General features: G+C 47.0%; 2 protein-coding genes across 2 annotated transcripts; one reads left to right on the top strand and one right to left on the bottom strand.

The window, feature by feature from the left end:
• Positions 1 to 19,345: 19,345 nt before the first annotated feature.
• LOC144119472 (YEATS domain-containing protein 4-like) lies at positions 19,346 to 49,852 on the bottom strand. Its single transcript, XM_077652074.1, has 7 exons — positions 49,729 to 49,852; positions 45,132 to 45,248; positions 44,402 to 44,471; positions 42,898 to 42,992; positions 34,849 to 34,941; positions 30,826 to 30,913; positions 19,346 to 19,545 (listed from the first exon to the last, which is right to left on the bottom strand). The coding sequence occupies exons 1-7, from the start codon at positions 49,789 to 49,791 to the stop codon at positions 19,346 to 19,348; spliced, it is 726 nt and encodes a 241-aa protein (XP_077508200.1). The 5' UTR covers positions 49,792 to 49,852.
• Positions 49,853 to 59,196: 9,344 nt separating this feature from the next.
• On the top strand, positions 59,197 to 60,641 carry LOC144119463 (uncharacterized). The gene is made up of 2 exons (XM_077652069.1): positions 59,197 to 59,203; positions 59,824 to 60,641. Exons 1-2 carry the CDS (start codon positions 59,197 to 59,199, stop codon positions 60,639 to 60,641), a joined length of 825 nt encoding a protein of 274 aa, XP_077508195.1.
• The last annotated feature ends 11,448 nt before the right edge of the window (positions 60,642 to 72,089 follow it).

Genomic DNA, 72,089 nt, shown 5'->3' with positions numbered 1-72,089 from the left:
GAGATTTACCCGTTATCGCTATCTGAACAAGTGCCATCCGTGAACATTGCATCTGATCACCGGAACTGAAATGAAAGCCGAACTGCTAGCGCACTTAATTTGTCACCACCGAGACAACAAACTGAGTACTCTCTCGTCTTTGTCATTATGTCGAGCGGAAACAGTAATGAAATGCACAGCATGTGTTCATGTGTGAACACTGACGAGAGATAAACACCACACCACAGTGCCGGCCTCCATCTGTGCCGAGAAAGCCTAGTCAGTACGTTTATGTGATGATGATTGTAGAAAGCGAATTATTAAGTCCTAGCATGTGAAGTTTGTCATAAGTGTAGTTCTGGCAGCAGTGACCTGAAATCAATGGCTTTTTACTGTGTAGAACACATAGAGTGAATGAGATGTGACAAAAATGCTAGATGAGGTGACCCTCTCTGTCTAGCAATGGATTGGTTTGGGAAACGCAGACTTGTGGAGAACGGCTTAGTTACATCTGATTTCGTGATGTTATTGGTGTAGTATCAGTGACGAGGAATTGTAGTTCATGCTTGTGGATATAAATACTCAGTGCGCAGATGAAGAGGGCTAAAATACTAAACAATCTGGAAAGAGAACATTTTACGATAGGTAGTGAGGTAGTGAAAGTGTTAACAGAGTACATCTAGGCCAGGTCATCCGCACATCTAAGCCAGGTCGTGCGCAAATGCAGAGCATTTGAGAGAAATTGTTGCGAGTAGATTGGGGTTTAAGGCCTTTGGCATGCACGAAGTAGTTACGAACAGCGCCTTGAAGTATGCTCAAAAAGAATTTTAAACTGCATTGCTGCTACAAATCTCGGGCAAAAAGTGCCCCACTAAGAAGTTTAAAATTGCGAAGAGTGCAGTCAGCAACTGAAAGAAAAATCACAGGGTTAATGCTAAGATATGCAGGAGAGAGCTGCGTGAGTTGGCAATAAATGCAAATCAAAATCTGAGCTGAAATCTTCAATAGACATAGGGCTCGAACCCGACCGCGGCGGCTGCGTATTTATGGAGGAAAAACGCTAAGGCGCCCGTGTGCTGTGCGATGGCAGTGCACGTTAAAGATCCCGAGGTGGTCGAAATTATTCCGGAGCCCTCCACTACGGCACCTCCATCTTCCCTTCTTCTTTCGCTCCATCTCTTGTCCCTTCTCTTACGGCGCGGTTCAGGTGTCCAACGATATATGAGTCAGATACTGCGCCATTTCCTTTCCCCAAAAACCAATTATTATTATTATTATTATTATTATTATTATTATTATTATTATTATTATAGGCAGGACATGCATTTTTAAAAGCTGACTCTCCTTTTGGGTAGTGGAGTGGTTGCTGGCCGCAAGAAACTCTCCTCTTGCCTTCATTTTATGGACATATTCCTTTGTGCTTTAGGTCCCAGAGCCTGTCATAGCCCGCATGTACTTGTAATGAATTATCTGCGCAAATATATGGCATTCGTAGACTAGACAAACTAAAACCTCATCAATGCTCACTCTCTCTGTAGTGAACTTTGTAAAGCCTGTTAGTCACCACTTTGTTGCATGTCACCCCTTCACTACATCCCTCATAGCGTGAGTCACTTTGGGATGTTAAACCCAAATAAACCAAACTAGGCATGTCACCCCAAATGGGAGCCGAGGTTATGGTACTCAGCTGCTGACCCCAAAGATGCAGGTTCAATTCTAGCTACAGTGGTCGCATTTTAATGGAGATGAAATTTTAGAGGTGCAGCAATTCTGAGATGTTAGAACGCTTAAAGATTTATCCATTTTTCTAATGTCTAACATAGCCTACGCCGCTTTGTGGTTTTAAACCTCATAAAACCAAGCAAAATTAGTGGCTACATCATTTCATAAAATTTCTTTAAATTTATTATTTTCTAAACATTAACAATTTTCTGCATCTCTTTTCCTTCATCTTTGCCTCTCTAATTCTCTCCTCGTTGAGTAGCAGGTCAGCGGTTTTGAATGCCAGCTAAATATTCTGTTTTTCATCTCATTCGAAAAATTCCCTTACTCTATTGCTTTGTTAGTTGTATTATGCAGAAATATGTGAAGCTTAAATCCAAGAGCTATGGCCTGGATAGTAAGTTCTATATTCAAGGATAGTCAATTTTATATTCAACCATACTTAGATTACATATTACGCTATCTATGCGACTTCTTTTGTAATGGGCTACCTGGCATAGAAGTGCTGTGACCTACAATAATAATAATAATAATTGGTTTTGGGGGGAAAGGAAATGGCGCAGTATCTGTCTCATATATCGTTGGACACCTGAACCGCACCGTAAGGGAAGGGATAAGGGAGGGAGTGAAAGAAGAAAGGAAGAAGAGGTGCCGTAGTGGAGGGCTCCGGAATAATTTCGACCACCTGGGGATCTTTAACGTGCACTGACATCGCACAGCACACGGGCGCCTTAGCGTTTTTCCTCCATAAAAACGCAGCCGCCGCGGTCGGATTCGAACCCGGGAACTCCGGATCAGTAGTCGCTACAGCAGTAAACATCTTTTCAAGGCAAATTTCTCAGTTACATGCATAAATAGATTATGCAAGCTCATGCGCTTGTGAAGCTCATAAACTTGCATTTGTTTTCATAACCTTTGCTGTGATGCACTGACTCACTGGAATACACTGCAAATCTTCACTGCAATTAGATATGCCTAATATAGTGTGACATTCATGTACTCGTTTTCGGCTTAGTACACTGTGGTCAAATGAGTTTGTTAGGTGGCAAAGATAAAGCAAGGATGGCAGTGTTTTGTAATGTCCACCGGGCATTCTTGCAAACTCCAGTGTGCGTGTCATTCCTTTCTTTTCATGCAACATAAACAGTCTTCCCTTCGCACTCATTTTATAAAAAAAATGCTGCACACCTCACCACGGCAAAATTGAGGGTCATTGTGCTGCCCCAAAAAATGATATCTAGCTGCAGCTGTAATTGTGGTATGGAAAATTAGCTAGGCTATATTTACGCATATTCGTCATGATACAAGCCACTTGCACGCCACACAAACGTGTTGATAATACAATATCCAGCAGTTTTGCAGTGGAGAGTGCCGTGCTAAAACGAGAATAATGATGGAGAAAGCAGACAGTATATTTTGGCAGAGGCATCAAGATTGCTAAATTTTTTGGAAAGGAATATTTGGGACGCTCCTCAGAAGGTTAAGGAACTTTTATACTTCATTGCCATCTGACCAATTATGGAGAATAGCTTTGCAGTGTGGGGCCCTCTATTGATATGCCGGAACGCATTCAGAATTGTGCGGCGTGGTTTGTCACCAACAGATATACTTTTAATTATCGAAGTAACAGTATCAAGCAGGACCTGAACTGGGACTCTCCGGAGGAGTGCCGTTTATGAATAAGGTTAAAATTCCTTTACCACATTTATTTCAAGGAAACTACTATTAGCCCCGAAACTTATTTTCTGCCACCTCATTTTGCATCCAGAAGGCACAACTATGACTGGAAAATACATGAGATAAAATGCGGTACTAATGTGTTCAAACTGTTTTTCTTTCCGCAAGAATGTTGTAAGCTGCCTCAATGTATTGTTGAACGCCAGTCCGAAGCAAAGTTCCGAGCACTGTTGTCGGAATTGGGATGTGCACATATGCTCAGCTGATGTTTTTCTGCTTTTCCTCTTGTCCTTCCCGGAAGAATTGACTGATGTGAATGCGCTGTTGGTACTCTTTTTTATCACCTGCCATAGATTCTTTCCCATCCTGTACAAAAGGTTGGCAAATGCTGTAGGATTGATTGTGTATGTATGTATTCCCCCTGCAGTTATGGCTTCGTGGCACTCCAGAAATGTAACTAAATAAATAAACAGCTGATGATCTGCTAGGGCTACAGGATTCCAAGATTGAGAAAAGCAGTAGGAGGCCCTGAGCCAGGTAGAATAGGGAAATTTGGCTAGTAGCAGACAGGGATCATGCAGCTTGTTGAGGGCTGGAAAATTGGAGACTTGCGGAAGAGTCTGTAGACTGGAGTGCACCATCTGGGCTGGTGATGGAATGTGTAGGGCCCTTCGTTTCTGGGTAAAACCTGGTTTCTCGCTTCTGTTGTACCCCAAAAAGATTCTTAAAGACCAGGTTCAACCCAATTTCTGTGCAAATGTGCCTGTAAGGAAGTGTTGTTTGATGGTGCACAAAGCTCAAGAACTGCTGGAGTATAGTGGATGTCACGTAGATTTCTTCTGACAATTTTTTTAACAATGCTGGTTATTTTATTTTCCTTTTAATGTTTACTGTTTGTCGAGTTGCTTATAAGTTTAGGATAAATAGAAAACTACATCTACTGACTGGTATTTCATTGCAATAATTATACCCATAATTATGAAGCTGTGTTCGAAGGAGGTAGGTGTGCATTTAGTATGCATGCTTTGAATTTCAGTGATGGTTTCTGCCCTGCAAAATGGAGGACAGATCTCTGCTGTGCGAGTTTTTCGAAATGGAGTGAAAGTAACTGTAGCAGCGTTTGTTACTGTGTCACCCAGCCTAACGTTCTCCCATACGACCACCGAGCTTCTGAATACCTATAGCTCAAAGCACGAAGCTCTGATTGCCCTTTCCAAGGTTTTCTGCATTAACCAGTGCAAGGCCAAGCGCTCAGAGCTAACAAGCATTTGAAGCCATAGAACTATACACAGTAGTGCTGGGACCGTGCAACAAGTCAGCGTTAACGAGGTCGCAATAAACGTGAATTACTTTAGAAAGCTAGTGTAAAAAAATAGTGGCGCTCATGGAAAACGCTGTTTTTTTCTTAGTCGGTCATTGAAACAAAGCAATGCATATAAAATTTGATATCTTGCTGACCCCTCAATTTTTTTCCAGCTAAAGACCAAGAGTTGCATGGAATTTGTGCAAGCCACCGAGTTTCGTGCGATTTGTGCCAGTTACCTGGAGCAGGCTGGGAAATTAGTGAATGGCCAGTGGTATTCACTCCGTAAATCAAGCTTTTTCTGTAAGCACTATTTTGGCATGGCATTGCTTAGGGATGCATGCATTAAACTGACTACTCTGCACCTACCGTACCCATGCTTCAAGAACAGTGAAGTACATGAAAAAAATTGATTGGTGAAAAAAATTTGCCGCTTCTGGTACGTTTTTTCCGGAAAGTATTTGCCATTTAGAGGGCTCAGTGTGCTGTGAAAAACGTTAATAATTATGTGCTTGTTGTGGCCTTAAGTCAAATTTCTCCTTCCCCGTCTTTGTTGGCCTGACCTGTTAGCTTGTCTGCATGAGATTGCATGAGATTGGCTGCTACCTCCAGTTTGCTTTTTGTTGCTTTTTTATTGGTTGTCACATTATTTGTGTGGCAGTGTCATGCGGTTTGGGAAGTAATTTGATCTGATTTCTGCGTTGGCCTGAAGTTCAAGCTTTTAGATGTGGGGGTAGGTTTACGGTGCCGCCTTGTTCGCTGTAACTGCAGTTTGGCCATGAGGGTTAGTCCTTTTTTATTGCGATGCAGTGTCATTTACTTCATGCATAAATTAATGAAGTAAAAACTTTTTCTAATAAATGAACATTCAATTTAACTGCAGCCATTATAAGTGCGATTGACTCTAAAATGGCTGTCTTCAGGCATTCAGTATTACATCTTAAAACCAGCCGGAAGGCACAACACAGGAGAAGAGATGACCAGAAGACGAGGCTGGTCTAACAACTGAACTTTTATTGAAGAAAAGCGCAAAAGAACACCTTCAAAGAAATGCACGCACGCCAATCCCCAAAGCAGTGAGACGGCGATAAACAATCGAAAGGCACTGCCATACTAGTAAACCATCTAAAAAAACTTATTCCTGAAGGTTCACCGACGGCTTAGCCGCGCACATGTCCTTAGCCTTACCGATATAGTAAGCCTCAGCTATGTCTGGACAGATCTATCACTTACATAATCCACTGATGTGCCGCGAAAATCGGAAGTGCAAAGAGACAGGTCGTCCTCCGATTGCATTCACGTGATTGAACGTGCAGTACCAGGTAAAAATCCGCCTTCCCCCTATACAGTGAAAGTGTTCTCAGTCAGGCGCACATTCAGACATCTGCCTGTCTGCCCGTATTAGTTTCAACTACAAGGCAGTGGAATGCAAGAAACCCTTTTACTTTTGCAAGTGGTGAACCTTTTCATCTCCCACTGTGCATAGCGGATAATTACCGGTTGTTTTATCAAGCCTAGTTTGAACGGTGGTGCAATGGGCTCCTACCTCGCTTTTAGCTGTCAAGAGAACAGCAACATCATACTTTGGTGCGACTTTCTTGAGACGGTGCGAAATGCCGTGGAGGTAAGGTATAGAGGCCGCATTGTTGTGCTGCTCCACTTAAATTTCAGTTGTTAGTCCAGCCTCTTCTTTAGCTCATGTCTTCTCCAGTGTTGTCTTCTGGCTGGTTTTAAGTTGAGTCAGTACCAGTATCAGTATATCTCTATTGGCTACTACCTGATGCTGTCACTTGTATTTTGCAATTTTATGTTATAGGCTTTTCAAGAGCGCATCAAATAAAGGCTTTTCTTTTCTTGCAAAGCTGCAAGTTGTGACTGCTTATTTCACATTTCTTTAAATGCCCTTCGTTGAGATCTGGCCGTGTACATGTGCTTCAAGTGCACATAGGATGTGTGGTGTGTCTGCCTTATGGTGTCCACAAAAATGTTAAAAAAATATAACAAAAATGTACACTCCGATGCAATTAACTGTTTAGAGAGTATTTATGGAGTCCACAAAAGTCTAATACTACTCAAATCCAAATGAGTTTGGTCTATAAAAAGCCAATATGTTCTTGACTGACATGACCCAATATAAAGTTAATTGACCACAAATGAATTAATTCAAGCAACAAAATCAATTTACAGACAAATTCACTATATTATTAAAAAGTCAATATAGATACGAGTCCCTGCAGTAAAAGTAGAAGCGCCTGCATTAGTAGAGGAAGGAGCTGGTTCTCTTTCGCTCGCGCGCTGGGACACTCAGGTACCACCGCAGTTTTATGACTTTGCTCCAGAGTAATAATAATAGTAATAATAATAATTGGTTTTTGGGGAAAGGAAATGGCGCAGTATCTGCCTCATATCGGTGGGCACCTGAACCATGCAGTAAGGAAAGGGATAATGGAGGGAGTGAAAGAAGAAAGAGGTGCCGTAGTGGAAGGCTCCGGAATAATTTCGACCAACTGGGGATCTTTATTGTGCACTGCCATCGCACAGCAAACGGGCGCCTTAGCGTTTTGCCTTCATATGAACGCAGTCGCCGCGGTCGGGTTAAACCTGGGAACTCCGTATTAGAAACCTCTCCTTCGCGTTGCAGGTTACAGTTTGGTGAAGGTGCTGGGTACGGAACAAATGGGAACACCTTAAACTCATAGAGGCCGTCGGGCGTCACGAAGGCCGTCTTCTCCCGGTCTATCTCGTCCACTTCGATTTGCCGGTAGCCGCTTTTAAGATCTATTGACGAGAAGTATATCGGGCATCCCGTGATCGGTTAAGCGTGTCATCTATCCTAGGCCGCGGGTAAAAGTCCTTTTTTGTCACGGTATGAAGTTTCCTGTAGTCAACACAGAAACGCAGAGTATTGTCCTTTTTTTACAAGAACCACAGGCGATGCCCATGGGCTGGTGGACGGCTGAATGAGATCGTCTGCTAGCATATCGGCGACCTGATTCTGAATGGATTCTCGCTCCATCGGGGCAACACGGTATGGTCGCTGGCAGAGAGGTCGCGTAGTCTCTACAGTGATGATACGGTGCTTGGCGAGTGGAAGTCGGCCAACCTTCGAGCACGTAGCGAAACAGTCCGCAAAATCTGCTAAGAGGTCCGGCAGAAGATCATTCTGAACCGATGGCAGGACCGCATTTATTTTGACTGACTGAAGAACGTGGTGTGGGCCAGCATTGTCTGGAGTGGGTCCTCCCACAGTGCACAAACCTGGGACCTCAAAAATGTGCAGCAACGCAATAGCCGTGCCTTTGACGAGGGGCTGATATTCGTTGCCAAAGTTGGTCGGGAGGTCATGGGTACGGCCGTCATGTAGCTGGACGAGACGGCTTGCAACGGCAAGTCCCCTCTCAAGAAGTAGTGGAATATGGCCGTCCGCCAGGCCCTTCTAGTCGTGAAACAGGTTGTTCCGCACGAGCACCAGGACACTCCACCGCGGCTGCACGTGACGTAATTCTCGACAATGCGCAGAGCGTTGCTGCAGGGATTTGGGGAGTCAAATCGGGCCACGGCCTGCTTGGTCGAGAACGTGACACGTGCGTCCTAAAAGTCTATCACAAAGTCGTTTGGCTGCAGGAAGTCTATCTCCAGAATCAAGTCTCTGGAACACTCGGGGAGCACGACAAATTGACAAACGTACGTGAAACCTTGAATGCCAACCCTAGCCGTGCACTTGCCAACGGGCAAAATTAGGTGGCCACCAGCGGTGCGAATCTGGGTCACCGTCCACGGTGTCAGAACCTTTTTAAGTTCTCCAGCAAAGGCACGGCTCATAACAGGATAATCAGCAACGACATCGATCAGCGCGGTAATCTCAGTGCCATCAATTGTCACACGCAAATCGGATGCAGCGTACCGGATGCTGTCGCTGCTTCTCTCTGCCCATGTATCGTCGGCTCTAGGGTTTCGTGATGGAGGATCTTGACACGTCCCACGTCAGCGGCCTTGCACCCAGAGGTCGCTGGTGTTAGTTTTCCCGACGCGGGCTCGGCGAGCGGCGGCCAGCAAAGCTACTCTGGCGGCTGGGGCTGGAAGTGCGATAGCGAGGCGAAGGCGAACAATACTCGCGCCTTCCAGTCCAGAATAGAAAGGTTTCTGGCGCGCCCAAAGATGCGCCGCAATCTCATGCGGTCGTTCGCCGTTCTGAGGACAAGGTGCGTCGGGACGGAAACCGCGAAGACACACTTGGAGATACGGACACGCTCGGTAGATATGACGGGGCTCCCCACAGTGGGAGCAGACAGGTCTACGGTCCGGTGTACGCCACAAATCCGAGTTCCGAGGGCGTGGCCCAGCTGTAGCAGATGCGGTTGCGTAATATGGGGCGATGCTACTCACGGGAGATGTCGGGGTAATACCGTAGCCAGGTGCGGTTGCGTGACTTGTGTCGATGTTGCTCATGGCAGGCGTCGGAGATGTGGGACAGTAGCCAGCCATGCGACGCATAGCGGATGCGTACGTGGGTCAGTCATCGAACGGGGCCGGCACTTCGGGGACCGGAGGTGCCTGCGCAACCTGCCGCACTTCGTCCCTGACGACTTCTGTCAGCGCTGCCAGCGGTGCAGGCGCAACCTGGGGCAGACGGATCCGTTGGATCGAATCAGCTCGCGCAAGGTGTCTGCTCTGCCACCGAGGCACGACGAAAAGGATTCGGGCACCATGCTGTTGATGTCCCGATTATACTTGCGGGCCCGTTGTTGGGCCCATGGAGCCCACGTGCCACGCACAAGTTCGCCGCGAGCCGAGTGCGTTGAGGCCGCTGCTGATGTCGATCAGCCTCAACGCTCGGCCATGTGATGCCATCCTGACCAGGCTGCTGGTGGCAATGCAGCGTGCCACACAGGAAGTGTAGCTTGCCAGCCTGTCCCCGGCCGAGACGGTTGCATTGGTGCAGGCCATGCAACTCCCAGAATCGAGCCGAGAGCAACCACGTGGGTGCGCTGCTGCACCACCACCAGCGGCCCGGGCCGGACCGCATTCCAGGGTGACCCGAGCAGCACAATGGCGGGCATTCCAGCATCTCCCTGAACAGGCCGCCTTTGCGAAGGACCCTCCCCCTCTCCGCTCAGCCTCGCCCTACCTGGCGCGAGAGGAGAGGGTCCCACCGAGGAGGAAGGCACCTCCTCTCCCACGCAGGCTGCCCGGAGGCCGGATACGGGGACAACGGAGTCGGCGCCGCCGGGCCACAGGGAGGAAGCAGCGGAAGCGGCCGAGCTGGCGGCGGGTAAACCACTCTGCGGTCGACAGCCGCGGATGCTGATTTGTTTGACGAGCGGCAGACGGGTTTCCGTGGGATGCGGTGCACGGCAGATTCGATTTCGGACGTTGTCACGGCGCTGGAGCACGCCAGGGCGGCAAGACAGGTCGCGCTGCTGCTGCTGCTGGACGTCTCGAGCGCTTTTGACAACGTCCACCGCGCACCAATTCTCGCGGTGCTCGAGGGAGCCGGTGTGAGCGGGCGCCTATTGCAATATGTTCGCGGCTTCCTGAGCGGGCGCACCATGCGCGTACGAGTAGGGGGCAAGTTCTCCGAGCCTCGTCCGGTGGGACTGGGCGTGCCGCAGGGCTCTGTCTCATCCCCGTTTTGTGGCCATGTCGGTGGTGCCGGCCTGCCTCCCTAAGAGTGGCCGACACCATGTGTACATGTCTATATATGCGGTCGACATTGCTCTGTGGTGCCGGGGGCCACCGGGCGAGGCGCTACGCGTGCGGGAGTGCCTTCAGGGAGCGCTGACAGCAATTGACGCTTGCTTGCACGGCCTAGGTCTGTCGCTGAGCGCGGACAAATCGGTAGCCATGGCTTGCGTTTCGCGCTCGCGCGCGCGCCTTGCGCCACTGTCACTGGACGTGACTCCGATTGTTTGGCGTAAATCGGTGCGGTACCTTGGCCTGGACATCGACTGGTGCCTTTCCTTCCGCCCCGCGGCGACCAACGCCTGTTTGCAGATGAAGAGGATCACCGCCGCCGTGCACAAGCTCACCGCTCGAGACCAGGGCATCTCCCAGCAAGCCGCGCTGCGACTGTACAACGCGGCAGCATTGGGGGCGGCACTCTACGCGTTGCCGCTCGTCTCGGTGCGCAAGCCGTGCTGGAGGAAACTGGAGCTCCAGCACCGCGAGTCCCTGCGCGTGTGCCTCGGCCTGCCAAAGAACTCCCAGTGCGCCGCAACACTGGCCGAGGCAGGAGCATGGCCCCTCCAGCTCCAAGCAGCGTGCAGGGCACTGCATCACATCGACCGTCTCCATCGCTTACCGGACGGCGGCTCGCTTCTGCAACGAATGCGCACGCACCCACGCTCACGAATGGGTACGGCGCTGCAGGAATACGAGCGCCTCCCAGAAGCCGCCCCCCCTCTCCCTACGGCCCCTGCCCGCACTGGCCTGCTGCCTCGGAGATACAGCGAGAAATCGTCGCCATCGCGGGAAAGCGGAGCACACCCCTGTAGGCTGTGCAGCAGCTGACCAGAGCAGTCATACACGAGCAGCTTCAGGAGCATCTCCTCGTGTACACCGACGGCTCAGCGGTCCGCGACAGCCGCTCCCTCGCAGCGGCGGCTACCATACCCGCCCTGCGGCTGCACAGCCAGACACACACCCCCTTCCTGGGCTCCTCCACTACGGCGGAGCTGATGGGGATCCAGCTGGGATTGGACCTGCTGCTCTCCATCGTCCCTCCGCCATCCAGAAGTGCTCTGCCCGCGCCGCCCTCACCCGCCTGCAGTGCAACGGCCGTGGTACCCCACTAGTGCGCGACATTCGCGCAAGCGCCTTGTGCTTAGCGCAGCAAGGATGCGTTGTGCGCTTACAGTGGGTGCCCGGCCACTGCGGCATCACCGGCAACGAGGAGGCCGACGAACTCGCGACCGCCGCACACCCGCTACCGCCACGAGATCTCCCCTTCGCGCTGGAGGACGTGCGAGCGGTCATTCACGAGCATCTCCGACGGCAGCACCCCGACCCACGCATCGCCGGAGGTGAGCGCATCGCCAGCATCAACGGCTGCCGCGCTCTATCGCGGTCGCAACGCTCAATGATCCTCCGCGCTCGCATCGGCTGCGTGTGGCCCGGGGACCGACGGGTGCGTCACGGACTCGCGACGAGTGAAGTGTGTGATGGATGCGGTGCAGTGGACACACTGGAGCACCTGCTCTTTCGCTGTACCGCGTTCGCTGATGCTCGCGGCCTACAGAGTTGCGCTTACTCCCGGACTCGCTCAAGACACTACTGTGGCCGCAGGGCAGTGCGCGCACCCGTGAGCGAACAATGGTGAGTCTAGATTTGTGCATTTCTCGAACAGACGGGCTTGACGTCCCGTCTGTTCTGCGCCAGGTAGTGATGCGCTGTGACGGAACGCTCCCCGTGCACTACCTCGGACGCTTAACAGCTGGGCGCCCCACTCCAGCTGTTGTGTGCAAAGTCTTGTGCGCGTGTTTTTATTTTATTTTTCTCATTGACTGTACACGCGCACGACCGGGAAAACTTCATTTTGACTCTGTAATTAGTGTAAATATGACCACTCCCTATGTCCTTTCTTGCTATCCCCTCACCTTTCATTTCTCTTCTTCATACTGCCTTCTATCCTTTATTTCCGCTGCCCCAGCTCAGGTGCCGCCGAAACATTGATGGCAGATGCCGGGGTGAGCAAAAATCTTTTAACTTCCTTTTTATTATATTTTTGATTAAACACTTACTACTACCGTTGGTGGAGCATCGTCTCCATGGTGGTTGCCTCCGTAAGGAATTCCGCCACAGTACGAGGTTAGCTGCGCACGAGGCCTGCGAACAGCTCCTGCTTAACCCCACGCATGAGATGGCAAAGCTTCTTTTCCTCCGTAATGTTGTAGTCAGCGCGCTCGAAAAGACAGGCCATGTCCTCGGTATATATGCGCACACTTCCGTTCGTGCGAGATTTCGGGAGTGCAGCGCAACTTCAGCTTCTCCCGGCGGTCGACGTTGGGGAATGTGGCCTTGAGATTCCAGCAAAGCGTCTTCCAGGTGGGAAGGGTAGTCTCGTGGTTTTCAAACCACGTCGTTGCGCGTTACAAGATGTTCTTGATTGATATGACCCAATAGGAAGTTAATTTACCACAACTTAATTAGAACTCAAGCAACAAACAAAATTTACAGCTGATTTCTCATGATTATGGAACCAACCGCAACCACCGCTCAAACGATTCCCATTTTAGCTGAACAGATTTTATTCATATTATATTAGCTATGGAAGAGGTCACGATGCTGAAGTTGGGCGTAGCTGGTGACTTGAGAAATATAGCTCATGAAGTCGCTTAGCAATGTAAAATTTAATGTATAACTGAACACTATTTTCTTTTTTTTTTGGTAACATGCGAGAACTGAGGTATTAAACTTTCTCCTCAGGTTGGAATTAAATTGCACAACGGTTTGGTTTGGTTTATGGGGGTTTAACGTCCCAAAGCGACTCACGCTATGAGAGACGCCGTAGTGAAGGGCTCCGGGAATTTCGACCACCTGGGGTTCGTTAACGTGCACTGAAATCGCACAGTACACGGGCCTCTAGAATTTCGCCTCCATCGAAATTCGACCGCCGCGGCCGGGATCGAACCCACATCTTTCGGGCAGAACAATGGTGTGAAGGTAGCAGCAGCCTTGCATACCGGATGTTTCAGCGAACAGTTTCAAAATTTTGTAAAAATAGGCTTTTTGTGGTAAAAATATGGCTTTTGCGGCATAGTATTACCAACGTTGGCGGACACCAGAAAACCGGTGAATCGTCTTTAGTAAGCCGGTTAACTAATTTTAAATAATGAACTTTTTAGCTTGCGGAGTTGGGCGTCTAGCTGTAATTAGATGTCTGTAACCGGTCGTTAGTAATAGGCATATCAGTTTCTAGAATATCGAAAACGCGGTTACTTATTTCGCTGCGGCTGAAAATTGGGATTTTTCGACTAGTTACGTGCACTGGAGAAGTTGCTTTGCCTGCATGCTTTCGAAAGCGCATGTACTTTCGCACGATGCAGCCAAATTTTGTCTTTGCACAGCGGCAAGAGTGTCTGCGGTTTCGAAATTCTTAAAACTGATAGGGCATTACTAACGGCCAGCTACAAATCTCTAATTGCAACCAGTTGCCTAGCTGTGAAAGTTAGAAAGTTAATTATTAACATTAGTTAACCAGCCTACTACTTGAGACGATACACCGGTTTTCTGGTGGCCGCTGACGCTGGTAATGGTATTCCGCAAAATGCATATTTTTATCCTGAAAAGCCTATTTTTGAAAGTTAGTCTTCTTGGAAACACCTGGTATGACGGCATCATATTGATTGGTGGATGGTGTATAAATATATATGACGTTAAAATGCCTTGAGAGACCAATACATTCAGCTCACCTATTGAGAGAGCAATATGCAGCATTACACATGGGCGCCTGGGTGGGGGGTGGCAAGAGGGGGTGATGGAACCCCCCTGCAGATTTGGACAATTTTTTTCACTCGAGCTAAAAAGTTCATTAGCACACTCAGGTTCCTCATATCAGTAGAAGCACCATTCAAGATTGCAAGAAAACTTTGCACTCTGCACACTATGACGTAATCTTTGCTGGTGATGGCACGGCAGTGAAACAATGACAGGCTGAAGATAACGAACAATTCTGAGAGGAACTCTTGAGGTTTTTATCTTGAACTTCGAGATCTGCGCAGTATTATTGCGAGAACTTCAGCTTTCTCATAAATTGCCGGTTACATTTAGGAAAAAGTCTAGACCGCCACACTTAGTAAGGAAAGTGTGGCACCTTTACAGTCCCACAATAATTTCTGTCTAATGACACACCTATTCATTAGCATACAGTCGTAAGGAAATGCATATACTAGATTCAACTTCGTTCGCCAAAAAAAAAGTGCGTGCTGTCCTCGCAATTTGGAAGTTCTGGGTTCAATTCCACGCACCTTCGGCGACTATCTGCAATTTTGGGACTTTTCTGGTCACCGACCACAGGTTCCATTGCTAACGGGCCATGTAATTCTTTCGAATAGTACGCTAGCTATTGGATTTTAACGACCAGTCTTAACAGGCCATATGCAAGCAATATGAACACTGCTCTCACAAACAGAATGCATCGCGGCGCTGAACCTTCCCACCCACTACTCACTGGAAAATGTTTCGTTCACTTTTCCCGCTGCCCACGTAGACCGGTTGCGACAGCATGCAAGTATGGCGTCGGAAGGCAGTTTTGGAACAGTTGAGGAAAAAGCTACGTTTCTTTTCCTCTCATTTGAAAACATATTCGATTCATTTCGAATAATTTAGAACGTGCGCTACCTGATACGTTGAGCGAATCGAATATTCAATTTGTTACTCTAAAGGTTCATACCGCTAGCATGAACAGCAGCCTCCTACGTGCTTCACCCTCATCCGAGACGAGTAGATACAGTACCATCTCCGTAGCTCTCCCCTGCTTTCCTTCACACACAGCCGAGAGTTGGCCTCAGCCGCTATGAGCAGCGCAGCTTTGACCCTGCTCTCAGCCTCCCCCGTAGTGCTGCCTGTGCTCCTCCTCACCCACCTGCCAAGTGCCGTCGTAGTTGTAAAATGAGCGAGGGGAGCACGCGGCACAAATTGCCGCCGTTGCGTAATCCGCGCGCTGGTGGCGACCAACTCAGCCGCGGGCGCAGCAGCACCATCCATCGGCGCGAAAACAAAACTGTCGAAGGCGTCACGCATGTTACGGCGTCAGAAGGCTAGCAGAAACAGTTCCTGCTGTATATGTACTAAATGGAACATTCGGCAGCACTGTAGGGCAAAACTTCCGTGCTTCTGCTGGGCTTACGTTGCCAGTGTGGCTCAAAAGTGCAAATTATCGCAACTTTCGCGGTAGATGGCTGACATAAGGAGTCTTCCATGCAGCTTGATCCGGCTGCTGCCAAAGTGGCGCACTGAGCCCGAGTGAATACTACTGGCAGTCGATCACGATAAATGCATTCTTACTCATGATTTTATTTGGAGGAAAGAAAAAGTGCTTACTAGCTGCTGGAGGCACTGAAAATGCTTGAATTAAGCATTCGGTCACAGGGAAGCTTGCAATGGCATAGTTTTCATTCTGGAGGCTCTACTATTTCCGTTTTAAACTAAGTATGTGAACCAGTTGTCACCAGTGACTGTTGCGAAAAGTGCTTAGCAAACCTCGAGAGGTGGCTCCGTAACCTACATTTACAGTCACTATCAGTGCATCCCGACAGCAGGGGCTCCATTCTCTATAAGCCCTCATTCACGATGTAGACCCACCACCGACGAGAGTAGGAGGAGGAAGAGGAAGAAGTGGAAAGGCAGGGAGGTTAACCGGAAGAATAATCGGTTAGCTACCCTGCACGGGGGGAAAGGGGTGTGGTGATAAAAAATGAAAGAGAAAGAAGAGTCACTATGAAAAGTCAGCGTTCGTAAAAGTCACAGCCTATCGTGCAGGCCAGAAGTACAAAAGCGGAGCAATGCCTTGGAGGTCTTTACCGCCGACGATCGCCGCGGCCAGTGGCCGAGAATCTTCAGTTCTGTCAGTGGGCGTACGTGGATCTAGACGCTCCAGCGCACGGCAGAGCGACTGCCTTTCGGCGCTATAGGCAGGGCAGTCACAAAGAATGTGGGATATAGTCTCGTCATACCTGCAGATGGCACATGCGGGGCTATCAGCCATTCCGATTGAGAACGAGTAATGGTTGGTGAAAGCAACACCAAGCCACAGGCGAGACAGCAAATTTTCTTCACGAAGTGGTAGGCCGGATGGAAGCCGAAGCTTCAGATCTGGATCCAAAGCTTTTAAACGTGAATTGGAAAACTAAGCCGGAATTGCACGCGGCAAGCATTATGTCCCGCGCAAGAGCGCGAAACCTGCCCGCTGCGTGTGATCTCGAAAAGGGGATCGACACAAAATCACCGTCGTGGTGACCAGTTCACTTGACCTCATCCACGTGGTGATTACCTGTTATGCCGCTGTGTCCCAGTAGCCATTGGTAGATAATGTCGTGTACTTTATGTATGGCACAGTGATGTAGTTGTCGGGTTTCCACGACCAGTTGTTCATGGACTCCACGGCAAAGAGAAGCTTGTAAGCTTTGGAGGGCAGCTTTTGAATCGGAAAAGACCACTGCTGAGGGCGCTGCTGATTGGTGTGTTCAATGGTGACACGAAGAGCAGCGAGTTTTGCACCCGTCGAAGAAGCCTGGTGAGCTATGCTAACTCTAATTTCTGTAGTCCTTGCGGGGATTACCACGGAGCCCGAAGAACTCGTAGGGTTCACTGAGCCGTTAGTGTAGATGTGCATCCGGTTTGCATGGTGCTCAAAGAAATATTCAAGAGTGACTCGTTTTAATTCTGTCGGCGATAGTATCGGCGATAAAACGATCTTCTTCTTGATGCTAGGTATTGAAAGAAGCAACGGGGGATTGTGCAGGACCGATGAGAGAAAATTATAACGGGGGGGGGGGGGGTGACACAATAGCAGGATCTAGGATTTTTTAATTAGTCTTTAGATACCCGTACCAGTACAGTTGCTACCAGTATATCAGGAATTAATGCACGTTTCGTGCTCTGAAAAGACACACACACACACAAAGTAGGTTGGGGCAACCTAAAATATTGAAAAATGATAAGCCTCTGCCTGCACAGCATGATGTATAACAGGCTTATTCTGAAAAGATACAAATGGAAACACAAAAATTTCACCACAGTGGGCCTGCTATTGTGCACTTGGAAAGTTGAGTGAAAAGGAAAGAACGATACAGCTGGGCATTATGTGATATAGATGATGTTTATAGCTCTGTAGGCCCACTGACGTCCCTGAGCCTACAAGTCAGCTGTTTCAGCCATATCTTGGAAGCATGGCATTAAGCAGTTACTATTAAAAACCTAGAAATCTGTAAACTTTGCAACAAGAAACAAAAACCCCATTCATGCATATGCAACCAACCAGCCTAACATGCTAGTCCAACAAGTCAGGCATGTGATCATAAGATGCAGAATAGGTTGGCATAGAACCAACAATTGCAATGAACATACATATACAAACATCATCCCTTTGTGGGTGTGCTTGCTTTCCCGCGATGTACCATGCAGCCTCGCCTCGAGGAGGCGCACATTCCTTGGTTAGTTACCTTATCTACCAAGAGAGGGCGCCAGTGTGACAGCGCGAGAGAGAGACGGTGTGCAGCTCGCGCGCAGGAGAGAGCAGGGGGCTGTTCAGCTGCGATCGTTGTCGTGAGCGGTTGTGTCGCTCGCGGCTCCGCTCTTCACCAGCGGGGCGAGGAAGCAGCGGGAAGACTGGCTCCCATATTTCGTCGCGTCCAGGCCTCGGAGTATCCCTTGCCCTAGCGTGGCCGAACGTTCACTCGTAACTTTGCTGGTGAGTCGGACGACCTCGATTCCTTAGCGTGTTTTGTTGCTAGCTGGCATAATTGTTGCTGTAGCAATAAATGCCTGTCTGTGTCAGCCAATGTGTCGTTCCTTTGTTCCATCAGAGCAAGGCCCGCCGTGGTCGGCGTGTGCTCGGTAGCGGGCGCAGTCATGGGGTGGGGTCTGGCGGTTTTGAACTGTGTCAGCCGCGATTAAGTGGCGAGAACCTATTTATCTCCCCAATTCACCCCACACCTTTCAGAAGTGAAGTCCCTGCTTTCAGTAAGGAACTGCCTGCTCCATTATAATAAAAGTGGTAGCATTGATGCTCAAAAAATATTTTAGGATTTCTAGCAAGGTAAACACTGCAAAGGAAAGGCAGAGCTTGTGTGCGTAAAAAAAACTAGAATTTTGGACGGTAAGAGGATGAGGTCCCTCATCCGTGAAGCCTTCCAGAGCCATTCCTTACTTTCTGACGAAAAAGTCAGAAAATTCATACAGCGAACTTTTGAAGCTGTAAGCTGTAAAATTTAGCAGACCTCACAAAAAATAAACAGAGAGGTGGCAGCATATGTCATAGGCAAACAGAATGAAGTGCAAAGGCTATTGTGAAAGTACATATGCGTGGGTAAGCTTTATTTACGAACATTCCCAATAGCAGCAAACCAATAATCTTCTTACAAGGTTGACTAAGGCTTTTCTTTTCCTGCTTAGCAGGATTCACGCAATGATAAAAAAGAGCAGATTGCTTTTTGGAATTTTTCCCGCAAGATGTCTCGTGAAGCTATAAAGTAAGGAAGTAAATACCAAAAAGTAAAAAAATAAAGCGTTGCTTCGGACATGTCATGAAAATGTAGTGCCCCAAAATCTAGCACAGAAACACAAATAAAGCAACTCTAAACTAGTAGAACAACATTGGTTTTTACAGCTGTACCTCTGACTGATACCTCCATCCGACTGACTCTGATACCGCTCAGTTGAAAACTGCTGAAGTAACCGCAACACGTAATACATTCAATTCGTATCGCAGTAATCCCCTGTGCATCAGGATGAATGTCTCTGTGACACTAGGTAAGCTGGAAATGCTCACATTGTGAAGCATAAAATAGAGATGAGTCAGAACATGCGCACACATGAGTTCACTGTCATCGCCAACATCTTCAAACTCCACTCAAAGCACCAGTCAGCACTGTCCACACCTTACACTTGACACAAAGCAGTACTCGAGGAAGGCTGTTGCACACATGGAAACACATTAAAGACCTGTCAGGATGCAGCACTGGGAGCCACCGCACCACCTCCAGTATCGGCATCGTCCTGCGACTCCAATTTCGCAACCTCTGCCTTGTACTTGCCGATAGTTTCCCTGGCCACCTTGAGACGTTCCTTGAGGTCAGCCACTTCTAATCGAATCTTGTTCTTAGCTGAGAGGATGGAGTCCAGAGTCTTCTCTTTCCACTCCTTAACTGGAACACCAAAAGTGAATGAGTGCCAAAATAATTTCGTACTCGTTGCAGTTTCGAATTTGCTTTGTTACTGCAGCTTAAAGAGCAACTCAGGAGGTATTTAGAACATTTCAAGTTGATACTCACACCACATTCTTAAAAGCCCCCTCTCTCCACCCCCAACAAAATGTTTTCATAATACTGAGTGGAACCATTTTAAAACAGCGAAAATAGCAAACGAAAGACGGCAGCTAGGGGATGATGTTTTGCATGAAGTGATGACAGCACCATAATTAGTGGAAAAACACTGTGGAAAAACATTAGTGGAAAAGAATCACTGAACTAGTGACTGAAATCGATGAATCCTTTCACAAAATGCCCGAGACAACCCAACACAAGCCTTGGAACTTTATTATTGAAGTGAGAAGCGGGTATCAACTTACGGGGAATAGTTGTGACATTAAAAAATTACAGACATTAAAAATTTACAGACAATATTCACTACATTCGAATCAGTGCGAAAGCACGAATTTGCACTACATAGAAGATGACGATGAGCAGGTAGTGCCGTGGTACAGAGCGCACAGCGCTGCAAATGGAGGAGTATAATACAAATCATTATGATTCCCTTTCCCAATCAGGAACTAAACGAGCTTTGTTTAATTTCATGAGGCGCAACAAGGTGATTCCTCCGACTGCCAACATTGAATCCCTCGTTCAGTCCCCTGCTGACATCGCAAAGGCCTTAGAAGATATTGCGTGTGGCCTAGAGCTTCGCTTTACATCTGCTTTACCTTCTCCTACTATATTCACATGCACCTCAAGTGATTTTACTGAGGTCTCTATGCCTGAGCTGTCGCAAATTGTTCTGCGCTTATCCCCAGCGGCTCCTGGCCCCGATAAGGTCACTTCATCTATGATCAAAATTTTGTTCAATGAATCTCCTGCAGACCTGTTGGCTCTAATTAACCATTCTATTAAAGGTCCTTGGATACCGCATGAGTGGCGTCTTGCTGAAATAGTTCTATTGCTTAAAAACCAAGGGGAGGGCTTAACTTTAGACAATATACGCCCTATTTCGTTAACACCGAACCTAGTGAAATTGGTGGAAAGGGTCCTTCTCAGCCGTGTCATGTCATTCATTTCAGAAAATGCTGTATTGAATCCATGTCAAATTGGTTTCAGGCCGGGTTGTTCAATTTGGTGTGCTCATACTGACCTTGAGAGTCGTATTAAATTAGCTCGCAATAGAAAACAGTTTGCTCCGCTTGTCACCTTGGATGTCAGTAAAGCATACGACAGCGTGGAGCACTCGACTCTATTACTAAGATTACAGGAACTCAACTTCAAAGCTATTTTGTAGCCTGGATTTCTGTTTTTTTAGAAAACAGAGAATTTTACTGCTGCCAAAATGGTGTTTCCTCAAGGAGATTTCCACAGACAAGAGGTGTTCCACAAGGATCAGTTCTCTCACCTGTTCTTTTTAACATTTTTCTAAGCTCAATTCCATGCATTCAAAATGTGAAAACTTATGTGTACGCCGACGATATTGCATTTTTGCATCAGCAGGTGACATTCACACTCTTTATCGAACCCTGCAAAACTACCTCAATGTTCTTGACAACTGGCTAGGAAGAATTCATCTGTCCCTTAATGTGAAGAAATGCGCATTGTTAGTATTTCCAGTTTCTGTTCCTGTAAACATCTGCCTGGTCTATAGAATTAACATAATACCTCAAGTTCAGACGGTGAAGTATCTCGGTGTCATATACGACTCTACTCTCTCCTGGCGGCCACACATTGAGCAAGTTTCTGCAAAAGGAGTTCGGGCCATTGGCATCCTGCGCAGGCTTTGTAGTGCTAGGTCAGGCATGAGAAGGCATACGCTTCTGATGATTTATAAAATGTACGTCCGCCCAATTTTGGAGTTCGGGTGTGTTTTATTCTCAGGAGCTCCTGCCTATAAACTTCGCCCTCTTGTGCTTTTGGAGCGTGAGGCGTTGCGCCTTTGTCTGGGGCTTCCAAAATATGTCGCCAATGCTGTTCTGCACCTTGAGGCGCGAATGCCTTCGTTATCAGCTAGGTTTCGCCTTTTAACAGTTCAAACATTTTTAGAATTGTGCGACTCACCTCTTCACGCTTCCAGTATAATATTTCTTAGTCAACCTTCCGCCTTTTTTAGTGCTGCCTGGTCTCGATTTCATACCCCGCAGATATGTTACGTGCAGTCCCTCCTTGATCGCATAAATATTCATTTCACTGATGTCCGCCAAATATATAACAACTCCTCATCTGTCCAGATTGAATTCGATGACATTTTCCCATCGAATGCAAAGCTGTAGCCCTTCCCGCTTCTTCAGGGTCTATTGCAGGACCACCTAAGGTCCTTTCCCTCTCATGTTCTTATTGCTACCGATGCCTCGCAGGATCGCGAAAAGGCAGGTGTGGGAATTTTTTCACCTTCACTGGATTGGTCTTTTTCTGTCCGTATTCCTGACTTCACTCCGATTTTTCTGGCTGAATTATTAGCAGTAATCTTAGCCTTACGAAAATTAGAATCTACCGTTTCCCAGGTCGTGGTTATGACAGACTCTCTGTCCATTTGCTCTTCCTTATCCTCACCCACTGACTCTCGGCCATTACGCCTCTTTAAGTTCCTGATTCCGCTGCATCTAAATTCGGTAAGGTTGCTTTGGGTACCAGGTCACATGGGCTTTCACTTAACTGAGGTTGCAGATTCCTTAGCAAGAGCCTCTCTCAGCGGCCCAATTGTTGCTGTCCTACCATCGTGTGCATATACAGCTGCGGTGAGGTTTCGCAGCTACACAATATTTCAGGAATTTGCTGCCTCGGCTCTTACATCATCTCCCGAATATCAGCATCTTCTGCATCCTTGGAGTAGCAAAGACTGGCGCTCACGCAGACTAGAGGTCTCTTTCACGCGCTTGCGTTGCCGGGTTCCCCTTCTAAATTTCTACCTTCACAGATCTGGCCTGGCAGCTTCCCCACTGTGCCCTTTTTGTGCCGAACCTGAGACAATAGATCACTTCCTGCTGTTCTGCCGCCGCTTTTCTCATTTGAGGAAGCGTCTTTTGCAAATTCCATTTCATCAACTGGGCTTGCCTGTGTCTTCCGCGGTTGTTCTTTCCATTGGCGCTTCTTTGCTTGGACGAAGCGACAGGAGTGTGCGCTCTGCTGTGCAAAATTTTCTTCAAGAAACGCAGCGACTCCCATTCTAATTTCTTTTTCCCGATCTCAGTCAGTAAGACATTGCAACATTACAGGCATTGTGTACTATTATGCACATTAAGCAATTTTCCCGTCTTCGATCTCCAAGTTAACTGGACCGCTTTCCTTCCCTCTTCCAATCTATCAGACTACATACTATTTCCACTGCTTTTCCCGTCAAAAATTTCCTGTATCCAGTAATTAACCGCCTGTGTCTTGGCCACTCCCCCGTAGTGGGTATGTGCCAGCAACGTCTGAGGCCTTCCTTCCTTCCTTCCTTCCAAATGGAAGTTGATGAAGGCGACGCTACACAATGCACAGTGCAAGAATGTGCTACAGTTAAGCACGACACGTGTTCGTCTGCGGTGATAGCGTAGTGCTCACACGCATCAGCTTTTGAAGCTGACCTGCTTGTGCCACTGCAGGTTCGACTCCCAATCATTGATATTGATATTTTCTTTGATTCTTCTGCTAAACAAACACCAGCAAGAGAAAATTTTGCTAGGCTCTGAACATCCGGATTGGTGCTTTCACACTAAAATGCAGTGTTGCCCATAGAAGGAACAGTCTGAACTGAGGCAACGGAAACAGCGAACTTTAAAACCAACTTACGCCAGAATGAAATATCGCATGGCTGCCAAACCAGGTGGCAGTAGGAAAAACCTACAGTATAGGTTTCGTTACAATACAGTAACTTCAAAAAACCCTCAGAGCTGCCCTTACAGTAACAATAACAGTATTCGCCAATTCTGTGACCCTGGATGTTTTTCTTTGTACAACAGTAGGGGACAACGTACTATATGAACTCATGTAAGGGCCGGCCTTTTTTTTTTCAAGATTTTAACAAGGTGCGGGCCTTACATAACACCAACATTTTTCTGTCAAGTTTTCCAATATACAGGACAGCCCTAATTATGTATCCTCAAATTTTGTTGCGAAATGCATTTTACAACAAATTAGCCCAGGCCCAGCAAAATCTTCATAGATGTAAGACATTAAAAGTCTGGGTGACACCCCACATCGTCACGTGATGACCGGCAGGAACTATCCAGAATAAATGATGATGTTGAATGTTTATGGCGCAAGGGCATCTGTGGCCCTAAAAGTGCCATTGCACAAGGTTTTTTCCTCTACTTAAGGTGGGGTCAAAGAGCCATTTCCTAAGCATTTCAACCCAATGAGGCCGAGCATCAGGCAGGGGAAAGCTTGTACCCGTTGTATCACCGGTGGGTACCCGGCGGCATTGGGGATAGAACCCAGCACCTCCCGCGTGCAAAGCGGATGCTCAAACGACTAGGGCACCGCTGCGGTCCAACCAGAATAAAACAAGACGGTAAATCACTTTACAGGCAGATGTCACCCCAAGCTATTTTGTTACCTGACTAACGGCAATGAATGTCTGGCCAGCGGTTTGCAATGAAACTCCTTGCGCACCACCCGCGGCAGTGGGTGTGAGGCAACTCACGCTGGCTTACTTTTCCAACAGCTTCTCTGCCGAGGAAATTGCAGATATAACTCATACCTTCCATTTTATTATGAGGTTGCTGCGTGATGGCAAACTAGAAACAAGGTTCAACCTTTTATGACAATTGGTGACTGCTTTCAAAGCAACTGCCTCTGTGGTTTTGGTGCTGTGCAAACCGCGCCACTAACTTGAGCACAACCCATCCTGGCTTTTGCGTGGCAGGGGATTGTTCTGATAAGGGTTTGTCCCTTCTGGTGCGAACGCCTAGCATGCAAGATCAGTGCGCAGCACTAAGGCAGCGTTTTGGGGCGACGAGGCCTCCATGTGAAAGTAACTTCTAGGTGTAGTATGACAGAATGATGCACCGTCGGCATGGTTATACTGAATTTACCAAGTGCTGCAGGCAGCTATCACAGTCTGGTAGCTCCCAGCAGAATATGTTGCACGGGAAAAATGATAAGGACGAGAAACACAATCCTTTTTGCTAACTTCATTTTTCTTTTCTCTTTGAAATTCCTAGGTGCCAATGTGGGTGCTATGACCTTTATACAGTAAAACCTCGATAATTAGAACTCGGTTAATTCGAAATCCCGGACAATTTTGAAGGTTTTCTGCGGTCCCATATTTTCCAATGTAAATTAGGCCGGATAATTCGAATAGGCGGCCTGCAACAGCCCGGTTAAGGGGGGACACGGCTCTTTGGCTCCGAAAATTAGCCCGAAAATCAAATTTTCAATCTTTTAATTTTCGTGTTCCTCGCACCATTCCGCATCTGTATGCAAAATTTCATCATTATACCCCACGTAATTAAGAAGTTATAGCAATTAAAAAATGCAGTACCACACCCACTGCCCTTTAAATTGTGGACAAACGACACCCAATTTCGATCGCCCGGCGCATCGAAACTACGTGCTCTACCGCGGCCATTTTGGTCTCATTCGAAAGCGCTGGCTTTCGGCTTATTTTTTCTTTCAAGCAGCAACCCTGTACATGCCGCCTTCACCAAAAAAACGAAAGAAAAAATAAAAAGCGGCGCGTGCTGCTATTGGCCGGTTTAGGCACGTGATCAAAATGGCGTCGTCTGGTTTGTTCCGGCAAGCTAGCCATGAAAAGCGGACGCCCGGCGACACCATTTTGTCTTTCTGCCGACCACGCTAGTGCAACGCGAGAACCATGCCAGGAGGTGCGAAGAAGTACCGCTCTGTGCACAAGTTCGGGCGAAAGCATGCAAAAGGAAAAAAAAACAGTTAATGACGCGACATTGTTGTATACTGTGCAACAAGCAAGCGCCAGTGGTACGGGATTGCGTGACGGTCACGTTGCGGGCGGCGACACTTCTCCGTCTCCCCTGGATAACGGCGGTGTTCTTCGTGCCGATTGTAGTCGCGTACAAATTGACACCGCGCCTGTCTTTAACAGTGACATAACTCAAGCGAGTGCCCGTGAGCAGTCTACACTTGATCGACTGGAATCGACGCCGGCACGAAAGATCGCGCTGTTCGCCAATGCAAGTGGTGCGTCCGCAGGATCAGACGCACACGGAACAGCCTCCTATGCAATAATTGACCTCAGCGTTGCGAACGTCCTCTTGGATGCCGTGCGGTGCAAAACGTGTTGCAGATGCGTGAGGTTGATTACCAGCGACCAGATCTATGGCCTCGCCGTGAAACTTATCGTGCTATGTGAGAACTGTGGTGAGATTACGGCCGAGTGGAACTCGCGGAGGGTTGACGGTGAGAAAAAGCGCAATCCTTTCGAGCTCAATATTCTTGCTAGTCGAGCAATGCTGTTGACCAGTAACGCCCAGACAGCAATGAACGATATCTTTTCGGCGATGGGATTGTCGCGGCGTGGCAATGCACAACAAGACGTTTCAACGGCACTTGAAAAACAAACTGCAACCTGCTGCTACTCGAGCAGCCGCGGCAGCTATAGCACAGGCCGCGCAGGCAGTGGCGAAGGTATATGACTTGTGTTTTGGACACAGGGGGAACATTGCCGTGTGTTACGACGGCACATGGATGACGTGCGGGCACTCGCCGCATATAGGCGTCGGTGCCGTAGTGGAACTCTTCGCTGGTTATGTGCTCGATTATGTGGTGCTGTCAAACTTTTCTCTGGGCTGCGAAACTGGCCCAAAGCCGAACACTGACGGCTATGAACTGTGGAGATCGCGCCACGAGTGCCAAAAGAACACCAACTGCAAGGCTGGCCAAATGGAGGTAGAGGCAGGCAAAATTCTATTTGAGAGTTCTCTTCAGCGCCACAACATGCGCTACACAACGATGTTATGCGATGGGGACAGTCGCACGTTTAATGCCCTTCAAGATGCTAAAATCTATGGCTACATTGAAGTAGTCAAGAAGGATTGCATAAACCATGTGCACAAAGCGTATGGGAGCAGCTTTGCGCAATCTCTTGCAGAGGCGCAAGGGTGCAGGAAAACAAAGTCTTGGTGGCAGAGGAAGGCTCACAGCTGATCTAGTTGACAAGCAAGCTATATATTATGGCCGAGCGCTAAGGTCAAATGTAGGTATTATGGATGCCATGCAGCGAGCAGTGATGGCGACATATTACCACATCACGTCTACTGATGACTGCCCCAATCACACTTTGTGTCCCACTGGTGAGCAGTCTTGGTTGCCGCCACAACGCTGCAAAAGCAAAAGAGGAGCCCGAACCGAAGCATAAGTACAGTCTGCCAAGCGATGCGGCTGAAGCTCTTTTGCCGTGTACAGTCGCTTATCAGAGAAGAGCCTGCTGCAGAGGTGCATTCGGGGAAGACCCAGAATTCAAGCGAGAGCTTCCACTCGATCATCTGGACCTTGATCCACAAAGAGCGGCATTCGTCACTGTTTGCTGTGGAAGCAGCCACAGCAGAAGCTGTGCTGCGCTTCAATGCCGGCTGCAAGCATACCGCAACAGCAATTCTGCAAGAATGCAACGCGAACGTGCCAGCAACTGTCCCCAGGAGAGCTGAAGAAAAGGACTTGCGCCGTAACACGCGTTCTGCGACGAAGCGGGCGGCTTCGCTTGGCTTTGATAAAGCGGAAAAAAAGAAGCACCGCGACAGCATGCACTCTGACTATGCTCCTGGTGCATTTTTAGAGCATGCGAAGGTCGTTGGGGTTTTCTTTCCTGATTAAATATGCTGTGAGGCTTGAGTGCTTCTCACAATCCCCCAATTTTGGCGGTGTTGCATTTTTTAAAGATTAATATCTCCGGTCCTGTTCTTGCTATTGCTATCATTTTTTTTGCTAGAAAGGGAACCTTGTGAGTCACATGACACCAAGGTAAACGCAATGACCAGAAGAAAAAATTTACTGAGAAGGTTATCCGTCTTGGGTACCCAAATGAACCTTTCCTTTCAAAAGTTTCCTATTGCATAACTTAGGCTGAAATTGGCATAAGCCATTAATTTTGCTTTAGTTCACTTTTCACTAGTTTCTGATCATGTTGACATATCAATCATTGACATAATTTACATGTAGATACTGCGAGATGTTTTTTTCTCGTTTTCTCAAAACTGCAATTTTCAGGGTTCTGCAATTTTGGAGGAGCGATATCTCTTAAACTATTTGTGCTATAGCTCTCATTCTTGTTCTGTTAGAAAGAAAAGCTCTTGGAACGTGCATTAAGACTAAAATATGTTCAGTTATTACATGGCAACATTTACAAAATTAATTATCAATCTTGGGTGCCAACTTGAGCTTTTTGTCACAAAAGTTTGACTAGGTGTAAGTTTGGTTGAAATTCTTCTAGCACATTAATTCTTGTCTTGTTGCACTCTATGGTCCTTCTAGATCACTCTGGCAGGTCTAGTCTCATCATGTCATAGAGTATTTAGTAATTAGCCCACCTCCAAATGAGCAACATGAATTAGGTAAAATTTTGAAAACTATTTCATCTACAAGAAAACTAATCAGATATTTGAAATCAACATGCGAAAATATACAAATGGTGAAAGTTTCAACCAGATCCACCAATAATAAGGAAACAGTTCTAAGAGGGGTGTCCCCCCCTTAATTAAAAAAATTGGGATGCTATGCGGCAATGCCTGATCCATGTTTCGCCGCAAACCCGGCGAAACGACGGCCCTACGGAGCAGCGAGGCAAAGCCACATAGCAGTGGCGATGATTTATAGGCGAAGCGCCCCAGCCGGAGCACTCTCGGCACAAAAATCGGTCCACAGTGGGCCCCACGGACCGCCGAAGCGCGCGCCTGCAGAGAAGACGTGTGCTTCACTGCAACGCGGCGGGCGTACCGGTTTTTATCACATGATCTCGCCCCCACTCCATCCCACGGCGTGCTTCACACTCTCCTCGCACCGCATCAGCAGGAGCACGTGTTCCGCACCGCGACCGCTCTTCCCCCATGCCTCCGACGCTGCAAGTACGCCGCCACCACCGCCACGCAGGTCTCGCCTGCACCATTTCTTTGAGTTGTGCGCGGCGGTTAGGAGTCGGCTACTGTGCCGTTGTTTTTTTGGGGGGGGCTGTGCAGAAGTGCTAGCTTTGTGCCCGTACCTGCGAACGAAATGCCAGGACTGTTACTGTTAAAGTACTGTTAAAGGACTGTACTGTTAAAGTACAGGACTTTAACAGTGCAGCAGAAATTCTGCTTGATCCAAGAAGCAGGCAAGAACGCTTGTTCCAAGACAGAGTTGGCTAAAAGGCACGGCGTGACCCTCTCGACGTTGTCCACAATACTGAGCAGCAAGTCTAAGTCTAAAATACTAGAGGCTTACGGCAAGACATTCTTCGAAGGGGTCACGAGTGCGGGCTCCCACATATCAAGATGCGGAATCTGCTCTGCTTCGCTGGCTGCAGAAAGCAAACGCAGCCCACCTTCCCATCAATGAAACGCTACTGCGGGAGAAGGCCAACGACCTAGCTCTACAACTTGGGCGCGAAGAATTCAAGTGCAGTAACGGATGGTTTTACAGTTTTAAAGAACGCAATAATTTGACATTTCTCACCGTATGTGGTGAGAGCGGCAGCACTAACGTAAGCATTGACGAGGATTGGAAAAAGCACACTTTGGCACCACTGCTTAGCGTGTACGGTGCAGACGACGTTTACAACCTTGACGAGGCTGCACTCTTTTATAAGATGCTGCCAACAAAAACATTCCCAGTGAAGAACACCGCAATCAAGGGTATAAAACAGGCCAAGGACAGGATTACTGAGCTGTTCGGCACGAACATGTGCGGTAAACACAAGCTGCCGCTACTGGTTGTCGGGAAGACGGGGAAGCCTCGCTGCTTCAAAAATGCGCGGCTGCCGCCAAAGGATGAACTCGTCTACAAGCACAGAAAGAAAGCCTGGGTGACAGGTACAATATTTGAGGGCTACGTGCGGCAGCTTGACAGCAAGTTCGTGGCCACAGGCAGGAATGTCCTATATGTCGTCGACAACTGCCCGGCACATGGCAACATCCCACATCTCCAGGCCATCAGGATGGTATTTTTACCTCCGAACACTACTTCGATCTCATCGCTGAAGGACCAAGGCGTCATTCACAACACAAGGAAGATTTACCGGCACCACTTGCTCAAGCGCATGCTCCTTTGCTATGATAATGGCAAGGCGTACTCCATCGACCTCCTCGGAGCCATATGCCTCATGGTGTACGCTTGGAAACAAGTGGAGCCCACATTAATCAGGCAATGTTTTAAACACGCTGGTTTTTCCAGTGAAAGCTCTGTTAATGCCGATGCAGACTACTCATGTACGCTTGACGAAGAAGGAGCAGAGTATTGCGACCGCATCAATGCACTCTGTGCAGAGGAGGGTGAGCCCAACGCAGTCGGCTTCGCTGAGTATCTGAACTTTGAGAGTGATGAGCAGACAGGCTACTCGGACTTGGAGAGCGAGATTACTGCTGTTGCGAACATGCGCGATGACAGCAACGATAGCGATGGCGACACCGACGAGCCTCCCAGAGCACCTGCTCTCGGTGAAGTTATCGGATCGCTGAACGTTGTCCGCAGTTTTGTTGAGTGCCACTGTAGACGTTCTGAAATGTTTCACCTAGCTGACCAACTCGAGAACATGACCTCCGGCGACCCAAACTACCGGACGCGGCAAAGCAGCATCTCTGATTACTTTCAGTAATTCAAAATATGCCGAATAAAGGTAGCGCGTTTCTGCAACAAAATTTTTTGCCTGAGTCGTATATCTTGGTGTGTTCGGTTAATTCGAAAACCCACTTAATTCGAAGATTTCTCGCAGTACCAATGACTTTGAATTAGCGAGATTGTACTGTATGCTATTTCTTCCCCTAGAATTTCAAAGAATGGTGTCTCCAAGTCGTCTTGAAAAGTGCAAACAATGTACCAGACCACGAGAATGAATGTTACTGGCATGCGAGTGTATTGTTTCTGAAAACCTATACTGATACAATAATGGCAAGATCTGCCTAAGTCATGCCTGAAATGTTTCAGTGTGGCAAGTTTCCATTTTGCCATGCCACATACACACTGACAATCTGCTTGCTATGCAGAGCAGCTTTGCTGTCTACTCTCTGCAATACATATGCACCTACCTATTTTACTGCAGGGTCTACACTAGAGCCATCCAGACCACACTAAAAAATGAGTACTCACAGTCAAACTCATGCTTGTATGGGCCCACAGAAAGCGGTCTCGTATTTGTTAGGTGCTGATGCATTATGACCGTTGGTTCAGAAAATATCTGTGGACCAAAGCAAAATGTTAGCCATGCAGAAAACCTTCATCACAGGTTATGGGCATAAAGCAGACATCCCTGTCAAAAGCTCCCATACCATGTTGACATCTCGTGTCACTCCGTTGACACACGTACCATGCAACAATCTCTGCCCCTCCTGCACTGGAGCTGCGAAGTGGGGGAGAGCAGGGAACACCGCAGCACGGGCAGAGCAGAGACTGTCGCATGGTACGTGCGTCATGGAGTAACGTGATTTGATTGACATCGCTTTGCGCCCTCCTGTAAGCTTACAGTCTTCGAATGGTGTGAGAAATGGCCCAAATTAGTAAAGCCACAGTGGCGAGGATAACTGAGTTTTCAAAATTCTAAAAACTGATATGGCTGTAACTAATTGCCAGCTACAAATATCTAATTGCAATCGGGAGCCTACCGATAACAGTTAAAAATTAAACTTACTACTTTAGTAAGTCACTTTTCTAGTTAACATGATTCGACAGTTTTGAACATCCACGAACACAGATCTATGCTGCAAAAAGCTTCTCTTTACGTCAAAAACTCTATTTTTAATATTAGTGGCGGGCTTCCCTGAAACACCTGGTATAGTGTAGTAATGGAAGTGAGAGCCCATCGCTGGAGGCCTGGAAATCAAGGCAGGTTTGGACTACAAGAAAGAAGATAGAAGGGAAAAAATGGAGCAGGTTGGAGTGCAACTTCCAGGCACTGCCACTTATGAGTGAAAAATTACCAGTATCGATACTCAAAATGGAAGTGTATAGTAATTGATGCACTGCACCAGTGCTTATCTATGGGTTCGTAACATGGAGGCTAACATAATTTAAATGAAGCTCAGGACAGCACAGCAAAAGTGGAAGACAGAACAATAAGTGTTTCATTCATTCAAAGATAGCACCATGAACAGAAAACAAATGAGAGGCAATTATACACTAGCAAAAATTAAAGCGGGGAAATGGACTCGAGCGGGAGATATAAAGAACCAAGCAGACTACTAGTGGCCTGTCAGAGTGACAAAGTAGACAACAAAGAAAATGAACTAGCTGAAAGCGGGCGAGAATTTCGATCAAGTGATGAGATTGTAAAAACTACTGGGATAGAATGATTGTGGCTGGTGCAACACAGGAGCAACTAGAGTTGAAGAGGAGAAGCCGGTGCTATGCAGTGACTTCACTCTGTACACGATGGTGTCAATATATGGCTGCCATCACAAAATGAGCCCCAGACCAACTTAAAGGGACACTGAGTGCAAGACAGGAGCAACTAGAGTTGAAGAGAAGCCGGTGCTATGCAGTGACTTCACTCTGTAGATGATGGTGTCAATACATGGTTGCCATCCCAAACTCAGCCCCAGACCAACTTAAAGAGACACTAAGGAGAAATTGAAGTTAGCTTGCATCTTTAGAATACAAGCTCCTTATCACAAAAATGCCACTCTTATTGAAAACGTACCTCTTGTAAGGTAGAAAATAGCAAGAACCAAAATACAGGTATGACCGCCACAGGCCAATCTCGCAAGTACAAGCGTGATGACGTCACAGGACAAGAGATGCCACCTTGGAGGAATTTTCCTTACTCCATGGATTCCACGAATATCTGAGGCTGACAATTAAAGGAAGGTTGCGTGGTTTAATACTGAACTAAGTTTAGTTTTGAAACCGACAGTGCACTTTTATCACACAAGAAAGACAGACAATGCACACCTTGAGTGTTGGAAGCAAAGAAAACCGATGCTTGGTGGCGCCACAGGCAGCCAGGAGAGTTTTGGTTTTTTATGGCGCTTCGCGTCTAGAGCTTTGCGTGCCCCATGGTTTTGTTTTTGAGGCGCCTCGCTTTACGAGCGCCAAACGGCAGAGGAACTACAAGTGCCGCTTCAAGTGCTAGTTAACCTTTGAAGGGCCTGTTAAGGCTAGTCAGATGATCGCCAAGGTCGATGAAAAACTATGATGGCACGATGGTCGGTGCTTGTACAAGGCAGTTAGCAGCATAAAGAGCACTTGTGTCTTCGTACACTCGACCAGCGAAACGTTCCCGGCTGTGCCAGTCAACTTCGAACTACTTAACGAAAATCGTATATTAGGGATGGGAAACAAGATACAAGGCAGATAAGAAAAAAAGATTTGGAACCTGCAGAGACCATGACTTCACTCTCCTCCAACTCGTTTGTTTGTGGCTCCATTATATAGCTTCGGCAGTTGGGCAGAGCTTTTCTCTTCAAGCGCTCGGCTAATTTAATCGGTTCACAGCACACAACTGAAGGTACATGCAAGTGGGTGAAAGAAACCGATCCAGTGGACCCTGTACCTCCGGAAACGCGCGGAACCCGTTGAAGCGCCGTGCATTGGTTTTAATTGCAAGCCTATAACTAAACGCAAGCGCCCTTGAGCACCCGTCCGTTTTTTGTGGCAAAAAAAAACCTGGCCCTTGCAACCGCGAGAAACCTCCTCGATGCTACCTGCTGCATCGTACAGCAGCGCTTTTCAAGGAATCACAATCGATTGGCCCCAAAGCCTTGCCAAGCCTCCAATGGGCGCGACGCGCCGACCTTATCCTCGCCCCTCGCGACTCCCCGCACTGGGGTTGAGGTATTTATTTAGCAACGGCTGCTGACTGAGGAAGGTGGAAACGACCCGCCGCCGCCTAACCTAACCGTGCTCCCTCAAAAGCATCGCATGCTCTGTGGGGCTGAGGTCGCTGAAATGCAGGCCGGAGTTTTTGCGAGAACTCCTCTGCTGGGTTCAGGGGAACGGGATCCAACATAACGCTGGCAAACATAACGCCCGTGCAAACGTAAACGAAGCGACGGTAGCAACCCCCGATAGATGCCTTCAACGTGCAGCTGCTGCTAGGCCACACCGTTAGCCGCCAGAAATCAGAGAGTCTGCGTTTACGTCATGTTTCATGTCACTCCGTTCTGTGACGTCATAAGAGGACGCCGTGACGTCATAAGAGGGCGCCGAGTTTGAATCGGAGGGCGGGAAAAACTTTTTCAACTTCGAACACAAATTTCTTAGAACAAAATGCATCTTTCGCTCCCAGACAAGTAGCAACAAAGCCATGAAATGCCGACCTATCAGATTTTGCTAAAAAAATTGATAAGTTCTTCTCACTGTCTCTTTAACTAATTGGCGACTCATGGCAATTGACGCAAACATAAAGCTGTCAACTATAAGGGACAGCAACATTGCAATTAGTCATTCTGTGTTGGTAAGAAAATGAGTACATTTCCCGTTGAGGAGAATTTGCCACTGCATTCTTGTCTTAATGGTGTTAGGGTTGCAGGCAAATGCTATTAGGGTTGCGGGCATACACAACGCTAAAACTTATAAGTTTTCATGTTATTTGTCCAGTTCGTTATTGACTGTGTAGTCAACCCGCCGTAATCTGTTGTTTCACTACTGCGCCCTGTAAGCAGTTCCTTAGGACTCGTTAAGCTGCTTATTAGCAGCTTTTAGCCCCCGAGACTGTCCTGGACATTTCTGGTAAATAAAACAAACAAAGCCAGTGAAGATGGGAGTGGCAAGTCCACACAAGGGCAAAATGGAAAGGACAGAAAAATGAACTCCAGCCCCCGACAATATAAGCTGGCATTTCCCAAAGGGCGACTAAAGCTTTGGGCAGCAGAGCAAGCATCACGATTACAGCAGCAAGAAAAAATTCTGTAGCCTAGCGCGGCTTCACCTTATTTAAAAAAAATGTATTAGAAGATTTCCTGCTCAGCAACTTAGGTTTCACAATTAATAGCATGAATAATACTGAAAAACATAGGAACCAAATGAGCGGCCATCAGTTCTGCTCCATATTCTCCAGATGCCAGCTGCATTGGCAAGCAGAGCAGCTACTTTCAGTTAGGCATGCAGTTTGTAGTATGCAAAGCTGTGCACAGGACGTTCAGTCTATTAAGCAACCACAGAATTAAAAGCACTCACCAACTCATCATACGATTCTGACACAAGCTGCTTTTTCACAAGCATGATGTTCGTCTCACTTTGGAAAAGCTTCAAGATATGATAGACAGTCACCTAAGGAAGTGCGATAAGAATCATCAGTGCAAGAAAAGAATGGTCCAGCAAAATAACCGGGTGTTTAAAGGTTCAGACCACTGCCCACAGCAAAAAAACAGCATTTTCTAGACATTGTGGCATGTTCAGTTTTTTGTTCTTAATACCTCATCGCAACAAAAAGATTATATCATACGACATTCATTTACAGAATAACCTTCCCAGTGCTCCCTGACCAGTTGATGATCAATGCTGACATCCCATCACGCAGCAGCTGAGCCCACCTATACGCACAGACACCCACACATCTACCCAGAGCACTCGAATGGCACATTTGGTGCTGCAATTGTGGTAATCGCCACTGTCTGGAGGGCCCGATATAGCTTTTAGAGACAAGAGGAGCTAAATACAATCCATGGGAATGTGCATGCACAATAATATGCTGTTTCAAGCCCTAGGCTATTCGCAAATGATCCCAGCGTTTTCCCTGGTGTCCTGTTCGGGCACCCTAGGCACTCTAGACAGAAGAATACAACACTCTTCCTCAGGTTTCTTGGGAGCAGTCAATAGGGGATATTCAAAAGTCTGCAAGTGTGCTTTCCCACATGAATACGTTGCCAAAGACAAGATCGCCGAATTCTCTATAAAAAAAATTGCCAGGAGTACAGAACAGAAGCTAAGGGTGTGGATAGAACGAACGAAACGTATTTTCGAAGAATCAAACAAAAAACTAGTCCTTCTTGCTTTGTTTCAGCTGGAAACGCATGGTCAGCCATCTTGTGTTGGGCAACATTGTTGTGAAGGAAAGTTTTTTTAATTTTTAATTTTTTTAATTGGTTTTTTGGGGGAAAGAAAATGGCGCAGTATCTGTCTCATATATCGTTGGACACCTGAACCGCGCCGTAAGGGAAGGGATGAAGGAGGGAGTGAAAGAAGAAAGAGAAATAGGTGCCGTAGTGGAGGGCTCCGGCATAATTTCGACCACCTGGGGATCTTTAACGTGCACTGACATCGCACAGCACACGGGCGCCTTAGCGTTTTTCCTCCATAAAAACGCAGCCGCCGCAGTCGGGTTCGAACCCGGGAACTCCGGATCAGTAGTCGAGCGCCCTAACCACTGAGCCACCGCGCCGGGGCTGAAGGAAAGTGCACTTGCGGAATTTTGAATATGCCCCCACTGGCCCCTCAGCTAGAGTGGTGCTCTCACTCTCATTACAGACCATACGCATGTGCACAGGAAGTACATAGAAACCATCCGATGTCGTTCTTGACACGAAATGAGGTTTAAGTACATCCAATCAAACCTGACTGGTCAAATTTTCTAATAAAGCCAAGCCAAGCTAAATCAAGAAAGGAAACTATTGTAAAATGAATGGCGGATCCAAGGGAATGGACTTAGGGAGGAATGAAATGAGAGTGAGACTACTAAAAAACAAGCATCAATATGAATACAAGTAATTAGTGGAGACACGCAATTAATAGAGAAATAATGAAAGTTTGTTATCACTAGTGACTGACCGGTTTTTACTCGCAAACGAGCAGTGTGAAATACAAGGCTCATAGTGGTGAAAAGCTCCGAATTAATTTCGAATATCTGGGGTTCCTTAAAGTGCACTGAAAACTCAGTACACAGCCGACTTTACATTTTGTCTCGATTAAAAAGTGGCTGCCATATCCAGGATCAACATGTGACCTCATGCTCAACACATCTTTATTAATAAGCAGGTACCACTGCACTGAGAAAATGAAGCACACTATTATTCAACCACGATCAGCGAGAACTTTTTATCTCGTTATTTACACTTGAAGGTGTCATATTGTCACATATATTAGGGAATCTAAAATAAACTTATGAAGGAAAGAGGTGTGAAGAAGACGACGTGGATTAAATGAGGAATAAAGAAGATGAAGAAGCATTCGGTGAGGTGGAGAGAGATGATTGGTGAGAAGAGAAGGAGAAGACGACGACAAGGCTTACGTGGACTAACGCCAAGGCTATAAAAGGGCGAGGGAGAGGGAGGCACGCAGGGGATGAACAGAGAAGCGGAGCCTCCAGCAGGTCAGGGACGCTTCGGCTCGAAGAGAGCGACGCCGGCTACTGCTCCGGTGAGCTCGCGTTCTACGGCATCGCATCGTGGACTTCCTGCCGTTCCTGAGTCCATTCCGGGGAGTTAACTGAGAACACTACTACCTGCTCCGGCCAGGGGTGTCTCCAACGCTGTTGCCACCCATCCGGGTGGTGCCCCCCAATGCCAAAAACACCGGCATCATCTCCACGGGCGCTTGAACCGGGAGCTTATACGACGCAGCCAACGATGAATCCAGCGACGCCAGCCCAAGCACGTCGAACGCCGCCTCGACACCGGACCCATACAACGCTGCAGCTGCACCGAACCAACCATGAGCACGAACGCCGACCACTAACAGTAGAACACTAGTAGTAGACGCGGGTAGCAGTGTTCCCAGGTCGTGTATTTATAGTCTGTGTGTTTTGTGTTAGTTTTGTGTTCTAGTGTGTGTGTCAGTAGGGTGTATTAAATGTGCGTCTGTGTGGGCACACCTGTTGCCTAGTCAATCGTTTCGGTCCGAGTGTTCTCCAGGGAGATCCGTGACACAGATAAGTGGCGAGCCTGCCAGTATTCATTTACTTTTTCTTTTTGTTTTGTCTCAGATTTTTCCGATCTGTCGATGGCAGAAAGTATGGATTGGGCAAAACCGTTAGAACTCAAGCTGGGGTTAAGCAAGGAAGAGGCGATGCGTCTCTATGACGAGGAGGGAAAGAGGCAGAAAGAGGAGGCACATAGGCAGAGAGAGGAAAGGGCGCAAGCACACGCAGATGCTCGCGAAGCAAATAAAAGAGCTCGCGAGGCAGAAGAGCGAGAAGCTAGAAGAGCTCGCGAGGCAGAAGACCAGGAGAAAAGAAGGATAGAACGGGAGGAGTTTCTTTTGTGGAAACAGGCGCATTTCGCGGGAGGATATGAGGAGACCACGGACAGTGATCAGCGTTCCTTAGCGGGTGGAGAATCTAGACCTGCGAGTTTGTCCAAGCAAGCTGATGGCTCCTTTCGATGACAAAAGAGATGATCTGGATGCATATCTGCAACGATTAGAGCGGATAGCTTTGGGGCAAGGCTGGGAGCGCAGTGAATGGGCCACGGCATTGAGCATGTGTTTAGTCGGAGAGGCTCTGAATGTGTTTGGTAGGATGTCTGCTGCTGATTCCAAGGACTACGAGAAAGTCAAAAAGGCGCTCCTCCAAAGATTCAGGCTTACCACAGAGTGTTTTCGTGAGAGATTTCGCACCGCAATGCCTGAGGATTCGGAAACCGCTAAGCAGTTTTCCTGCAGGCTGACCAACTATTTTGTTAGGTGGCTTGATATGTCAAACACAGAAAAGGGTTTTGAAGGGGTGTGTGACAAGCTGGTCACAGAGCAATTTTTAGCGTGCTACAGCTCAAAGCTAGTGCTACTCCTGAAAGAAAGAAAGTTGTGGTAATTGGAAGAGTTCGCCGACACTGCAGACCAATTCATGGAGGCTCAGGGGCTAAGAAATTTGAGTAAGGCAAAGGCGGGAACCCAAAAGATCCTGTAGATAGCTGCGGCAAAACCAAGAGCATAGGGCGGTGCATCTAAGGCGCCAGTAAGGTGTTTTCTCTGCGGCAAGGTGGAACACCGTGCAGTTGACTGTAGGACTAGTAGTGCTGCCCAAAAAACACAGGTTGTGTGTCAAGATTGTAAGAGGAGGGGTCATACTCTGGATGAGTGCCGATACAGAACGCAGGACCGAGCCGAATGCGTTGTCGACTCTCGGGCAGAACTTGTCACACTTCCTGAAGTTCCACAGCTAAAAGAAGCGCAAACGCTGCTGGGAAATGGAACGGTGAATGGAACACCCAAGTCGAAAGCAGCAATGCCGGTGGTGGTTGGGCAAATAGGGGAGCGTCCTATATTGGTTCTTAGAGACAGCGAAGCCAACGCAGTTTTGGTTCGGAGAAGCCTGTTGAAGGACGAGGATCTTACAGGAGAAGCGTCGGCCGTCACTCTTGTAGACAGCACAGTAAAGTACCTCCCCGAAGCCAGGATTCTAGTGTCCACGCCATATTATACTGGACAGGTAGTAGCAAAATGCGTAGAGCAACCCATCTACGATCTCATCTTGGGAAACATTATGGATGCAAGAAGTGTCGAGGACCCCGATCCCAAGTGGAGGATGATCGACGTTGAAGAACACTCAAAAGAGGAAAGCCCCTCGACAGCTCAGGCAGGTGATGGGACAGTCAGTTTCTTGTCGGCAGCGGAGACAAGAGCTCAAGCGACAGCCCGAGCAACGCAGCGTCCGCTCTCTACTCCCGTTACGATGTGCCTGAGCGTAACACCGGGCGAAATTTCAATTAGGCAAAGAGAAGATACGAGCTTGAAAGCCTGCTTTGAAAGTCAGGGAAAAAGTGAAAAGAAAGAAGAATCGTACGTCATTCAAACATGAATTGGTAAATGGTCTGCCCAGGGAATGCATATTTAGCTCAGGAAGGCGGGTCCAAGAGCTGGTGTTACCAAGAGATATGCGAGAGACCGTGCTACGCTTAGGGCATGACGCCGTTATGGCCGAACACCAGGGTGTTCAAAAAACGGTGTCTAAGATCACCGAGGAGTTCTTTTGGTCGGGTGTTCAGAGTGACGTTAAGCGCTTTGTTCGCTCATGTGACATGTGCCAGAGGACAGTTCCGAAGGGAAGAGTTGGTCCCGTACCTCTGGGCAAGATGCCAGCCATCTACCTACCGTTTCAACGAGTGGCTATGGACATTGTGGGGCCAATCTCTCTAGTATCCGCCAAAGGCAATAGATATGTGCTTATTCTGCTTGACGTGGCCACTCGTTATCATGACGCTATTCCACTGAGAACTATTGACAGTATCCAAGTGGCGGAGGGTCTTGTGGAAATGTTTTCGCGTTATGGGTTCCCAAGGGAAGTTTTGAGTGGCCGGGGCTCGAACTTCACATCGGAACTAATGAAGGAAGTTAACCGCCTTTTGTCAGTAAGGCAGTTACTGACAACGCCTTACCATGTGCAATGGGCTTGCAGAGCGGTTCAACGGCACCCTGAAAAATATGATCAAGAAAATGTGCCAGGAGAGACCTACTGATTAGGATAGATATCTCCCAGCTCTTTTGTTCGCTTACCGCGAAGTAGCGCAAACGAGTCTTGGTTTCTCGCCTTTCGAGAAGTTATATGGAAGAACCGTTAGAAATCCACTTGCAATACTCAAGGAGCTGTGGGCTAACAAAGAGATTGCATCAGATCTCAAGACAACATACAAGTACGTTCTTGAGTTGCGGGACAGGTTGAAAGAAACATGCAGGCTTGCACATCAAGGCCGAGAAAAGGCGCGTGAACGCCATAAGGGATATTATGAAAAGAAAGCCATTCACAGGAATCTGAATCCGGGCAACAGGGTTCCTACCCACGGATCATAATAAGTTACTGATCCAATGAAAGGGCCCGTACCTTATGACGCAGAAGGAAAAGGACATGGATTTTGAATTATTGATAGATGGCACTAAGAAGGTTTTCCATGTAAATATGTTGAAGAAGTACGAAGAAAGATATGCTGGTACGTACTCCCCCAAGGTAGCATGCTCAGTAGTGGCCGAGGAGACAGGTGATGTTGCCGAGGTGCCCACGTGCAGTCGGAAGAAAAATGCAGGAGGGGATTAGGTACTACTGAAGCCCAATGTAAATGAAGAGACGATCACAGCTTGACTCCAAATCAGGGGGGAGATGTTTTCGGATAGCCCAGGCAAAACGGAGGTCATATGTTACAAATTATAGCTCTCTACAGACAGAGGCAGCTGAACAGCTCTAAGTATCTCTGGGATGTATCTTGTTGTTGTGCTAATGTATCTCTGGGATTTATCTTGTTGTTGTTGATGTCGTTGTTATGGAATTATACAAGGGAGTGTGTTGTGGAGATTAACATGTTTATTAACAAAGGCAGTGGTATGTTAATGTGCCGAAAATGCAGTTTGGTGTGCTGTGTTAGTGGTGTGCTTTTGGTATGTGCTGGACATCTGCGGTGTGTTGTGAGCTGGGTCCAGAATCGCCACAGAAGGTAGTCGGTTTGCTGGACGGCTTGGAAGATGAGGATGACATGAGCAGTTTTTCATGGAAATACTCTTGAGAGAAGGGGCCCTTGTCACATATTTTTTTTTCAAATCAAATCAAGTTTATTTCGCATTTACAGTACATGGTTTATGGGGTATATACATCAGGAGGCCCAAAAGTCGAGACTGCAAATAGGGCCTCCTATGGCTACAAGAACAGAATACATAAACCGGCGCATGCACAACAATTCGAGGTAAAAAAAAAAGGAAGGCAAATAAAGCGACAAAAAGGAAAGAAGTGTACAGCAAATAAATGTTACATAGTGATTGCATCTAAAACAAAATTATGAAGGAAAGAGGTGTGAAGAAGACGACGTGGATTAACCGAGGAATAAAGATGAAGCATTCAGTGAGGTGGAGAAGCATTCGGTGAGGTGGAGAGGGATGATTGGTGGAGAAGAGAAGAACGAGAAGACGACAAGGCTTACGTGGACTAACGCCAAGGCTATAAAAGGGCGAGGGAGAGCGAGGCACGCGGGTGAAGAACAGAGAAGCGGAGGCTCCGGCAGGTCAGGGAGGCTTCGGCTGGAAGAGAGCGACGCCGACTACTGCTCCGGTGAGCTCGCGTTCTACGGCTTAGCATCGTGGACTTCCTGCCGCTCGTGAGCCCGTTCCGGGGAGTTAACTGAGGACTCTACTACCTGCTACGGCCAGGGGTGTCTCCAACGCTGTTGCCACCCATACGGGTGGTGCCCCCAACGCCAACACCGGCATTATCTCCACGGGCGCTTGGACCAGGAGCTTACACGACACAACCAGCGACACCGCCAGTGACGCCAGCCCAACCACGTTGAACGCCGCCTCGACGCTGGCTACTGGACCCATACAACGCCGCCGCCGCACTGAACCAACCGTGAGCACGAACGCCGACCACTAACAGTAGAACGCTAGTAGTAGACGCGGGTAGCAGTGTCCCCAGGTCGTGTCTATTTATAGTCTGTGTGTTTTGTGTTAGTTTTGTTAGTTTTGTGTTCTAGTGTGCGTGTCACGTAGCGTGTAATAAATGTGCGCCTGTGTTGGTACACCTGTCGCCTAGTCCATCCTTTCGGTCCGAGTGTTCTCCGGGGAGATCCGTGACACATATTCAAGCCCAATTTATAAACAACAGCATATCGCTATGATGACTGCAATTCCCAGTACTGCCAAAGTGGCTCCAGAGAACAAAACTTTGGAAGTTTAAATGAAAGTATTTATAGAAACGCTGGACTTTCAGGATACACAGAGCCGTCAACTCTTGGGGGTGAACATGCGAGCATGTGGTAGTGTTCCTCGGAGCACCAGAGCGTGCAAAACAGCTGCGCATCGAAACGAAGTGGCAGATGAAGTGAAGAAATCCAGGTCCCTCTGCACCTGCATCACTTTGCTTCGATGCATGGGTTATCGGACAGTGGGGCCTTGGGTACATCAGACAAAGGGCAGGTTTATAGGTGACTCTTGAGGTGGGCAGTCCAACTTCCACAGTATCTTATGCAAAAAAATGGGGGGCTTTGAAAAGTAGTTCAGATTCACATTCAGAATAACTTTTAATAATTGAACCGGCCCCCCTACCTACCCTCTGCCCAAATACACCCATGTAAATAAATTAAATTAACAGTGAACTTCCCTGTAGTGGACTGCACTGTGTTGTGACCAAAATGTGGCATATTTTCAAAACGCATTCAGATTTAAGAATGCAAAGGAGCTTTCACTCAGTTAATGGTTTAAGGGACTACTCTGATATTCCCAACGAATTTTCACGCACAGTGCACTATTAAAGCCCAAAGACTGTCAAGGCAAATTCACACTCCTGTCCAAGAACTAATGAGACATCACACTCACCGGTCTTTCTGTGGTATCCATGAAGTATATTTTAATGACAATTTCAAATTCACCCCAACCAGTCTCTGTCACTTCGTATGGTGGCTTTGTTACCACTGCATAAAAAAAATCTATGCTAAAGGACACGTCACAAAATATAAACTCAACATCACAGTCATTGTCACGGATCAGTAGAAAAGTGCTCATTAAAATAATCTGTTCTTCAGAATCCACAATTACCCAGTGCATGCAGGAGAAAGGATAAAGAAGATGCTAAACAACATTATTAGGGCACAATGTTGTAAAATCCTGATTGCAACATAAATCGGACAGAACTGATATAAAAATGCACAAAAAGAACAATATATTCCCCCATTTTACAAGCTGAAAAGGATAGGCAGCAGTGAACAAGCCGTTTATGACACTGCTATCAGTGGAATAGATTAAGCTGAGCTTATACTGACCAAGTTGGTTCAACAATTGGTAGATCAATCTCATCAAGGGAAGTACGATTCAACTATAATCACGATAGTTCATAACAGCGCGACAGACGGGACAGAGAAGAGAGGACACACCACAGAGCGTTCTGTGTTGTGTCCTCTCTTCTCTGTCCCGTCTGTCGCACTGTTATGAATTATCGTGAGCACCAACTCGCCCAACAAATGGTATTGTCGATTCAACCACTGCATGCCCGCACACTTAGTTCTAGCTTCCAAAACAAAAAATGTATGATTAATGCTACCTAAGCATCAATCTTCACCACAGAATACGCAGCCAATAACACCTTAATGCACAACACAGTTAAGAACTAGTCCTATGTTGAACACTTGCTCATAATGCGGAGCCATCAACTTGGCAGTAACATAATATTTCAGAGAACCAGAAGCCCTATAGACCATTGAAAAGGAGTGACAATTCAAAGGGTTACAGCAACGCTCTTTGTAAGGTCACAGTGACGCGTTCTGTTGGTAAGGCCACAAACGCGAAGCACCTACTTGGACATACTCCGCGCATCGCAAGCCTAGCACACGTATTTGATGTTGCTACTGACAAGTGTGCAGCCACGTCGTCTCATTGGCTAACAATAACATTTTGTAAATGATTTAACCTGATGTTGCATTGTAAATTAATGTGAAAGTAGTTGAAAAATTTCTATGTGTAGCTTCTTCAATACACTGCACAGCTATCCTTTGTTTTCATCTGGCACCAATTTGCAAGAGCCTGTGCGGGGTGCATTATGAGCCCTTTTACCAAAATAACAGCACTCTGGTGGAGATTTTGACTCCTCAGCATTTATACACATTCCCTTCAAGCAGGCCTATTGCATTCTCTCGGGCAATGGCACCATGGCAGGTGACAACAGCACATCACAACACAGCTGAGAATCACAGTACACCCGTACTCTCAAGCACCGCAGAATGAGGTCCCCATCATCCACAGCATAACTTACGCAAGCCACGGTAGTCAATCAGTTAGAAGTGCAAACTGCCCGAGTGGAAGGAATGAAGAAAAGAGTTCCAAATACTCAACCTATTTTGATTTGGGTAACTCTCATGAAGCTTGAAGTGCACTTTCTGGACATACGAAGACATGTCCTAAAGAAATCACGTCCAACCCATTAACCTTTCAACTAACCTTATAGACAGCACACCCCTTCAGTTTGCCAGAAGAAACAAGTTTGACCTAAGTCACTTGCTGCAGTTTGCATGTAATAAAAAACTACTGTCCAAACCTCAGTATGCCAGACTAGACCAGTGGGCAGTCTGCATAGTATCAGCGATACATTCGATATGCGAGTACCGAGACACATCAAGCATATCACTTCTCTGATGCACAAATCACATAACGGCAGATTCTGCCTAATACAGCAGTAATTTAAAGCAGCTATTTGGCAAGCTATTGAGACATTGGCACGACAGCTTGAAAGCAAAGCAGAAAGTGCTGGCCTAGTGTACCTTAGTGGGCAAGTTTTGTACAGAAGAAAAGCATTCAACGGATGTTAAACTTAAGCATAGGCTGCCTAAGCAAGATTTCCTAAGCAAAACTACATATCTATTTCTCTGTGATATTCAATTATGCACAAAGCATACATTACTAAGATTTCACTACTGTCTAGGTGAAACAAACAGCGATGCTGTACTCCTAGCTTTGACTCAAAGCAAAGCGTTCCGAACAAAAGAAAAGAAGCTTCATGTGAACATCTGAACCAGCCAAAGTTACAGGAAGACTGGTAATACGAGCAGTGGCATACATACTTCATTTCTGTATGGCTTCAAGTAAACCGTCCACTGATGAGTGTGGCCATCTTCTCGCTTCTTCCCAAAGTAACGAGCAACATTTCCATATACGATGGGTTTCACAATAGTCAACCCCTGTGAATGAAAGAAAGAGAAAAAAAATCGTTAGAAGCACTTGGATATCTCTTAACTGCCGGAAGGTGAAAGCCGTTTGCAACTCATTGCAGCGATTTGAATTTGCCGCCTTTGAACTCATTTCACAACAGAAGAGAAGAGCAGCTGGCACGAGCGTGACAGACAGGTCACGTGACATCACAAAGTCATGTGACCTAAACTGTAACGGACAGACGTATTAGCCATTAAAGGCTATCGCCTTAAAATCAAAAGCCGATTGTGACCCTGCTTGTCACAGGGATCAAAAGCTCCTGTCACAACCTAGTTGTGGCTTCCTTTGCAATTCCAAGAGGTTGCAAGCTTAATGACCCAGTGGTACTGCAACGTCTACCGCACTGTGACCATGGCACAGAGGTGGGGCCACCACTGAGATTTTTGGTTTTTTAACACCACAAATGTGCCGTGGGGCATAAGACAGTTATATGCACATATGCAGACATGTGTCGAATATAAATACAATCAAGGCCTGATGTTGGGGCCCATGTGTCCAGATTCTTGTGTCTGGTGGTCAGCGAGGGTGGTAATCCTGGCTTGCATACCGCCCAAAGTCCACGGCAAGTTGTCAAGAAGTGATCTACTGTCACCTCTGTAGCAGGAGCACGGCAAAACGGGCCGCTCAGACAGAAATGCAAGGCTTGACTCATAAAAGCCAAAAAAACCTACCTTCCACATGCAACACTCATGCATCTTGACAGGACACCAACAGACTTTGAGAGTTAAATTTGGGCATTCTGGACTGATTCAAGCTAGCCAGGACACAACTTTACAATGGCACCAGCAACCCAACTTGCGCCCTCGTTACCACCTGCTTTCCAGTGATGTGAAAACAGACTAGAGGCAAAGACAAAATTTGTGATTACAAAGTTCAATTAAATACTCAGACAGTAACAAAATGACCTTGCTTACTTAAAAACTACTAGGTCACTGTAAATATTTGCTACCACTGACACTACCAGCAGTGCTTACATAGTAACTCAGTGATACACTATCAAACTGATTGAACATACACGTCAGCTTCGTGCACATATATGATGCAAAAGGCTAGAAAAGCAACTAAATTTAAGCACCAGCAACATTCACCAATCAACAAATTACTTTTCAGGTATCATGCGCCAAGCTCAAGGTATCAGGAATTATTTTCTGCAGATTTTTACAGATAAAATCTTATGGCGGTGTAGAAAGCTTGAAAAGTTATTTCCTTCTACCCAGTATTCTGAGCAAAAACAATATTTATAAATGGTGTTGAAGGTGGGGATGGGGGTCGCTACTCGACACAACCGCGGTCAAGATGACGCCCGCTCTGACCCGGACAGGAGTGCCGCTGAGTGAAGGGTTCGCTAGTGGAGAAGAAGACTTGGTTTATTTTACATATTTACAAGCTTTTGAGTTCAGAGGTGAGCTACTTCAACTGCATCTGCAGTCCAGTTTTATACACTGCGTCTTCCCTAAATTCCCCAGGTAGGGGACGCCCTCGTCATGGTGGGTGTGGACAAAACTTCCACTCTCACGCACAGACACCTCCACCGAGGTGCAAAGCCGGAGTGCCCCGTCGGGAGATAATCCCCAGTGGTTCTGCCATTAGCGATGGCCGGTAAAGCCTGTGGACGAGCCGCTGTGGCGATCCATTCCCACGCTGGTGCTGTGCCCGGGATGCCAGGTGTAGTCGGGTCGGTAGAGACGTCGGCGAAAATCAGAAGACGGCCGGAGCCACTTTGCTGGCGGCAACAGCGACTCCTTAAAGGAATTTTCGTAGAACCCTGCTCCCAGCTTATCCCACGCAGCAACGGCCGGGCGAGCGCCATAAATGCACCCCACAGACACCTGGCGAGAGATGCTGTCTTGGTGGCAATCCTCGAGACCTGCTGGCACCAACCCTAATACCAGCTGGCGTCAATTCCTAATAATGGCTAACATTAAAAGTTGTAAGGGGGTCGGGTAACCTCATCACCCGTCATTGGCTGGGCAAGGAGTGAAGGCCCCTAACCAACCAAGTAAAACAACCTCTGCCCTTTTCTCCGGAATGAGAAAGCGGTTGAGGTGTACTAAAATACAAACAGACCAGTGGGTAAAAAATTTTAGTCTCTTGAGAAATCCAGTTTCTTTGAGAAAGCTAAAAACACATGATATATCAATAATTGCATCATCTCCTAAAAGCAGTGCAGAATGAAAAGGAATGCATTCGGTATAAAATTTAGTAAAGTACTTTTTCCTTAGTTTCTCTAGTTTCGCACAAGACAATAAAATATGGTTAATCATAACTTTGTCTCCGCATTCTTCGCAAACAAGTTGATCTTGTTTGGTCAGTAGGAAATTGTGCGTGAGGTGTGTGTCCTATACGAAGACGGCAGATAATCAATTCCTTAAAACGTTCCTGATGGGTGCAGGACTTCCATTCACTTTTAACTGGTTTCACATTGCGTAGTTTGTTTGTTACTTCGTTGTTCCATGCGGATTACCATTTCAGTCTTATGTTATGATGCATTAAGTTAATGCAATCTTAAGTTATTGCCCAACTAAGGGATGGGACAGGAACTTGCAAGGAAGGCCTGCCCACGCCAGCTGTACACCTTAACTATAACCAAACATGACGCAACTCAGGGTGGTTGGCCACACAAGGTTAATCCTCGCCGCCAGGAAAAAAAGGAAAAACGAAGAAGTGAGTAGGAGACAGGATAGTTGTTAGAAAGAGGTAGGAAAGTGAGAGATAGAGGGGAGGATAGGAAAGGGCGACTGCCGATTTCCCCCGGTCGGGTCCGGCCGGAGGTGCCGTCTACAGCAAGCTGAGGCTGAAGTGGTGTGTTGCCTCCGCCGAGGGGCATTAAACGTCCAAACGCTCGGCATCGGCTCAACCACCAGGATCCCCTTTTACCCTTACACAGCGATGCCATGCACGGCTAGGCACGGGTGCTCGGGTCCGTGGTCATGCACTGTTCACTATCATCCCCCTGCGGGGTTGTCCCTGCGGATGCTCGGGAACCCGTCGTGTCGTCACTCACCAACGCCTGCAAGCTGCAAACGCCCCCCTGCTGGGAGTTTATGTCATTCACAACCGTCCAGCACAATTCCTCACCTCTCAATAAGACCGTCCCCACAGAAACTATCTCTTGACCTACCTTCATCGGCTCAGTAGTGATGAATTACCAGAGTTTTCCTTGCAATACACACTACAATGTTCCTAGCTTGTGGAATTTTATGTTGCCGCCTACAAGCTATGTATTGCACAATCTTTTCTTCTACAGCTCCCTTATTATTAGCACCTGTGTGGCTCAGCAAATGCTTCTTACGTTAAGCATGATACATTCTTAATAAAGAATAACATAACAAGGGAGTAATTCATTAGTATTCCCCCAAGTGCACCCATATGGCTAGAAAGGAAAACTATACCAACAGAAACATCGCAGTTGAGCAAAACTTCGTTTCGGTCCAGGGTTGGAATTTAGGACCACCGCATCACCAAGGAAGTCGCCCTGCTAGCTCAGCTAACCAGAATGGCTATCATATGGTAAGGTGAGAGCGAATTGATCAAAAACTCCACCTTGGAGGATTTCCTTAATCTTTGGAGAAAAAAAAAACCTCCTTAAACATAGTCATAAAGTGAACAAGAGAGGGGAAAGTCTCAGGGTGCTTGCCAACATTGCCGTATCTCTACTTTGGACTCTTTGAACAAAGGAATAAACACCTCTAGCATGCAACACTGAACACAGGCAGGTGGAATAACCTCCAAACATTTAACATTGAGGATCCCTAACCTCTCAAAACCAACCCTTTCACGTGTTAACTCTTGTCAGACTATGTTGTTTAGACTGTCGTGCCCTTGCATGTTTTGCACCTGTGAACTAAAGCAGTGGTCACTTCTATTATGTTGCTGTTTCTTTCCTCTCTCCTTTACTGTAATGCCGCCATTTGACCCGCTATGAGTAGAAGTCAATACGACGAGGCCTTAGTGGTTCCTTCTATATTACTTGGTTCATGTGGTTGTTTTACATGTGTGCTGAAACTTCAGTAAACAAACACTTTTGCATTTCCATACTAAGCTGTTGTGGAATGAAGAACTGTCATCATGTTTTGGAGCAAACATATGGCGAGGCATGATGCGCACACTGTCGCTCCGAGAAACCTTCCACACACAGACAACCAAAAAAGTAAATAATGTTCGCCAGACCAGTGAAATGGCAGTTCACTAAGAAATTAATGTATTTTGCTTAAGCTAAACATAGTTTGTCAGACATGCGATAACGGTGGGTGCTGCATTAGTCTTAACCACTGGGGTTCTTACTTTGCCGCCATCAAATACGGCCACCCCAGTCAGGAATAAAACTTGAAACTTCGTGCTGAGGAACAGCACCTCATAGCTTCTTGGCTACTAGAGTGGGTGCAGCTACAGTAGGTGGAAAATAAGGCAATCTCAACAAAAGCAGGCAAACGCATGTATACCACATACCTTCATCCTCCCACCGGGTTCTTGGACGATCTCTGAAATTATGCCCGGCATGACAACTGCCATTACACAGCAACAGACCGTTGAAGAGAGCTTTCTGCCAAAAATCTTTGTGCCCAGCCTACAGTCACACCTGCATGGTTAAGATATAACATATAAACCACAACAATAGTGAGTGCAAGTTGTATGTCATTACAGTGAAACAGACAGAATATGCTCATCAGTATCAAAATAACATTCTATATTCAAGCTAGGAGGCACCTTAAAGTGAAAATGGCCCATGAAATGGTTTAGCTGGCAACATGTGATGCTATCATAAACAGGCAACAAGCCTCCATTGGGTCATGATTCAGGCGTAGACAAACAATCATTGTTTATTTGTTCAAACTTCTGAACGATTACTGGACTTTTATGCGCCAAACAACACAGTGGAACATAAAGTACGCCGCAGTGGCGGGGTTCAGACTTATTTCGGGTACATGGCGTGCCCTAACTCCTACCAAAAATCTCAGTCGAACCCGCGGACTAGCGCTCGGCGATCACAGTAGTGGGGTTCACACTCCTGAGCGATAAATGCAAAGCGTAAAAAGTTCCGCCCAGGTATCATAGCGGCAACATCGTCACTCTGGCGCGCCACTTTCCTCGTTAATGCAAACAGGAATTGCTGAGACCTCATAGTTAGTTGTTTTTATCAGGGTTCCAGGAATTCCTCACTCTGTGCTGTCAGAGCTTACAGTTTTCACTCCTAATGAAGCTCCAACATCCATATTTTTTCTTACGTCTGTGTCAATTCTATTTCGGTATAAAGTGTACTTATGAGCGTCTTAAAAAGAACAGACAAATATGCGTATGCGTCTTTCCCAGTCTTCCTTCGTGCGCGCTCGTACGTGGTCTGCAAGTTAGCGAAACAGCATATACGAAACAGTAAAGCCGCTTTGTCCGGCGTAGCAGATTAAAATTAACACTAATACATCTTCACGCGTTTTCAATTACATCTCGCGCCGCCGCGATGGCTGAGTGGTTATGGCGCTCGGCTGCTGGCCCGAAAGACGCGGGTTCGATCCCGGCCGCGGCGGTCGATTTTCGACGGAGGCGATATTCTAGAGGCCCGTGTACAGTGCGATGTCAGTGCACGTTAAAGAACCCCAGGTGGTCGAAATTCCCGGAGCCCTTCACTACGGCGTCTCTCATAGCCTGAGTCGCTTTGGGACGTTAAACCCCCGTAAACCAATCAATTCCATCTAAATAAGCGAATACCACAAGTAAATGACTCCTGAAACCGAAATAAAACACAAGTTTGCATGTTGCACCGAGGCCCGAGTGCGCGATGTTGACTCGGAACAACGGGAACCCTGGACATCTTGCACGAGAATGGTGCAGCCGCCACGAAAAACTTCCCTCTTTGCACAAAGACACACTTTGTAGTCTTATAGTATTTATCTCACAAAATCAAAGGCTGAACATTCCTACAGTTACGTACACAAAACAAGAAAATATCGAAGTTACTTACGAAAAGCGCAGGGAGCGCAGCCGCTGTACCGCTCACAAATCCATTTTGAGCGCCATTTTGTTCAGGGTGGCCGCTTCGCTGGAGTCGTTCGCTAGTTACAGCAGAACGCGATTTTGTATTTCGCATAGGATTCCAGAAGACGGAAGCTGCAACAGAAACAAGATGTGTCACTTTTAAATGCGATGTGACTTCCTATGTTATCATACTTTGCACAGTTTGACAATTTCTACAAGCGCCGGATTGCATACCCTTCGCATACCTTTCAGGAAACCGCTCCGATCCATCCAATTATCGGCCTATCTCGCTAACGTGCATTGCATGCAAGCTCATCGAACATATAATTTACTCTCACATTGCAACGCACCTAGATAATAATTCCTTTTTCTTCTCTAAACAACACGGATTTCGTTCTGGTTATTCATGTGAAACAGCTTTTCGAATTCACGACTGACCTCCACTCAAACCTAGACTCATCCCTTCAAACCGACTTAATTTACCTCCATTTCTCTAAGGCTTTTGACCGCGTTCCCTACCAGCGCCTCATGACTAAACTTTCCTGCCTGTCTCTAGACCCACTATTATTATCATGGATTCACTGCTTTTTAACTAATCGTTCGCAATACACCGTCATTGATAGTCATCCTTCCGCCGCTACAAATGTTACCTCTGGAATCCCTCAGGGATCAGTTCTTGGCCCCCTTCTGTTTTTAATCTTTATTTATGACCTTCCCGCTGGAATTTCGTCATCCATTCGTCTGTTCGCAGATGATTGTGTTCTCTACCGTCGTATTTGTTCTAATAGTGATCGGTCTCTGCTGCAGGATGACTTAAACTTAACCCAAAACTGGTGCTCTACCTGGCTCATGAAGTTGAATGTGGCTAAATGTAAGTTTATGCACGTGTCCCGGAAACTATCTAACTTGCTCTACTCATATTCGCTAAACTCGACCGTGCTATCGCAAGTTGAATCTTACAGGTATCTAATAACAAGTAATCTGAACTGGTCAATGCACATCAAGTCACTTGCTGCACGCGTTTCCAAATCACTAGGCTTCATTAAACGATCTCACACATTTTCTCCGCCCACGGTTAGACTAATCGCATATGAAACATTTATCCGTACCAAACTTGTATATGCATCGACTATTTGGAACCCCCATCAAGAATACCTAATCCAGGCGTTAGAAGCAGTCCAAAACCGAGCTGCTCGTTTTATAACATCCAAATATGATTCTCGGCTGAGCGTTACTAATATCAAATCTTCCATTGGTTGTGGAAATACGGGGGAAACAAAGCCTTTCGCCCCGCCCGCACTCCCACTCCGCGGATGCAGCGTTCCCGCTCGCTAACCGCGGAGGGGTTCGTGCTCGAGGGACAAAGGGAAGGGACGACACATCGTTAACACTCATATGCTATTTATTACACTTGCAATTAATACACAGAGTGGGCCAGCTAGCTACAAAACATCAACGAGGCATTCCTCGGAAATAGAAGGCTACGTAAGAAGGACTTCCGACTTACCGGCTGGGGCAGGGGCGCGACTTCGGAGGTATCGGCGGCGAACGTTTGTATGCGCCGATAATGGCGGCCGGGTTCTCCCGTGCGCGCCGCATTCTTGAGGCAAAGCCATTCCCTAGCATTTGCCGGGGAAGGCGACCAGAGCGCACGTTTGCTGCGCTCGCTTCGCTGCCTGGAACCAGAAGTCCGGCGGCAAGGCACAACGGATCCCCGTGCGCCCGCCGCGGAAGGTGACGAGAGCGTGCGGCTCCTACCGCTCGCGACGCTGGCCGGATCCCGAAGGGCCTCTCTCCGGTTCCGCAGAATTCCGCGTAACCTAAGAGGTGGCGCTCCCGTCGCCGTTCCCTTTCCCCCATGAGGGAGACTTCCCTCCTCGCCCAGCCGGTGGCTGTCCGTCCCGACGATGAAGATGGGCCGCATCGAAACGGAGGGTGGAAACAGGTTCTCCACATCCCTCCCTCCTTAAATGTCGGCCTACGGTTGAACCCGTCCATGGATGCCATCGACGAAGGGGCCACGAGCGTTGCGATGATGACTGCAAGACAGCTCGTACAGGCGGGGTGCCGGGGTCATCCGATGAGCAGCAAGGTCACCAGGCACCCGTCCTTGTCCCGCGGCAGGCATCCAAAATTAGCGTGTCGGGAGGTGTTGTTCGCGCCGACGCGCCTTTGTTGGAAGGTAGAGGGGCTGGCCCCCCTCTCGTAGCCGCTGCAAACTGCTCGCCGGAGACTCTGCAGCTCGATGACTCATGGCCGCAAGGCAGCAGGCAGAGACCCATACAATGGACAGCAGGCCGGGGCAGCTTCTCTTGAACTCTGCATATGGCTCCTAGGATCTCCAAAAGTTTGCATCAAAAACAATGCAGACCGCGTAAACTCACCATTTGGTAAAGTGCGGAGCAATGCAAGTGCCAAACAATCCTATCCGGCACCGCCCAAACGCTCGGTTCATTTGAACGTAGCTGGCTCACTTCGGACGAAGCACATTCGCGGTTCGCTTTCCGGCATGGTGATGTTAAGCTCACTTGAGCTGCGTTAGCGTCTCTGGTTCCGCGAAATTATAAATTCGCTTCGCAGCCCAAAAAATAAGTTCGTTCGAACAAAGTCAGCTTTCTGTTGTTGAGCGAGACCTCTCGGCTCTAGCGAGGTTAAATATAAAACAAGCAAACCCGTTTGCGCGTGCTTGTGCCACGGTACGACTATGTCCTCCCAAAAGCGACAGGCAGCTCCCGAAGAGCCTTAGGCCTACTCGCTCTTACACTTCCGGGTGCCAACAAAGGGCCAAGGACAATAGCTAGAACACAACGCCACGAGGAGATACGTCTCTGCCAAGGTGACCCTAACGCGAACGGCGCCTACCGCTTCTCGCGGTGTCGCAGCGCCCCGGTGCTTTTCCTGTAATCACGACTGCAATCCAAAACAGCTGACTACGGCACCCGGCTCCCAGAGCCAAAGAGACAGAACAGAGAATATTTACAACTATGTACAAGAAAAATCGGGCCACCCTCCAGGCTTCCGCATTCACTCGCTTCTGGCTGGCTGTTCTCCGTGGACGTCTCGGTCTCGCTCTCCATGAGCGGACCTCGTACGTTCACCTTCCACAGGTGTACCGATGAAGTGCTCATCAAAAGCGTAGCATGCACGGCAATCCTCCCATGCTGCTATTACGCTCATCTCGCTGTCAAGAAAGCATCTTCGCCTTGTTAGCAACTCCGAATTCGGTTCAGGCCTAACGCTGTTCCAAATCCGGGCGGGCATTCCACGAACCGAACTGACTGCCGTCCCTCGTCCCAAGAGCTTGCCACACGTTGGGACGCCATTGTGGAAATATGGGGGAACAAAGCCTTTCGCCCCGCCCGCACTCCCACTCCGCGGATGCAGCGTTCCCGCTCGCTAACCGCGGAGGGGTTCGTGCTCGAGGGACAAAGGGAAGGGACGACACATCGTTAACACTCATATGCTATTTATTACACTTGCAATTAATACACAGAGTGGGCCAGCTAGCTACAAAACATCAACGAGGCATTCCTCGGAAATAGAAGGCTACGTAAGAAGGACTTCCGACTTACCGGCTGGGGCAGGGGCGCGACTTCGGAGGTATCGGCGGCGAACGTTTGTATGCGCCGATAATGGCGGCCGGGTTTTCCCGTGCGCGCTGCATTCTTGGGGCAAAGCCATTCCCTAGCATTTGCTGGGGAAGGCGGTCAGAGCGCGCGTTTGCTGCGCTCGCTTCGCTGCCTGGAACCAGAAGTCCGGCGGCAAGGCACATCGGATCCCCGTGCGCCTGCCGCGGAAGGTGACGAGAGCGTGCGGCTCCAACCGCTCACCACGCTGGCCGGATCCCGAAGGGCCTCTCTCCGGTTCCGCAGAATTCCGCGTAACCTACGAGGTGGCGCTCCCGTCGCCGTTCTCTTTCCCCCATGAGGGAGACTTCCCTCCTCGCCCAGCCGGGGGCTGTCCGTCCCGGCGGCCGACGATGAAGATGGGCCGCATCGAAACGGAGGGTGGAAACAGGTTCTCCACATGGTCTAACCCCCCTGTCATCACGACGTAAGATAGCAAGACTTTGCCTTTTTCACAAACTATTATAATTTCCCGCAATTACGTGAGAGCCTTATTCTGCCCCCCTTGAGATCCTCCCGACGTTTGTTTAATAGCAACAGTGTTCAGCGTATTCATGGTACCACTAAAGCTTTCAATAATTCATTTTTGCCAACTGTTCTATCGGAGTGGAATGTACTCCCTGGCGATATTGTCAATGAAACCAACTCAGTAAAATTTAAACACTTATTGACTGCTTATTTCTCTCCTCAATTCCTGTAGAGTGCCTTTTATTTACCTATTTATTGTCTTGGTAATTTCAAAGCGTTTACTGTGTTTATTTGTGCTTGCCATTTATATTTATGTTCTACCTTTGTGACCCGTTATTACCATTTGTTCCCCCCCCCTTATGTAATGCCCCATTGGGGCCTTTAAGGAAAAATAAATGATGATGATGATGATGATGATGATGATGATGTATCTACAGCTCTAAAGGAAGGAAGGAAGGAAGGAAGGAAGGAAGGAAGGAAGGAATGCCTCAGACATTGCTGGCACATACCCACTACGGGGGAGTGGCCAAGACACAGGCGGTTAATTGCTGGAAACAGGAAAGTTTTGACGCGAAAAGGCGTGGTAATAGGATGTAGCCTGATAGATTGGAAGACGGAAGGACAGGGGTCCTGTTAACTTGGAGATCGAAGACGGGACAGTGGCTTAATGTGCATAATAGTATACAATGCCTGTAAAGTTGCAATGTCGTACTGACTGAGTTTCTTGAAGAAAATTTTGCACAGCGGAACGCACACTCCTGTCGCTTCGTCCAAGCAAAGAAGCGCCAATGGAAAGAACAACCGCGGAGGACACAGGCAAGCCCAGTTGATGAAATGGAATTTGCAAAAGACGCTTCCTCAAATGAGAGAAGCGGCGGCAGAACAGCAGGAAGTGATCTATTGTCTCAGGTTCGGCACAAAAAGGGCACAGTGGGGAAGCCGCCAGGCCAGATCTGTGAAGGTAGAAATTTAGAAGGGGAACCCGGCAACGTAAGCGCGTGAAAGAGACCTCTAGTCTGCGTGAGCGCCAGTCTTTGCTAGTCCAAGGATGCAGAAGATGCTGATATTCGGGAGATGATGTAAGAGCCGAGGCATCAAATTCCTGAAATATTGTGTAGCTGCGAAACCTCACCGCAGCTGTATATGCACACGTTGGCAGGACAGCAACAATTGGGCCGCAGAGAGAGGCTCTTGCTAAGGAATCTGCAACCTCATTTAAGTGAAAACCCATGTGACCAGGTACACCCAAAGCAACCTTACCGAATTTAGATGGAGCGGAATCAGGAACTTAAAGAGGCGTAATGTCCGAGACTCAGTGGATGAGGATAAGGAAGAGCAAATGGACAGAGAGTCTGTCATAACCACAACCTGGGAAACGGTAGTTTCTAATTCTATAAGGCTAAGATCACTGCTAATAATTCAGCCAGAAAAATGGGAGTGAAGTCAGGAAGACGGAGAGAAAAAGACCAATCCAGTGAAGGCGAAAAAATTCCCACACCTGCCTTCTCGCGATCCTGCGAGGCATCGATAGCAATAAGAACATGAGAGGGAAAGCACCTTAGGTGGTCCTGCAACAGACCCTGAAGAAGCGGGAAGGCGTGCAGCTTTGCATTCGATGCCAAAATGTCATCGAATTCAATTTGGACCTATGATGAGTTGTTATACAACTGGCGGACATCTGTGAAATGAATATTTATGGTATCAAGGGGGACTGTACGAAACATATCTGCGGGGTATGAAACCAAGACCATGCAGCACTAAAAAAGGCGGAAGGTTGACTAAGAAATATTATACTGGAAGCGTGAAGAGGTGAGTCGCACAATTTTAAAAATGTTCGAACTGTTAAAAGGCGAAACGTAGCTGATAACGATGGCATTCGCGCCTCAACGTGCAGAACAGCATTGGCGACATATTTTGGAAGCCCAAGATAAAGGCGCAATGCCTCACGCTTCAGCAGCACAAGAGGGAGAAGTTTATAGGCAGGAGCTCCTGAGAATAAAACACACCCGAACTCCAAAACTGGACGGACGTACATTTTAGAAATCATCAGAAGTGTATGCCTTCTCATGCCTGAGCTATCACTACAAAGCCTACGCAGGATGTCAATGGCCCGAACTCCTTTTGCAGAAAGTTGCTCAATGAGTGGCCGACAGGAAAGAGTAGAGTCGTATATTACTCCGAGATACTTCACCGTCAGAACTTGAGGTATTATGTTATTTCTATACACCAGGCAGATATTTACAGGAACAGAAACTGGAAATACTAACAATGCGCATTTCTTCACATTAAGGGACAGATGAATTCTTCCCAACCAGTTGTCAAGAGCATTGAGGTAATTTTGCAGGGTTCATAAGGGTGTGAATATCACCTGCTGTTGCAAAAAAATGCAATATCGTCGGCGTAAACATAAGTTTTCACATTCTGAATGCATGGAATTGAGCTTAGAAAAATGTTAAAAATAACAGGTGAGAGAACTGATCCTTGCGGTACACCTCTTGTCTGTGGAAATCTCCTTGAGGAAACACCATTTTGGCAGCAGTAAAATTCTCTATTTTCCAAAAAAACAGAAATCCAAGCTACAAAATAGTTTGGGAAGTTCAGTTCCTGTAATCTTAGTAATAGAGTCGAGTGCTCAACGCTGTCATATGCTTTACTGACATCCAAGGTGACAAGCGCAGCAAACTGTTTTCTATTGCGAGCTAATTTAATACGACTCTCTAGGTCAGTATGGGCACACTAAATTGAATAACCCGGCCTGAAACCAATTTCACATGGATTCAATATAGCATTTTCTGAAATGAATGACATTACACGGCTGAGAGGGGCCCTTTCCACCAATTTCACTAGGTTCGATGCTAAGGAACTAGGGCGTATATCGTCTAAAGTTAAGCCCTCCCCTTGCTTTTTAAGCAGTGGAACTATTTCAGCAAGACGTCACTCATGCAGTATCCAAGGGCCTTTAATAGAATGATTAACTAGAGCCAACAGGTCTGCAGGAGATTCATTGAACAAAATTTTGATCATAGATGATGCGACCTTATCGGGGCCAGGAGCCGCTGGGGATAAGCGCAGAACAATTTGCGACAGCTCAGGCATAGAGACCTCAGCGAAATCACTTGAGGTGCATGTAAATATAGTAGGAGAAGGTAAGGCAGATGTAAAGCGAAGCCCTAAGCAACTCGCAATATCATCTAAGGCCTTTGCGATGTCAGCAGGGGTCTGAAAGAGGGATTCAATGTTGGCAGCCGGTGGAATCACCTTTTTGTGCCTCTTGAAATTAAACAAAGCTCGTTTATTTCCCGATTGTGAAAGAAAATCGTAATGATTTGTATTATACTCCTCCTTTGCACGGGCGACGGTGCGCTTAAATGTTGCTGCAACATACTTATAATCCAACCAATTTTTTGGGCATTGATTGATGAGAAGTTTATTCCAAGCTGCTTTCCGTCGTCTATATGCACGCGTGCACTCAGCATTCCACCAATTGTTCGAAATTGCACCCTTGGTTCTCTTAACCAAAAATTCAGACTTTTGCCTTGCATAGTCCCGTACTGAACATAGATGTGCAGTCTTGCTTTCGGCACTTGTCTGAGCGCAAGTGTCTGAAGTGATTTGGAAGGCTGATTTTAGCGTGTCTTTAAAGCAACTGTAAATTATTAACGTGCGCTGATGTCGCTCAGGAAGAGTTAATTTACACGCAAACTTGAAACTAATCGGTAGATGATCACTGTTTGTTGCATTGTCAACAGGCGCCCAAGACGTAACAGAGACTCCTGGGGAGGAAAAAGTTAAATCCAAGGCAGAGCGGCATTGGCTCCGAACAAACGTAGGCAATCCGGAATTTTTGCAAATCATGGGTCGTAAGAGATTGGGCTAGGAGACAGCGAAAGCGGCAGCATGCTGATCCGCTTCTTATTCTTCCCGCAGTTCTGCGCCTGCCTCGCTGGTGCCTTCGTCGGGACTACAGCGGCGCCTTGTTTCCTTGCGCTACGGACTTCAGTTCCATCGCCATCACCAATCCTACACGTGGATAACCTCTGTGCGAGCGTGGACTTCCCTACCTTTCCTGTAAAAGACAGCACGGGTGTTCCCTCCACTGCGCAACCTGGCCGAGCATCTCCATTCGACGATGTCATCTTCGATCTACCGGCCATCTTAAAGCCAAGTTCTGTGACGTCACCCACGGATCGTATAAAAGCAATGCCTACACAGCGGTCTGCCAGTGGGCTAGGAGACAGCGAAAGCGGCAGCATGCTGATCCGCTTCTTATTCTTCACGCAGGTACATTTTCTTGAAAACGCACGTTGCGTCCGCTCTGATGACAAATTTTTGATGCTGTTTCCTCGCCCACACAATCGCGGTTTTCGTTGTGTGTCTGTATCGTATTCACAGCTTGTTTACTGCATTGCTAGTGTTCTCTTAAGCGGAGATGTGGAAACTAATCCTGGACCCTCTCACAGCAATCCCGGTTCAAAACCAGGCACACGTTCTACATCTTCCGTTATTGTTCAAGTAGCAAGCACTGATGACGCTTGCTCCACTTCCAATCAGCCAGCTATTAATGAAATGCTTGCCGAATTGCTTGCGGGCCAGAGAAAAATGGCCGAAGATATTGCAGATATAAAACGTTTCCAGCAGATAGTGAACTCTCGTTTTGAGGCACTTGAATCACGAGTCTCTGCTCTTGAGTCAAGCTCGCCGACCTCGAACGGCGACGCAAGCGACGGGGCCGTGCAACACCAGTTGAATTCGTTGTCTGAGGTTGTTAGCAAGCTTGCTTCAAGAAATGATGAGCTGGAAAACCGTTCTCGCAGAAACAATCTTATATTTCACGGTCTTGCTGAAGAAGATGAAGAAACTAACAAAGCTCTGTTCATTGCGGTGACTAAGGTATTCATCGACAACCTTCAGTTGGATTGTCCTAAAATAGAAAGGTATCATCGGCTAGGTAGAAAGCAGGAAGGGCGCCCTCGTCCTGTCATCGTTAAGCTACTTGACTTTCGGGAAAAAACTCAAGCGTTAAAAAATGCTCATAGGCTCAAAAATTCAGGCATTAGCTTATCCGAGGATTTCTCTGCTCACGTTCGATTGATCCGGAAAAAAATATGGGATGCAACGCAATCTTATCCTGACAGTGGCTCGAAGGTTCATTTGCGTTATGACCACGTGTTTATTGATAGCGTGCGGTACAACTGGGATGATGTTGAGAAAAGTTTGGTCAAAGATTCGAAATCAATGCCCCCGGACACTGCTGCTGCTAATGCTACTGCTGCCAAGCCACCCGCAGATTCTGACTGACGGGACACCGCCGCCAACCTTCGTGTTCTGAACATCAATGCCAGAAGTTTAGTAAACAAGCTTCTAAATTTTATCTCTTTAATCCTAACTCATTCGTCTGATGTCATTGCGGTCACCGAAACGTGGCTACATGATGGTATAATTGACTCTGAAATAACTCCTCCAGGTTTCGTTGTAATTAGGGCGGACAGGCAGCATGGGAAAGGAGGCGGTGTCGCTCTCTTCATTAAGTCTAGTCTGAAATTTGTTGAAATTTCGGTCCCTGTCGAAATAGAGTCAACTTGGTGCAAACTCTACGTAGGTAACAAATCATTTGTTATCGGTGCGGTGTATCGACCACCAGGCACTTCCGTAGACCACGTGCATTCTTTAAGTAACTTCTTGCATTCTCATCATATCAACAATCCAAATATAATTATCCTAAGAGACTTCAATCTTCCCGGAATTCAATGGCATACATTATCCAATACTGGTCAAGACATTGCAATCAGTAATGAACTTGTCAATTTTTCTTTGTCATTTGGATTAAAACAGATAGTTGATAAGTCCACAAGGTCTTCGGCAATACTGGATCTGGTGTTTTTAAGCTCTTCTCTTTTCGCGACGAATTTTACATGTGAAGTCGTCGAGGGGATATCCGATCATAACGCTGTTCTTGTTTCGATCCCATGTTCTATTCCTTCCTCAAAACTAACTTATTCAACATTTCCGGATTTCAGTAGAGCAGACGACGTGCCTATCCTGGATTTATTAAGTGACGCATTTGAACAGTTTCAGCACCTCATCATATCATGTGACGTGAATTCTTTAGTAACATTTTTCGAGAACATTGTGAAGGTCTGTATTCAGCGTTTTGTTCCATTAAAAACTAAAAAGCAAAACCACAGTATGCCCTGGATAACAAGAGACATACTGCATCTTTCTCGCCGTGTTGCCAGACTACGCGTTTCCAAGCGCAATGGTAACCCTGAACTTTTGCAACAGTTCAGCGACGCTAAAGAAGAACTCCGTGCCAAAGTTCACTCGGGAAAAGATTTTTACTACAGAAATTCCTTGCCGCAATTAATGAAACACAATCCCCGTAAATTTTGGGCATCCATATTGCCACAGAGCACTAGTTCCAATACCTTCATTATTGATGATAAGCCGGTCTTTGACTCATTAGCTATAGCTACTAGTTCCAACACATATTTTCAGTCGGTATTTACAACAGATAACCTTGAAATGATTACTTTTCCTAGCAACTCTCAATGTTCTGTCGATGATATTTCAATAAGCGTCGAATGTGTTCTGAACCTCATTCTGAACATAAATGTGAAAAAAATAGTGGTCCTGATGATATCCCTAATGTATTTCTGCATCGTCACTCTCTTTGGACCAGCCGCTATTTGACTACCATCTTCCAGAAATCGCTATCAACCGCAACCGTCCCCGCAGCCTGGAAGCTTTCAAAAGTTATTCCCCTGTTTAAAGCTGGCAGCACCCAAATCTTGTCCAACTATCGCCCCATTTCGTTAACTTCACACTCATGCAAATTACTAGAACATATCATTCATAAGCACATTACAGAATTTCTTGAAGCTAACAATATCTTGTGCAAATTTCAGCATGGGTTTCGGCGCGGGCTCAGTACCATTTCACAGCTTGTAGAATTCACGCACGACATTGCTAGTTCCCTCGAAACGGGCTCACAAATCGACGCTTTATTTATCGACCTTTCTAAAGCTTTCGACACCGTTCTCCACGGCAAACTTCTTTGTAAACTTAATGCAATACTCAAAAACCCGTTACTGGTAGACTGGATATCAAGCTTTCTTTCTAATCGTACACAGTATGTTTCTTTCAACTCCTGTTCATTTGAAACTGTTAATGTATCATCCGGTGTACCACAAGGATCCGTGCTCGGACCACTGTTGTTCTTATTATACATTAATGATTTGCCAGAAAATATTATTTCTAAAATTCGGTTGTATACAGACGATTGTGTGATATACAGTTCAATTAACACCCCTGAGGATCACGCGCAACTAAATCAGTCATTCGTGTCATTCTGCTCATGGCGTGAAACATGGCAAATGCAAATAAACTTTCGTAAATCTGTATACATGTCATTCTGTAATCGCACAATACCATCTTCTTACACCTACTCATTCAAAAATAACTCTCTGAATCAAGTGTCCGAGTACAAATATTTAGGTCTTCTTTTTTCTTCTAACTTGTCCTGGTCAAAGCATATTAACACAATATCCAATAATGCAATGCGGAGGCTCGGTTATCTAAAACGTACACTTAGTGTTGCCCCCCAAGAAACTAAAATGGTAACATACAAAGCTTTAATTCGTCCACTTTTGGAGCAAGGGTCAATAATCTGGAATCCTCATAAGCAGTCCGATATCAGTAAGCTGGAATCCGTCCAAAGGAAAGCAGTACGGTTTATTTGCCGACGGTATGACAGAAATTTTTCACCTTCATCCACTCTTCCTGCCATAGGCCTTTCCCTCCTTTGTACCCGCCGCGCCAATGAGTGTTTAAAATATCTTCATGGTATTGTTAATTCATCCCGCTTTGCTTCACTGTCTGAGTATTTGCATTTTTCAGCATCTTCATCTACAAGGAGCTACCACCCATTGAATGTAACACCCATTCACGCGCGCACGGATGTGTTCAAATTTAGTTTTTTTCCTCGTGTTATCGAACGATGGAATTCTTTACTCGGTGACATACGCTCCCGGGAACCAAACCTATTTTTCAATGTTGTTTCAAATCTGTGATTAGTCTGTTGCATTTCTGTTCTGTATTTTAATGGTGTTCACTTCTGAATCTGTTGTCCCTCTCTGCTCTTTTTTTTCTCTCCTCTTCCTCCAACTCCTGCAATAGCCCCATCGGGGCTGCAGTATATGTAAATAAATAAATAAATAAATAAATAAATAAATAAAATAAAGTTGTTGTTAGAAGCCCAATCAAATAGTCTAGAACCAAAGCTGTCTGTTTTAAACCCCCACGTCACATGGTGCGAATTGAGGTCTCCAAGTAATAGAACCTGAGATCGGCTACTAGACATGAGTGAGTCAAGGGGCCGAGTGTCACGCACACCAGACGGGAGATATGCATTAGCTACCGTAAAGGGCTGTTGACCTGGGACGATGAGGTCAACCGCAAGGATTTCACATTCATTGTCCACATATTGGAAAGAAATGCATGCCCTGTGGCAAAACTTTGTAGAGATGAGCACTAACAACCCTCCCCTCGTGATGACCCGGTAATTCTTGAGATGATAATTTAAATTTGAAGTTATCCATGTTTCCTGTAAAGCAACTAAATTTGGTAGAAGCTGATGGCATAGGCAATTTAAATCTATTGAAGCTGAGAATATAGATCGACGATTCCACTGTAGTACACTTAAGAACCCTACCTTGGCGGGAGTGCCGCAGCCGCGACTGCCTTTTCTAGAATCCTGGTCTTAGCATCTTGACTTGGGTTACTTTTCTTTGTCTTTGACTGGGGGCAAGATGGGCCTGCAATATTCAAAGGAGACCCACTTCGTTTCTGGGCGCGGAGATCAGACTCCATATCCATACAGTCCATAGAGGATGCGTCCATAACGCTGGTCGAAGGAGAGGCCTGAGTGGTCTTGTTGCTCACATTGTTTTTGGCCCTGTGGAGCGGAATCGATTACTACAGAAGGAGGGGTAGCTTCCGAAGCCAAAGACAAGAGCGGAGCGGTGGACGCCTGCAGAAGATTGGTCATCTGAGCAGCTATGACCTGCGAAATGCGCGCGGACACGGTTTCCATAATGCGATCCATTGCATTTTCCACAGCTTTCTCAACTTCCGCTGTAATAGCCGAGGACCAACTAGAATCCATTATGGGTGGGCATTTGGCGGCCACACTAGAGTAGCCTGAGGCTCTCTCCTTGACTGCGGCAAAAGCCTCTCTCCGCGTGCATCTGCGCTTGTCTATAACCTCGAGCACCTGAACTTCTTGTGCTCGTGCAGGACAGTCAAGTGAATCATCAGGGTGAGCACCGCTACACAAACAACATTTCTCTTGCTGTTCAGGACATTCCTCTCTGCAATGACGTTCCCCACAGGCACAGCAGCGTAAGGCCGATTTGCAGGCTTTGCCGCTGTGGCCAAATCGCCAGCAGTTTGGACACTGAAGGGGCCGAGAGTTAAAGGCATCTACTCGAAAAACCAATGGCCACACCTTAATCTCTGACGGGCAAAATATTCCTGCAAATGTGGCAATGACGGACTCCGTAGGAATTTTTACTCCGTCAACCATCCTGCTGCATCGATGGACAGCAATCACTCCTGCAGGCAAGAGGTTCTCAAGCGTTTCCGCAGGGCTCAATCGAGAGTCGACCCCTCGGACCAAGCCCTTGGAACATGCTAGATGAGGCGGAACGAATGCGCTCACCGGGTGGTTGGCGAAGGTCGTACACTTTAGCAGGTCTTCAATACAGTCTTTATCCGGCGACCTGCACAAAGTACCACCCCTGCCGAACTGCCGGACATCGGTAATGTGCATAAAGTGCTTCGATGTGGACTGAAGGGCCGCCTGCACTGCCTCCGGGTTGTTCAGTCGGATAGCGCCCCCATCGGAAGGCACTAAAGCGACCGGAATGCTCGAAACACCACTGCGGAAAAAGATCAATTGGGAGCTGGTCTTGAGGAAGAGATGCCGACCAATGGGAAAACCCCTGGCCGGGAGAAGAAGTACACATTAACAGGAGCAAGCAGAACAGCAGCAAGCAGGCACAGACAAAAAGAAGGAGAGCTTATCTATAGCTTTTTTGTTTGCATCTACCCAAGCGTAGGCCTTCGTTTTCGGCTTCGGGCGCCTTAGGTTGCGCTGTTGCGGTTGTTGTTCTTGTTGTTGCCTGAAAAGATGATGGCACATACTCACGGTGGGGGATTGGCCAGGGTTTGGTGCAGGTCCAAACAGGGAATGTCTAATCCAAGTGAATCTCAACCGGCTTATCAATTAAGATGATTGTGAGTGAAAAGGAAATCCTTAATTTGATTGAGCATGAGGAAATCGAGTTGGAAATCAAGGAAACAAAGCTGTGCGAGTAGAATTACTAATTTTGAGGATTGATAAGAAAGCAAATAATTTTGAGAAAAGGAAATAAAAAAAAGTATCCAGAAGTTAACACAAAAATCTCCAGGTTGCACTGATATATTTGTGGAGTAGTTGGCACACTTGCCAAATGGCATGCCCTTTGACGGTTGCACCGAATGAGAGGAGGACGGGAAGAGTAAACGGCAGTCCTAATTGAGCGAGCGGATTTACCAAAAACTGAATTCTCTGCCGGGCAAACCGCCGGCAGTAGAGGATGAAATGATCTATGGATTCAATGTCCCCGCATGACGCACATAGATTCGACGGCGTGAACCCCGAACGGCATAAGTATAGATTAAGGCGAGGTATCCTACAACGCAGCGGTGTCACAGAAACCTCACATTGTCTTGATGTACAGTAACGTATATTCCAGGGGAATTTCAAATGTTAGAAATCCGCTGTACCAAGCATGGGCTGATGGCTCAGGTAATGGTGAATTTGCAAGCGTTCATACCGCGACGGTCAGAAGTATGAGGTTTGTAACGCCCTGGGCAACATGGCCATTGATGGCAGATTTCGCTAGGAAATCGGCCATAGAATTTGAAGAAATACCACAGTGCCCTGGTATCCACTGAAAACGCACCTCTATGACATGACGTGGAACGAATTAAAGTAGGGTTCGGTAAAGGAGAGTATTTTGCGAGCTTTCTAGTGCAGCCAAGACTGAGCGGCAGTCCGAGAGAATGATGATTTGATCAATATTGCTGGGAACGTTTTGAAGGGCCAAACCGATAGCGATGGAATTCAGCAGTGTAAATTGGAGTATAATCAGGGATCCGGAGAGAGTAACGCCAATCTAGTGTTTGTGAATAAACACCTACTGCTGCCTTTTCGACTTGTTGAGAGGCATCCGTAAAAATTGCAGCATGGCTCGGATACTGCAATAGATATTCCTCCAGGAGGCCATTTAGCATGTTGGCAGGCAATTGCTTTGCGTAAAGCGGCATCACATGGCCAAAGCAAACAGCTGGTGCAGCCTGCAAATCGCTGACGCATTGCACAGACCTAAGCGTGCCTGCAATTTTGGACAAAAGGTGCTCAGTGAACAGAAATTGAGGCAGTTTGTAGATCGGCCAATGTTTATCTAGAAAGAATGCTGGGGTTGTCAAAAAAATTGGAGGGGCCACTCCAGGCATTAGCTCAAGTCCCCGTAGGAAGGTGAGCACTGTGATAAGTTGGAAGCGGGAGTTCAAGTCCCGTATGCGAGCTTCCAGAAAGAGGACACAATTCGCCACTGATTTTAGTAGACCCAGGCATAGCTGTAGAGCACGTCTCTCCAGAAAAATGAGCTGTTGAATTTTATATCTAGGGAAACCGGAGAACAGAAGGCAACCGAACTCCAAAATTGGTCTAACGTAAGTATTGTAGAGAAATAAGAGAGTGTCTCTGCGCATACCAAATTTCCTATTGCTGATTCGCATAAGGCGACCGAGAGCTCGCTCACCATTTAAGGCTATACTTTTGATATGAGGTCGCCAGTAGAGGTGAGGGTCGTAAATGACCCCTAGATAATTTAAGGACTGCACTTGCGGGATTTGGGCGCCACCATACTGTAGACTTATATAAAGAGGGGACACTGGAGGAAAAATGAGAACTGAAGATTTGTTCACGTTAAGAGTTAAGAGTAACTTTCCCAGCCATATCTCCAGAGCATTTAGGTAGGTCTGCAAAAGCTGGTAAAGTGAGTGTATGTCTCTAGCAGATGCGAAAAAGGCGATGTCGTCCGCATATACATATACCTTGATGTCACCCTGAATAGGTATATCTCGCACCAGTATGTTAAAAAGTAACGGAGACGCTACGTAGCCCTGCGGAACACCTCTAGTCTGAAAAAGTCTCGGAAGGAAAAGAGCCGTCCGAACAGAAGAACCGCCTTTCTTTTAGGAATTCCTGAATCCATGCAAGAATATAAAAAGGCGGCCGAATTTCGTCCAGCTTGTTCAATAAAATTGAATGTTCTACACTGTCATACGCTTTAGCAATATTCAAGGTTACTAAAGCCGCGACCTCTTTCTTCTCCATTGCTATCCTAATTCTACTTTCCAAATCCAAGTGTGCGGTCCAAATCGAACATCCCCGACGAAACCCTATCTGAGAAGCACTGAAAGCTTGTACCGCAAGAACATGATCTGTAAGACGGCTGTGCACAATCCGTTCAATTACTTTAACTAAATTTGACAAGACGGAAATGGGTCGAATGTTGTCAATTTCTAAACCCTTTTTTTGGATCCTTAAGAAGTAAGATTATTTTCGCAATTTTCCATTCAGGAGGGAGCCAAGATTTTTCCAGAGAGACATTAACCATATGCAAAACATCCGAGGTAAATTCTTGCACAAGAGATTTCAACATACCAATAGCGATCCCATTGCATCCGCGAGCTGCAGGTTTGAGGCCAGTAACAATGGAAAATAATTCAGAGGGTGTAACCGCAGTGAAGTCTGCGCGCGGAGGGGGTAGTACGAATGGAACCACCAACCGCGCCTAAAAGGGCAGAGCAAGGCCTTGTGCTATCTGGTCAAGTTGATCTTTTGCATCCTGTGGTGTTAAGACCACGGACTGTGTCACCTGAGAGGTCGGTGTTGTATGGGTGCGTTCCATGAATGGGCACAAAGCTTTGCGGTTATTAGGGCTGGATAGATAACTGTTCAAATTCTCGTTGTACTCCTCCTTCGCTTGACCAATGGTCCTCTTAAATGAAGCCGCTAGAAATTTGTAATTTATCCAATTCCGCGAGCAGTGGTTATGAGAGAGGGTTTTCCAAGAAGCTTTTCTAAGGCGATAAGCCCTCTCACAGTCATCATTCCACCATAGGGAGGGCTGTTTGTTCTTGACCGTAGACTGCACCGTGAACACGGAACGCTCAGAGGCCCCTAACACAGAACCGAGAATTCGGTTAGCGCGACCCAAGTTATCCGATGACGCAATGGAGGAGAAGGAGGATTGTACAAGCTTTTGAAAATTGTGTGGCTTACGAATTTTTGTGGAGACGCAGCCGTCCTTGGAGGAGAAGCTGCTATTGTGAAAGATATCGGAAAGTGGTCACTGGAAGTACCACAGTCCACTGTAGACCACGAAAAAACAAACCTGTGCCCCGTTCACAGCCAGTGTAAGGTCAATGACAGACTGAGAGTCCGAACGCAAGAAAGTTACTCCTGGACTGTTACAGCAACGCACGTTCCTTGCCGACATCCATGACCATAGAAGCTGGCCACATGCGTCAGTCCGAAAACCCCAAATTACGAGGTGGGAATTGAAATCTCCAACAATCACCACTCTATTGTTGGACCGCAAAAGAACATTTAAATGATCAGTGTTGTGTACACCCGAAGGAAAGTAAACATTAGCAACGGTAAGGGAAGCACACTGTGGAATTGCGACTTCAACAGCCAACAATTCGCAGTCAGGTGTTTGAACTTGGTAGTAGAAATTAATTTAGTAGAAATTTAGTAGAAATTAATGTTAACAAGCTTCCACCCCTACCGTAATTGCGATCGGCTCGGAATACCCGGAATTTTTTTAGAGAGAATGACCTAATAGAAGTAAGCCAAGTTTCCTGAAGCAAAATGATGTCGGGGTCTAATTGTGAAACAAGGTGATGTAAATCGTGAAAAGAAGATACCACTGAACGGCAAATCCACTGTAGTACTTTTAACCCCGTCATTGCTATTGTAAAAGCAGAGAGGCCGTGACAGCCTCCTGTAACAAATCAGCTTTATGTGGAATTTTGTGGGAACCTTTCTTGCTTGGGAGGGCAAGACTTCGAAGAAGAAGCAGCACGACGCTTCTGTGAAGGGTTCCCCATCTTTACGTCCGTAGTGCAAGCAGTAGAAGTGCTGGTATCCCCGGTACCACGTACAGGCACAGACGAGGATTCAGCAGGCATAGGAGCCATAGGAGAGACACCAGAGAGGCTATGAGAACTGGTTGATGGAACCGGAATGCCAACAGTTGGATGTGCAACCTGATTTGCAATAACCTGGGACAGAGCTTCAGTGAATGTGGTCAGCATACGGTCCACAACACCTGCAAGTGCCTTCTCGACCACTGACACCACGGACTTTGTTAGCAACGCTTCTGCCTCAGAACCAGCTGATCGTGCCATGCCCGCATAAGAGTGCTTCTTACGGTCTAGTTGTGCATAAGCACCTGCCCTAGAACACCTTTTTTGCTGAATAATGTCCACAACATTCTGTTCTCCTGAACGCTTTGGACAGCCAGCATCATCAGCCGGATGATTGCCGCCACATAGAGTACAAATGGGTGCTTCAGATGCACAGAGGTTGCGGTGGTTCGCGGTTCGTTAATGAAGCAAATAGATTTTTCACATAGTGAATGTTACTTTGCGCAAAAACTAGCTCTAGATAGGAGAGGGGAAGGAAATAAGAGAGTGAATAAAAATGGTATTTGAAATTTGGTAGTAAAACGCGGTGTTAAAATTTATTTTTTTAATAAAAGCTACGCCTTGAAGATAATAAAAAGGAGATGCATTCGAGCTGCTCCGAGGGGCGGAGCAAAGGGACAGTACGAACCGCCGCTGTCTAAGATATGAAGGGCATTTATCCCTGCCGATCTCTTAATTGATTCCCAAACTTCACATCAAAGGGTAACAATTTGGATTGGGCTGTGGACTGCCCATAAAATCAAATGGCTATCATTTCTTAGTTTTTGGGCATTGCTAAGGAAGCGGTAGGACCCTCCGGCACGTGGCGCGAGTATTAGGATAGACACTACAAAATTATAAACGTATGAGCATCATATAATTCAAATATTATATATAAACATCAACCATTGTTAAATGTACATTCGCATTTCTTGCACATTTTCGCCTCTTCCATAATCACAAATACTTTATTATTAAATTGGAAGGAAGGAATGGGGGGGTGCACTTTTTCTCTATTTTTACCTCCCTGTTGCGGCACTTTTACAAGCACGCAGATTCCACGCTCGCCCTCACCTTTCTGAGTACGGCTATGCCAAAACATGATTAGATAGAACTGCATCGACGTAAACTGAACTGCTTGGGCGTGCCACTTTATGCTCAGAGCAAGCAAAAGAGTGCGACGAACAATGCATGAGGCGGGCAAGAGCAGAGCGTTCGCTAGCTCATTCCGTGCCTCTCCATCTAGCTGTTGGCCGGTTTGTGTTCTGAATGTCAGGTGCTTATATTCCCTGCCTGCAGAGAAATAATTTTGAGCCCCAAAAGCAACACAAAAGGCGGAAACAATTGGCAAGACGAGGGCAGTCTTGTTCCGCTATATTTCCTTGTCATGTTTACTTAGCGCTAAAAATTATCTCTATATGCCGAATACCAACTAACTCAGCTCTAAACCCGCCACGGTGGCTCAGCGGTTAGGGCACTCGCGTACTGAGACGGAGTTCCCGGGTTCGAACCTGGCCGCGGCGGCCGCGTTTCGATGGAGGCGAAACGCAAAAGGCGCCCGTGTGTTGTGTGATGTCAGTGGACGTTAATGATCCCCAGGTGGTCGAAATTATTCCGGAGCCCTCCACTGGTACCTCTTTCTTTTTTTACTCCCACCTTCCTCCCTTCACTTACCGCGCGGTTCGGGTGTCCATCGAGACATGCGAGACAATTACGGCGCCATTTGCTTTCCTCAAAAACAAATTTTCAATTTTTTTCCTGCGTAGCTCCGGCTCCTCTTTCTTAGTTTACCCTGGCAGGAACAATATGATTTAAAATAAGTAGTTATCAGGGGCTGATTTTTCTTCATGTTTTGAAAGGAAAAATAAATCGTTAGTTAAATTTGTCCTCGAATAAAGCGACGTAGTCACTACGAATTAGGAAGACGTCGCCTCATCGCATCGACAGACTACGTGTAGTCAACACCATTCAAAACTAAACGCAAACAGCTGAATTATTTTGTTGCAGCACCAGCCACTAAGGGAAGCAGTTCAGAAAATGGGACCATTTGGTTTCAGACGGGTCCTCAGCTTTTCACTCCAGTGCAGTGAAGCGACAGTCTACTTGGAAGTCAAATCTGACATTATTACGCGGAATTTTTCACATATGGTGCAGCAACAAGACCAAGGAACTTCAGAGAATTGGAAAAGTGGATGTTGACTACGCAAAACTATTACATTTGGCATGTCATGCATGCTCCGCGCTGCTTGTATACAAGAGGAACTTGGGGCCTTGTGAACAGTCTTTACGCTCAAAACAACAAAAACAGCATAATTCTATGGAATTAAGTGACCCTAATATAGTTCATACTATCACTGTCAGGGAACACAAATATCTGCTGTTCTTTTAAAGTGCAGCCGTTGATTGGGAAACACAGCACTCCGTCATAACGCTTCGATTATG

This window comes from Amblyomma americanum, chromosome 1, assembly GCF_052857255.1.
Source record: "Amblyomma americanum isolate KBUSLIRL-KWMA chromosome 1, ASM5285725v1, whole genome shotgun sequence".
NCBI lineage: Eukaryota > Metazoa > Arthropoda > Arachnida > Ixodida > Ixodidae > Amblyomma > Amblyomma americanum.
This window is presented reverse-complemented; position numbering and strand designations above follow the sequence as displayed.

Bases quoted from the DNA above. Each gene is read 5' to 3' on its own strand.
- LOC144119472 (XM_077652074.1), bottom strand. From the start codon at position 49,791: ATGGCAGTTGTCATGCCGGGCATAATTTCAGAGATCGTCCAAGAACCC. The intron at 42,993-44,401 runs GTATTTGGAACT...TTTTTTATGCAG, and splicing joins CCCAAATCAAAATAGGTTGA to TGGTAACAAAGCCACCATAC. The intron at 19,546-30,825 runs GTGAGTACTCAT...TTGGTGTTCCAG, and splicing joins ATACAAGCATGAGTTTGACT to TTAAGGAGTGGAAAGAGAAG.